We start from the raw sequence: 72,089 nt of genomic DNA on the forward strand, positions 1-72,089 counted from the left end.
TTATATGATACTGGTGTGAACTGTTCTAAGCACTTTTATTGAGTTGGTGGCTATTAGTCCTGTTTTGTGTTATTTGCGATCAGATGTTACCAGAGACATTGATATTGTAAAATTGCTTTCTGTTGGGGGAGGAGGCCCGGCAGCGGTGACAATCCTGGGGGGGGGGGGAGGCCCAGGCCTGGCTTAGTCTCTCGGCAGTCCTGAGGATAGATGGAGGTAGCATCAGCAGATTATCAAGGAAGATATTTAGAGGGAGGGACACACAGGTAAGGGAGCAGTTTAGAATCTATGAATCAATCCAAACACAACATTCTGAAAATATATAAATTCAGAAAAGCTTAGCTTTTAGGCCTGCAGTACTCCAAATCAAAAGTGGTGATTTACAATAACTACTTTAATCCTACTATATAAATGAAGAGTGACTGACGCGGCATGTCACAGATCTATCCCGAGTTCCGACATTGTTACAGGCAGTAACAGTGGCACATAGAGGCAGGACCAGCAAATCAACAGCGGTCTGTAACAAACATCCAACCCGCCTGCCCGGTCCGTCATTGCCACCCAGTGATTCTCCTCTCTCCCATGCCCCCCCCCCTCCAGGCACCCACCGAGTCTCCATCGCTCCTTTGAAAGCCCTGCCCATCTGTAGCCTTCCCTTCCAGGTCGTTCCCTCAGAGTCCTGCCCTCGCGGAAAGAGGAAATTACGTCAGAAGGCGGGACTCAGAGGGAACAAACTCGAAGGGAAGGCTACAGATGGGCAGGGCTTTCAAAGGAGCGACGGAGAATCGGTGGGTGCCTGGAGGGGGGGCAGGAGACAGAGGAGAATCGCTGGGTGGCTACAGGGGGGCAGGGGACAGAGGAGAATCGCTGAGTACCTGGAGGGGAGGCAAGGGAGAGAGGAGAATCGCTGGGTGGCTGGAGAGGGGGGGCAGGGAAGAGGAGAATCGCTGGGTGGCTGGAGAGGGGGGGCAGGCGAGAGAGGAGAATCACTGGGTGGCTAGGGAGGTACACACTCAACTCACTCTCACACTTTTTCACACAGATGCACACACATTTTCTTTGTCTCTCACACACGTATATACACTGTCTCTCAACTCACACTCTCTTGCACACAGACGCACACACACTTTCTATGTCTCACACTCACACACACATATACACACTGTCAACTCACACAGACACACACACACTTTGTCTCTCTCACACACACACATATACACACTCAATCTCTCTCTTAACTCACTCTCACACTCTTTCACACAGACGCACACACACACACACGTTCTCCGTTTCTCTCACACACACATACACACACTCTCACTCTCTCTCTCTTTACATTTCAGAAATAAAACATATTGCCCATTTGGCTATTTCATTACATTACGCACAACAGAAATGTCGCCCGTTGTAACGGGCTTTACGGCTTGTTATCCATAAAACATAGCATAAAATAATAGACAAAAACCATTCCTCCTTTGTTCTATAACCAACTAAAAAAACAAAATAAATAAATTCATCCCAGCTCATGCCAAATAAAACACCATGGAAATCACGCAAAGAATACAAGTTATCCCTGGTTGCTGACCAGGGCCATTGCTAGAGGGTGCAACCAAGGCAACTGTCAGGTACCCATACCACAGGGGGCCCACATTCTGCCTGAAGCAGAAGGAGATGCAGCCTGCTGGATGGCGTTGAGATCCTCTCCCAGATTTCTGCCCTGGGCCCCAGGATATTTAACAACAGCTGTGTTGCTGACAAAATGTAATATTTACTGTGTCAAACCTAATAATTTTTGCCCATCCCAGAGCTGGTGTTAGCTGGTGACAACCAGAGCAATTGCCTAGGCCTCCATGCCACAGGGGCCTCATGACAGCCACAAACGGAAGGAGACATAGCCTGCAGGCAGGCTTTGGAGGCCCCTTCCCAGTTTCTACCATGGCACCCTGTAGCCCTGGCCCATCCTGGTAGGAGAGTTACGAGAATGTGGGAAGTGGCAGGACATAAAGCCAACATTAGTAAATCAGAGGGTCTGAACATCTCAAAGCCAGTGACTGACAGTCTGCAGGAGAACTTGCCCTTCAAGCAGTCTAAAGAAAAAAAAAGAGGAAAAGAAATTTAAAAAAAATAATAATTAAAAACTCAAGAATTGCTCCACCCTCCCCGATCATTGCCCCGAGCAGCCTAATATCCTGCTTCTAACAGTTAAAAAACCAGTTCACAAGTTCCAGAGCTTAACTATTCGTCAAGTTAACAACAAAAAATGTATCATAGTGTGTCCCCTACTCTTTGTACTTTTTGAAAAAGTCAACTATTGATTTTCATTTCGTAGATGGTTTCAGGGTCCCCAGGCCAGCAGGGGTTGTCCCTACTCTCACCCACACTCACTCTGGTCGAGGATGGCCCTCCCCCACATTCACCCTTGTGGGGGGATTCCCTTATAATGATACACGTACACCCTGGAGGTTTCCTCACAATTTTTCTCAGGTTTATTTAGCAAGCAGAGAAACACAAGGCAGCTTCTGTAATGACAAAAGGGCAGGGTTAAGGGGATGGAGAGGATGAAACTGGCCGACGCCCCAGCCAGATGCACCTACTCCCATGCCTGTTGGCAACTGCATGATATGTATATCCTATGAGTATGTGACTGCCCCTTGCTAGAATGTTCTTTGGACCTAGCCTGGAAAATCCCAGTTTCTAAGATCCTGCTCTCTGAACTACCATCCCTTAGTAGAAATCAGGTGGTTTACAAGAAATGGTCAAGCCAACAGGTGAACTGAAATAGATTCTGAAACCAGCTAAACAGGTTTGTGCAAACCAGAGGTGTAGCCAGACAACAGATTTTGGGTGGGCATAGGCAAGAAGTGGGTGGGCACCAAGTGTTCCCTTCACCTCCACCCCCCAACACCAAAAGAAATTATCTCAGCTGGTGAAAAAATGCTCCTTTCCACCTTGGCAGTCTGTAGCAGGCATGCGCTGAAAGCTGAGCATGCGAGGGTGCTGGTATTGTGGAGTGGACAGTAGCGTTTTTGTTACCATCAGGGGGAAGTCTTCAGCTGGCAGAGCTTGGGATCCCCATCGGCTACCGCTAAACGTGTGCTAATGTTGGGTGGGCCTGAGCCCTAAGTGGGTGGGCCGGGACCCACCCAGGCCCACCTATGGCTACGCCACTGGTGCAAACAGTTAATGTCCACTGCTTTTGACAATAATCTACAGCCCTCAGACCAAATACAATTCCAATACCTCTTGAACCCTTTTTATGCTCTGGTTCTTCATAGATATTTTTATATTAATTGCCTATTTTTATATTGTAGCCTTCCACTACATTTCCTCCCCTGAGTAGGTGAGAATGATGGAATTAGGTCAAGCAAGGTAAAAGATGGACCTAGAGAATATAAAGTACGGAAGAGGTCAAAGGTATAGTATGAGGAACGCCGGGGCTGTTAGACAGTGTCGATGACAAAGGGGCCAGAGGAAAAGGTAGAACTGGCAGGGGTACCAGCCAGGGGAAGCATCTCAGAGGAAACAATCAGGTTGGTGACAGTCAGGGGCGGCCCGACCATTAGGCCACCTGAGGCGGGGACCTCAGGTGACACTCTTCGGGAGCGGCATCTCCCCCTTCCTTCCTCCACCCCGTTCACGGTATTTACCTGTTTCGTCACATTCCAAACCCAGCAGAGATTCCCATACGCTGGCCTGCTTCCAGCTCCCGCCTCTTCCCTTTACTGCGGCTGCTTCTCTGATGTAACTTCCTGTTTCGTCAGAGGCTCAGATAATCCGCCACAAGCGGAGAACTGGAACGCCCCACGAGATAATACAAGTATGAGAGAAAGTGGGATGTTTGACCACGGAAAACCAAAGACTGCAGCAATGGATTCTTAAAACAGTTGTTTATTGATTAAAAAAAGACTCGACACAAACGTTGTGTTTTGGCCGTTAGGCCTGCATCAGGAGTCTCTGTCGATGGAGAACAGCTGATGCAAATGTTTATAAGCACGTGGTATGGTCTCAATCGACGGAGAACAATTGATGTGAACGTTTGGAAGCACGTAATATGGTGATCAATGAGGTTGGTCTTTAAAAAGACCTTTTTCTGAAGAATCTTGCTCATAGACAATTGAAAAATCAGCGTAAAGAGAAAAAAATCGGTTTGCAAGGATTGTCCCTTAAGAGACTGAAAAGGCGCCTACCCTCAGCTCCCTTCTGTCTGCCATCCGACCCCCTGCATTAAAAAAACAAATCTCTAAAGCAGCAGTGCAGCGCCTTCTGTGCAAAAGCGGCAGATTGCCTCGGGTGACCCTTCCTTCACTTTGTCCCGCCCTCCTCTGATGTAACTTCCTATTTCCGGGAGGGCGGGACACAGTGAGGGAAGGCCCGCCCGAGGCGATCTGCCGCTTACGCACAGAAGGCGCTTCGCTGCCAATTTAGAGATTTTTAAAAAATTTAAATGCAGGGGGCCAGGCGGCAGACAGATGGGAGCTGAGGGTAGGTAGGTGAAGACTGGGGACTGCGGCGCCGGCGGCCTGGGAGCAGGAGAGGGAGGCGACAGCAGTAGCGATTGGGGGTGGGGGCGGTGATCCTGGAGGGGGCAGGGTGGCGGCGATCCTGGGTGGGGGGGGTGGCTGGCTGGCCTTGCCCCGGGCCCAGCTCAGTCTCTCGGTGGCTCTGGCCAGAACTGAATTCAATACTCATGGTGAGGTAACACCATGGAGTGATACAGAGGCATTATAGTATTCTCGATCTTATTTACCATCCCTTTCCTAATAATTCCTAGCACCTGTTTGCTTTTTTTGGCTGCTGCCGCACCCTGGGCAGAAGATTTCAACGTATTGTCTACAACATCACCTAGATCTTTTTCTTGGGTTCTGGCCCCCAATGTGAACCTTAGCATCAGGTAACTATGATTCGGATTATTCTTCCCAATGTGCATCACTTTGCATTTGTCTACATTACATATCATCTGGCATTTGGATGCCCAGTCTTCCAATTTCCTAAGGTCTCCCTGCAATTCGTCACAGTCCGCATGTGTTTTAACAACCTTGAATAGTTTTGTGTTATCTGCTAATGTAATCACCTCACTCATTCCGATTTCCAGATTATTTATAAATATGTTAAGTAGCACCAGTCCTAGTACAGATCCCTGTGGCACTCCACTATTCACCCTCCTCCATTGCGAGAAATGGCCATTTAATCCTACCCTCTGCTTTCTGTCCAACAACCAATTCCTAATCCACAACAGACCATTGCCTCCTATCCCATGACTCTCATTTTCTCAGGAGTCTCGCATGAGGAACTTTATCAAAAGCTTTCTGAACATCTAGATGCTGTCATCTTCTGCATGTTTTTGTCTTTGGAGGTCCTGTTATTATATTGCAGCCTTTGTTAACATTTATTCTTCTGACCAGACTAGGATTTCTGGTACGGGTACTGTTTCCGTGGTGTAAACTTCTTTTGGAAAAATAATATGGAGATTTACTTTGATCAATATTGTCATCTTCCAAGGTATCCAACGTGGTGCAGTCTTCTTTAATAGCATCTATTATTTCTTTTACCTTGTCTCCAAACAACGTGTCTCCTATACATGGAGCATCAGCCACCTTTTTATGAACATCATCCTGTAATGCGGAAGCTTTTAACCATGCATCATGCGATGCTATAAGGTTAATGGAGTTCGCTCGGAGGAGGGAAAGGTGAGTAGTGGAGTGCCTCAGGGATCGCTGCTGGGGCCAGTTTCGTTCAATATATTTGTGAGTGACATTGCCGAAGGTTTAGAAGGTAAAGTTTGCCTATTTGCGGATGATACTAAGATTTGTAACAGAGTGGACACCTGGGAGGGAGTGGAAAACATGAAAAAAGATCTGAAGAAGCTGGAAGAATGGTCTAAGGTTTGGCAATTAAAATTCAATGCGAAGAAATGCAAAGTGATGCACTTAGTGAGTAGAAATCCACGAGAGACGTATGTATTAGGTGGTGAGAGCCTGATATGTACGGACGGGGAGAGGGATCTTGGACTGGTAGTATCTGAGGATCTGAAGGCGATGAAACAGTGTGACAAGGCGGTGGCCGTAGCTAGAAGGTTGTTAGGCTGTATAGAGAGAGGTGTGACCAGCAAAAGAAAGGAAGTGTTGATGCCCCTGTATAAGTCGTTGGTGAGGCCCCACCTGGAGTATTGTGTTCAGTTTTGGAGGCCGTATCTTGCTAAGGATGTAAAAAGAATTGAAGCGGTGCAAAGAAAAGCTACGAGAATGGTATGGGAGTTGCATTACAAGACGTATGAAGAGAGACTTGCTGACCTGAACATGTATACCCTGGAGGAAAGGAGAAACAGGGGTGATATGATACAGACATTCAAATATTTGAAAGGTATTAGTCCGCAAACAAACCTTTTCCGGAGATGCGAAGGCAGTAGAACGAGAGGACATGAAATGAGATTGAAGGGGGGGGCAGACTCAAGAAAAATGTCAGGAAGTATTTTTTCACGGAGAGAGTGGTGGATGCTTGGAATGCCCTCCCACGGGAGGTGGTGGAGATGAAATCGGTAACGGAATTCAAACAGGCGTGGGATAAACTTAAAGGAATCCTGTTCAGAAGGAAGGGATCCTCAGAAGCTTAGCCGAGATTGGGTGGCGGGGCTGGTGGTTGGGAGGCGGGGCTAGTGCTGGGCAGACTTCTACGGTCTGTGCCCTGAAAATGACAGATACAAATCAAGGTAAGGTATACACAAAAAGTAGTACATATGAGTTTATCTTGTTGGCAGACTGGATGGACCGTGCATGTCTTTTTCTGCCGTCATCTACTATGTTATGTTACTATGACCAGTCGTCAAGGTCTTCCATTAAAGATGTAAAGAAAGTTTTTGTAGAAGCTGGTAAAGGTCTATCACTTTATGAAGTCCTTCCGTGATGGTGTATAAATATTAGGTAAATTGAAAGAGATGCACTGAGCGTCACATTCTGGAATGATCTCTTCCCCATAAATTCATGAATTGGAAGTCCTTCGTCAGAAGAAAATTGGAATATATTGAGCTCTTATGTTTGCGCATTGCCGATCTTACCACTATTGAATGATGGGAGAGTTGTCGTCCGTGGCCTATAGTGTCTTGGACTCTATGGCCTCTGTTTAATAAACCGTGCTGTAGGCGGTAGTATTTTTAGCACACGCTAATTTAGAAACACTCATATATTCCTATGGGTGTCTCTAGGTTAGCGCCAACTAAAAACGCTAGCGCACTTTAGTAAACAAGGCCCTATATTTGGTGTCTAAACGTTTCTTACTTAGTCTGGAAGAATATGACGTGGTACAGATTGCTTTATGCAGAAGAACCTCATGGATTGGCAGAGCTATTTTTTCTCTAGGGGCATCCTAATATCTTAAGACGCTAAGGCTATTGGCCCTTGGATCAGGTTTTGAAGATGTTAGAATTTCTAAGGATTTTGCCATTTTCATTAAAAATCTAGGGTAAAAAGCGTCTTCCGGATGGGATGTTTCGATGGGCTCCAGTGGTGACGGGTCCGAGGGGAGGACTGCTTTTTCTCGACTTGAAGACGAATGCGATTCCGGGGAAGGTGTCCGTGAACAATGCCCCTAATGAGATGAGATGGAACCATAATTTGAGAGGATTTCAACTTCCATTGATTCAGAGTTGAAATTGACCAGGAGCATTTTTGTCCTGTTGGAGATGGTTTAGGCAAAATATCTGCCTCAGAAGAGCTTGCTTGAACTACTGAAGTTGAAGATGACTTAACTGAAGAGTGTTGCTGTTCTAGCAACTGATGCAGGAAACTTCAGTGAGGAACGGTGTTGGAATTGGTTTGGATGACCATGGAGGTCAGGAGGAGATGTTGATAAAGAATGATCATTAGGAGATTCCACTGATCTGTGAGACTTGATAGAGCATGAGACCCTCCCTCGTGGTGAGGAATGATGGTTCTGTCTGTATTTTGAAGAATGTTGATGAGCATGCTTATGATGTGTCCTGGGGGTGCACAGCTAGCTTTGAGTGGCTTCGTAGATCAGTCAGCTCCGATGAAGCATGGCACTAATGAGAGAAGGCTGAACTGTGAGGTGAAGTGCTGCGTCTCGGCCTTTTCGGCAACAGGGAGCTCCAGTAGCCTGTCAGGCCCGACACGGCCTGCACTTCTATGCTAAGGTTTACGCCCTAGAATAAACCAGGGTGACATAACATAGTTTTACAGCCATAGCCACAATAATTTATTAAGAAGCTGTTAAAAGTAGGACATTTTGGGGTTTAGGTAATACGTACATCCAATGCGTGCCAAATTGCAACTACAGCCCGGCTCCCACATGCCCCGGGCGGTAATTCCATTTTTGACGTGCGCCCAAAACACACGGTAGAAAATACTTCTATTTTCTACTGTATAGCACTTACTTGGCGGTAACTGGCAGTGTATGCACGCTGGCCACTTACCACCCAGTGAGTGCGTGAGACCTTACCGCTAAGTCAATGGGTGGCGGTAAGGTCTCAGCCCAAAAATGGACACGTGGACGTCCATTTTGGCTACAAAAGAAAGCCTTTTTTTCCAGGCGTGCTGAAAAATTGACCTGCGCACATATGACGCAAGATTAAATTCTGTAAAATGTTGAGAAATATTAATTGTGAAAACATTGATAGAAAGTCCCTGAAGGGATGAACTTAATGCCGAAAAAAAACACAATGTCTGGTACTCACAACATAACACAAGCAATTTCGCCACCACAACCACACCAAATTTTTCACTTCCTGTCTCACGTCCCATGTGGAGGAGTGGCCTAGTGGTTAGGGTGGTGGACTTTGGTCCTGGGGAACTGAAGAACTGAGTTCAATTCCCACTTCAGGCACAGGCAGCTCCTTGTGTCTCTGGGCAAGTCACTTAACCCTCCATTGCCCCATGTAAGCCGCATTGAGCCTGCCATGAGTGGGAAAGTGCGGGGTACAAATGTAACAAAAATAAAATAGATACTATTGGAGATTCTACATGACAGGCACAATGCGGCAGGCAATGGAGGGTTAAGTGACTTGCCCAGAGTCACAAGGAGCTGCTTGTGCCGGGAATCGAACTCAGTTCCTCAGGACCAAAGTCCACCACCCTAACCACTAGGCCACTCCTCCATTCCACTCCTCCATTCCATAGGAGCGTGGAGTTAAGAAACCCTTGCTGGACTCGGGGGGGGGGGGGGGGGGGGGGGGGGGGGGGGGGGGGGGGGGGGGGGGAGAGGGGAGATGCCAGGTGGGGTTCTAATTCCCACCCACTTTGGGGTCAGGTTCTGCTGCAGTGGAGGAGTGGCCTAGTCGTTAGAGCACCAGTCTTGTAATCCAGAGGTGGCCAGCTCAAATCCCACTGCTGTTCCTTGTGATCTTGGGCAAATCACTTAACTCTCCATTGCCTCAGGTACAAAATTAGATTGTGAGACCTCCCGGGACAGAGAAATATCCAGAGTATCTGAATGTAACTCACCTTGAACTACTATTGAAAAAAGATGTGAGCAAAAAATAAATACAAGAAACCCTGCATAGCCATCTGTGCACAGCTGTAAAACGCAGCTTTCTTCATTGAGGTCCCCAAAATATGGAAAGCAAGTGATAACTTCAGCACTATTGTGTTGTCAAGCTAATTAACACCTTGTGACTGATAAAAACTATTTATTCTGTCTGTGAGGTCAAAATGCGGCAGCTTTTTTTTTTGGCAGGTCTGAAAATAAGCAGTGTTGGGCACCCTAGGGGGCAGCTTGATGTTGAATGCCAGCATTACAGTTTTGTTTTTTCCCCCCACCAGATAGTAACATAGTAGAAGACGGCAGAAAAAGACCCGCACGGTCCATCCAGTCTGCCCAAGAAATGTGCTACTTTTTTGTGTATACCTTACCTTGATTTGTACCTGTCTTTTTCAGGGCACAGACCGTATAAGTCTGGCCAGCGCTATCTTCGCCTCCCCACCACCAACCCCTCTTCCCCCCACCAGCTCCATCATTTGATATACCAGTCCAGCCTACACAAATATCTGTCTCAAATGGGCTCACAATCTAAGTATTATTTAGCAAAACTTAATATGTTTTTTTTTTCCTTTTGAATTCATCCCTCTCCAAACCATTACATAGTAACATAGTAAATGACGGCAGATAAAGACCTGCACGGTCCATCCAGTCTGCCCAACAAGATAAACTCATTTTACATGATTAACGATAAAAAACACAATTTATGCTAATTAGTAAGAATGTATTTCCAACTTTTGTTACTTCCTTCACTTTAAATAATTCCACATGCGCTCTCTCAGCTTCCATAGGGATTTTAGGGATAATAATTGATCAGTCTTTATCCTTGGATGCAGAAATCAATTTTATTATTAAACGGTCTATTTTTGTTGATGAGAAATTTGCGTAGGATTCATAGGTATTTTGATATTACACATTTTAGGCATTATACATTCTTTCTTTTTCACAACACTTTACCCAACTTACACCCTCTTTCCTCCCCTACCTCTACCACCTTCCCCCTTATCCTTTCTTAGTCCACCTCTTTATATATTCTATTCAAATGTTTTCTCCATTTTGTGCAATCTTGTAAATGTGTTTTATTATGTAAGCCGCATTGAGCCTGCTACAGGTGGGAAAGCGGGGCTGGTGGTTGGGAGGCGGGGATAGTGCTGGGCAGACTTATAAGGTCTGTGCCCTGAAAATGACAGGTACAAATCAAGGTCAGAGTGGATGGACCGTGCAGGTCTTTTTCTGCCGTCATCTACTATGTTATGTTACTATACAATACGATCGTTTGTACCTGGGGCAATTGAGGGTTAAGTGATTTGCCCAGACTCACAGGGAACTGCAGTGGGAATCAAGCCCAATTCCCCAGGATCTCAACCCGGGGGGGGGGGGGGGAAGGGGTGGAACCCGCTTCCCCACCGCTAGGCCACGCCTCCTACCCAGCACAAAGCCAAAGCTGAGTGTGGCTGCAGCTAAGGATTCGATAGATGGCAGCTCCTTTCTCTTCAGGCTCTTAATCTCTCTCTCTTTCTCCCTCCTTCCTGCTTCAGTGAGTCTCCTCCTCAGTCCCCAACCCCCCCCCCCCCTCCTCCTCCTCCTCCCCCTCCCCCCTGCCAGACCAGTGCCTCTGAAGCCATTAGGAGCAGACAGGGCTCAGCAGCAGCACCAGCACTGACCCAGCAAAGCCCAGATCTGCCCCTCTGGGGGGCTCGTGCAGGGAGGGAGGGAGCCAGGGCTGCAGATCGGGCTCTTGAGAAGGCAGGAGAGAGAATGGCTGCAGCAGGGCTTTCTGCCCGGCAGGTAGGAGGCGCTTAAGTCGAGGAGCTCTTTGTATTGCAGAAAGAAAAAAAAAAGCAGCCCCAAATCCCTGTCTTCCTTTGTGCTGGATTGATCCAGGGCAGGTAAAATCGCCTAGCAGGGCCACATCCGGCAGCATCTAGTCTTGCAGTCCCACCCCTCTGCAGATATCTGTGTTGCAAAGGCTCGGTGCAAGCAAGTCTTTACAATCATAATAATAATAGCAAATAGATTATACATAGTGAGTAATATTTCTCTGCTGCATGAATGGTAGCAGCCATGGCTCAGTTTTCACAGGCCTGCAGGAAAAGCTGCCAAGTCTCCGAGGATCTGGGGCTGGCTGCATGGGAACAGCAGCTCTGCTAGAGGCTGGCTGTCTTTGTCTTCATGGATCAGTTCACACAGGTTCCTGCTGGCTTTGTCCCCCCTTCAGGAAAGCCATGCGGTCATGATCCTGTGAAGTCAGTGCAGTGAGGCATATCAGATCATAATAACACAACATGAGCGCATATGCAGATACTTGCAGCTCTCAGTTGTGCCTCGTGATTGAGCAGTAACTCATCAGGCTCTCCTCTTTATTTACAGCTCTCCCACCCAGGGCCGCCGAGAGACTGGGCCAGGCCTGAGACAAGGCCGCCCCCCAGGGCCTCCCCCACCCGAGGTCACTGGGCCCCGCCCGCCACCGGGCCCTCTCTCCACCCCCGGGCCCTCTGCACTGACCTTAAGCGCCTCACCTTCGAAAGCGCAGCAAGCAGCGGCAGACCACTCCTTCCTTCTGTGTCCTGCCCTTTATGTCAGGCGAGGGCGGGACACGGAAGGAAGGAGTGGTCTGCCACTGCTTGCTGCACCTTCGAAGGTGAGGTGCTTAAATTCAATGCCAGGGAGTGATGGAGGGCGGGCGGGCCGGACTGCGGCAGCGGGCCTGGGCCTGGGGAATTTTGTCCCCCCTGTCCCCCCCTCTCGGCAGCCCTGCTCCCACCCATCCTTACCACCGTCCTTAAGGAGTCTCGAATTCCTGTCTTTGGATTTAATTACAACCGTTTCCGGTGGGAGGTTATTGCAGTCCTCCACCACTCTTGGCCAGATGCTGAAAACTCCGGCGCTGTTCCGAATAGCGCGATAAAAATACCACCGGAACAGCGCAAAAAAACCCGAACACCCTAATGCTCAACGCTAATGAGATGCAAATATAGACGCCTTGAAAGTGTTGAGTATTAGGGAATTTGGCGGGAGGATCGTGCTTGACGCATACTCACAGGAGTCCCACGTTAAGCTCGGCTCCTGTGCGCATGTACCTGGTAAAACACGGCCATGAAGCGCACATTGCTGTCTGTTTTCTGCAGCCTAAATATAAGCGTTTAAATTTTTTTTTTCAGCTTGGACACTTACATGTAGATGCAGGAAACGGACGTTTAAAATGTTTGTTGTTAGCAAATGCTTTATTTTTATTACATTTGTACCCCGCACTTTCCCACTCATGGTTGGCTCAATGTAGCTTACATGGGGCAATGGAGGGTTAAGTGACTTGCCCAGAGTCACAAGGAGCTGCCTGTGCCTGAAGTGGGAATTGAACTCAGTTCCTCAGGACCAAAGTCCACCGCCCTAACCACTAGGCCACTCCTCCACTGTTGCTACTATTTGAGATTCTACATGGAATGTTGCTACTATTGGAGATTCTACATTCCACTAGCAACATTCCATGTAGAAGTCGGCCCTTGCAGATCACCAATGTGGCCGCGCAGGCTTCTGCTTCTGTGAGTCTGACGTCCTGCACGTACGTGCAGGACGTCAGACTCACAGAAACAGAAGCCTGCGCAGCCTTCTACATGGAATGTTGCTAGTGGAATAGCTGAAACCACTAATATCTCCAATCCACAAATCTTTGGAAACTGCTATCTCGCTCTTCACTCATCCAAAGATAAGAACTAAGTGTATGCTCACCACAATTATAAAAATACCACTGTAAATATGTGTTTATATATATGCAGATTTCACATGTTTTATATATTTATTGGGAACCCTCGGACGATACCACTTAACGGCAATTTCATTAATTTTTTGCCTAGTGGCTAGGTCTCTCTTCATAGGGCATTCCCTTTTGTTAAACCATAAATAATTGCAGTTGCAAACACTTTTCACTCGTGCCCAAAAGTATACGTGCTCAAAATATAATAATTCAAAAAGGAAAAAAGGAAAAAACTTATCTTGAACATTACTACATGTCTCTCTGTTGAAGTCCACTTTGGCTTCCCCTAAATTACGCCCGACGCCGCGGGTTTCAATATTTTCATCAGGGACTCGGGTTAATCTTGCCCGCCTTGAATCCTCAACAGTCCATGCACGCAGACTCTCGCTGTGCACTAGATTGTTCTTCCTTGGCGCTATTTAATGACAATGAAGTACTGACGCTTCAGTAAGACGTCACTGTGGGAACAAAATTTAAAGTTGGTAAAAAGCCCCCCCATCAACGTAGTTTGTTACAAAGTACCAAAGATATCTTGTTCGTAATGCATTTAATACTTGAAATTTATGCTTAAAGCATTACACTCATCCAACTTACTAGAACAAAGTAAATTTTTTGAAAAAATATATACATGTATTTAAGCTGATTAGGAAAGTGACATATTCACTAAAATTGAGATCAAATCATAGAATTCCATTCAACCGATTCATTTAATCCATGAGGACTGACTGTGTGTAACCTATGTATCCACCATTGTTCTCTTCGTGTCAAAACTGTAGCTCGATCCCGTCCCGCGATGGTCTCTGGGACTTGCTCTATGATAAACCATTTTAAATCCGCAAAAGTGTGATGGTGCTGTAAACAGTGTGGTACCAGAGGGGCTGTCAACGTTTTTGTTTTTAATTTACTTTTATGTTCTATGAGTCTAATTCTCATAGTCCTTATAGTACGACCAACATATTGCAAAGAGCACGGACAATATATAATGTACACCACATAAGATGATAAACAGGTAGTCTGTTGTTCCATATTGTATGTGCGTCGGGTGCTGGCATGAGTCCACTGAGACATAGTGCTTGTTTGGGCACAGAATTGGCACTGACCACATGGCTGATGGCATCCTGCTATAGCAGTAGAAGGTTCGGAAAGAAAATGAGTGTGAACTAATTGATCTTTTAAATTTCTGCCCCTCGTGTAGGCTATACATGGATATTCCTGAAATGTTGGATGCAATGTAAGTACCTGCCAATGTTTAAAGATTAAATGGGTCACCTTAGGGGCCAAAGTGGAAAACCCCAGTACACATATCATTTTGTCCATCTGTTCCTTGTCTCTTTCTCTTTCTTTATTCAACAGCAATAAAGAACGCTGAGCATACCAAGCTCTGTTGTACGCTTGATGAATACACTTCTGATTATATCCCCTGGCTTGCAACTTTAACATAAGCATACGGGCTTGCTCCTTAAACGTTTCATCGGTAGAGCAGATCCTACGTAACCGTAAGAACTGACCTATCGGGAGAGACCACTTCAATTTATGTGGATGATGGCTATGCCATGACAAAAGAGTGTTCCGATCAGTGGATTTATGATATACTGTAACCTGTAGTTTATCAGATGTTTTATAAATCCAAGCATCTAGAAATGAAATATGAATGGTACTACTATTAGACGTAAATTTTAAATTATTGTCTAGATGATTTAACCATCCTAAGAAATGTTCCAATTGATCTTGAGTACCTGTCCATAAAAAGAATACATCATCGATGAAACGTACCCAATGGGTGATATAATCCTTATACCAAGATGATTGGTATAAGTTGTCTTCCTCAAATTGACTGACGTAGAGATTGGCGATGCTTGGGGCGGCTGCAGTACCCATTGCCACTCCTTTCTTTTGTAAGTAAAAAGTGTGATCGAATTCAAAATAATTGTTCTTAAGTATCAGCGTAGCAAACGCCACAAGTAAGTCAGTAGGGATTCGTTCATCCATTTTACGGTCACTCAAAGTTTTTTGAACTATAATTAAAGCAGCCTCTTGTGGTATGTTAGAATATAAGGCCTCTATATCTAGAGTAACTAACAAAGCTGTAGAGGAAATCTGCCCTATTGCCTCAATATGTCGTAGAAAATGAGGTGTATCCTGTATATATGACTTTGCCAGTTTGACATACGGTTGAAGAAAATGATCCAGCATCTTGGACAATGGTTCCAAGATAGTGCCCGTAAGGGACACTATCGGGCGTCCTGGAGGTTTTGTCAAATGTTTGTGCACTTTAGGTACCGTGTAAAACACTGGAGTCCGTGGTTTAGATGTTTGTAAAAATCTTGACTCCGCCTTTGTTAGGGTAGCCTGTTGGACTGCTTTTTCTACTAGCTCTGAAATAGCCCCTTGTAAAGTTTCTTTTGGATCTTCTATTAACACTTCATAGAACTCCAAATCCTGAAGTTGTCGGTTCACTTCCTGAATATATGATTGTTTATTTTGAATAACAATTGAACCTCCCTTGTCTGCCGGGCGTATGACAATGTTAGGGTCTGTTGATAATTCCTGTAAGGCTAGTCGTTCCTTCCGAGATATATTGACATGCTGCTTCTTCCTAAGGTTCTTCCCTGACTGGTTAGTTTCTAAATAATCTAGATCCCGTAATACCAAGGCTTTGAACATGGCTATATGGGGATCCATCGGCCCAGGTGGGACCCATCGCGATTTTGGGCGAAAAATAGAAACGTCCCTATCAACACCTGAGCCCTGAGCAAAAAATAATTTAACTTGTAAATTACGAAAAATACGGGCCAAATCTATACGGGTGTTGAAGGGATTATATGCAACAGTGGGGACAAAAGACAAGCCCCGTTCCAATACCTGAGATTGTTCCCCTGTCAGTTGTTTGTCCGATATGTTAATTACATTTGATTGCGCAATTGAACAGACCTTGTTACCGGGCCTGAGCCCCCTAAAAAAGATTGTGTAGGGGGTAAAGAAGCCCCTACTGCGCTACCCAACGGTGTGCTCGATCTAGTAGATGAAAAAGACACTTGAGGCTGGGCAGTGGTAGGAAGAGGAGGGGGAAGGGCAGCCGAAATAGGGGGCAAAATAGACGGGTATGTTGCCACCACCTGGGGCTGTAAATTACCCGAACTCATGTATAAAGGTCCCTGTTGACCATGACTTATATTTGTGACTGGTGCCCATGTAGATGGATGATAACTTGATTGCTGATGATATTGTTGCACATATTGCTGGTTGTCCCAGTTACCTCTTCTTCGATTGCCCCTTCTGCGCGACCGTCCTCCTCTGCCCCTTCGTCGGGTCTGCACGCTAAGACCACCATCTGAATATTCTTCAGAGCTGCTTAAAGCTTCCGGGATATTTTTCATAGAGCTTTGTAATGAAGGGTGGTTTTCTCGATTAAGCCAGTCATAAATAGGACCTAACGCATAATCTTGTTGGTCCCGTTGGAATTTCTTCAATTTGTTTTGTCTTAATGCAAAATGATATTGATCCACGGTCGCCACCTCACCGCTCAAAAATTCTTCTGGTCGAGACATATTATCAGAGACATTCAATTGTGTGAGAACTTCATCCAATTCTGCTTGTAACACTTTAATGTCTTCTTGCGCTGTTTCAATTACCAATACCATAAGGTCTCTCGAACACCGATTAAGTATAGCTGCCCAGTGTTCTAAAAATACAGGCTTATCCAGAAAGATCTTTGGAGCTTTATTGAGGCGCAACCCTCTTGGGATCAACTGATGTTTGATATATTCTATCAACAATTGTTCATGTAGTTGTAAACGAATGATGTTACGTCTAAGTTGGACATAGCGATTCTTCAAAGTATATAAATTCATATCACTCTCCTGTTGGCCCCCATGCCCAAGGAGGGAGGATCTTTGTAACATCGACGTCACATGTTCGTCTGAGTACCCGAACATGGATTGCCATTTAGCTGCCATGGAGATGAATACTTCCAAAAACCTGAAACCACTAATATCTCCAATCCACAAATCTTTGGAAACTGCTATCTCGCTCTTCACTCATCCAAAGATAAGAACTAAGTGTATGCTCACCACAATTATAAAAATACCACTGTAAATATGTGTTTATATATATGCAGATTTCACATGTTTTATATATTTATTGGGAACCCTCGGACGATACCACTTAACGGCAATTTCATTAATTTTTTGCCTAGTGGCTAGGTCTCTCTTCATAGGGCATTCCCTTTTGTTAAACCATAAATAATTGCAGTTGCAAACACTTTTCACTCGTGCCCAAAAGTATACGTGCTCAAAATATAATAATTCAAAAAGGAAAAAACTTATCTTGAACATTACTACATGTCTCTCTGTTGAAGTCCACTTTGGCTTCCCCTAAATTACGCCCGACGCCACGGGTTTCAATATTTTCATCAGGGACTCGGGTTAATCTTGCCCGCCTTGAATCCTCAACAGTCCATGCACGCAGACTCTCGCTGTGCACTAGATTGTTCTTCCTTGGCGCTATTTAATGACAATGAAGTACTGACGCTTCAGTAAGACGTCACTGTGGGAACAAAATTTAAAGTTGGTAAAAAGCCCCCCCATCAACGTAGTTTGTTACAAAGTACCAAAGATATCTTGTTCGTAATGCATTTAATACTTGAAATTTATGCTTAAAGCATTACACTCATCCAACTTACTAGAACAAAGTAAATTTTTTGAAAAAATATATACATGTATTTAAGCTGATTAGGAAAGTGACATATTCACTAAAATTGAGATCAAATCATAGAATTCCATTCAACCGATTCATTTAATCCATGAGGACTGACTGTGTGTAACCTATGTATCCACCATTGTTCTCTTCGTGTCAAAACTGTAGCTCGATCCCGTCCCGCGATGGTCTCTGGGACTTGCTCTATGATAAACCATTTTAAATCCGCAAAAGTGTGATGGTGCTGTAAACAGTGTGGTACCAGAGGGGCTGTCAACGTTTTTGTTTTTAATTTACTTTTATGTTCTATGAGTCTAAATCTCATAGTCCTTATAGTACGACCAACATATTGCAAAGAGCACGGACAATATATAATGTACACCACATAAGATGATAAACAGGTAGTCTGTTGTTCCATATTGTATGTGCGTCGGGTGCTGGCATGAGTCCACTGAGACATAGTGCTTGTTTGGGCACAGAATTGGCACTGACCACATGGCTGATGGCATCCTGCTATAGCAGTAGAAGGTTCGGAAAGAAAATGAGTGTGAACTAATTGATCTTTTAAATTTCTGCCCCTCGTGTAGGCTATACATGGATATTCCTGAAATGTTGGATGCAATGTCTCAGTGGACTCATGCCAGCACCCGACGCACATACAATATGGAACAACAGACTACCTGTTTATCATCTTATGTGGTGTACATTATATATTGTCCGTGCTCTTTGCAATATGTTGGTCGTACTATAAGGACTATGAGAATTAGACTCATAGAACATAAAAGTAAATTAAAAACAAAAACGTTGACAGCCCCTCTGGTACCACACTGTTTACAGCACCATCACACTTTTGCGGATTTAAAATGGTTTATCATAGAGCAAGTCCCAGAGACCATCGCGGGACGGGATCGAGCTACAGTTTTGACACGAAGAGAACAATGGTGGATACATAGGTTACACACAGTCAGTCCTCATGGATTAAATGAATCGGTTGAATGGAATTCTATGATTTGATCTCAATTTTAGTGAATATGTCACTTTCCTAATCAGCTTAAATACATGTATATATTTTTTCAAAAAATTTACTTTGTTCTAGTAAGTTGGATGAGTGTAATGCTTTAAGCATAAATTTCAAGTATTAAATGCATTACGAACAAGATATCTTTGGTACTTTGTAACAAACTACGTTGATGGGGGGGCTTTTTACCAACTTTAAATTTTGTTCCCACAGTGACGTCTTACTGAAGCGTCAGTACTTCATTGTCATTAAATAGCGCCAAGGAAGAACAATCTAGTGCACAGCGAGAGTCTGCGTGCATGGACTGTTGAGGATTCAAGGCGGGCAAGATTAACCCGAGTCCCTGATGAAAATATTGAAACCCGCGGCGTCGGGCGTAATTTAGGGGAAGCCAAAGTGGACTTCAACAGAGAGACATGTAGTAATGTTCAAGATAAGTTTTTTCCTTTTTTCCTTTTTGAATTATTATATTTTGAGCACGTATACTTTTGGGCACGAGTGAAAAGTGTTTGCAACTGCAATTATTTATGGTTTAACAAAAGGGAATGCCCTATGAAGAGAGACCTAGCCACTAGGCAAAAAATTAATGAAATTGCCGTTAAGTGGTATCGTCCGAGGGTTCCCAATAAATATATAAAACATGTGAAATCTGCATATATATAAACACATATTTACAGTGGTATTTTTATAATTGTGGTGAGCATACACTTAGTTCTTATCTTTGGATGAGTGAAGAGCTAGTGGAATAGCAACATTCCATGTAGAATCTCCAATAGTAGCAACATTCCATGTAGAATTTCCAATAGTAGCAACATTCCATGTAGAATCTCCAATAGTATCTATTTTATTTTGGTTACATTTGTACCCCGCGCTTTCCCACTCATGGCAGGCTCAATGCGGCAATGGAGGGTTAAGTGACTTGCCCAGAGTCACAAGGAGCTGCCTGTGTCTGAAGTGGGAATCGAACTCAGTTCCCCAGGACCAAAGTCCACCACCCCAACCACTAGGCCACTCCTCCACTCCATTCCATTCCACTTAGACGCTAGAAAGAGTCGACAATGGGTGGAGTCTCATGACCGGTACTTAAGGGCTTGCACGGGCTTCTTTCTGCGTCCTAAAGTGATCAAAACCGGCAGATTTTGCAGAAAGAATCACGAGAGCAGCATAAGAATCATTTATTTTATTCATTTTATTTGTTACATTTGTATCCCACATTTTCCCACCTATTTGTAGGCTGAATGTGGCTTACATAGTACCGGAGAGGCCTTTGCAGGCTCCAGCGTGAACAAATACAAAGTGATGTTGTGATATGATCAAGTTCGTGTGGCCCAGCCACACTAGGGAATCGTACAACGGAAGAGTTGTGTTGTGTCCATTACGTTCTTTGGTTTTGTTGTGTTGCAGAGATCAGGCATTTATGTTGGATCAGTAGGGTATGCCTTTTTAAACAGGCTAGTTGTTAGTGTTTTCCGGAAGTTTAGGTGGTCGTTTGTAGTTTTCAAGGCTTTTGGTAATGCGTTCGACAGTTGTGTGCTTATGTAAGAGAAACTGGACGCGTAAGTTGATTTGTATTTGAGTCCTTTGCAGCTTGGGTAGTGCAGATTTAGGTACGTTCCTGTTGATTCGGATGTGTTTCTAGTTGGTAGGTCGATCAAGTCTGTCATGTATCCCGTAGCTTCACCGTAGATAATTTTGTGAACCAGAGTGCAGATTTTGAAAGCAATGCGTTCTTTGATTGGGAGCCAGTGTAGCTTTTCGCGAAGGGGTTTTGCGCTTTCAAATTGCGTTTTTTCCGAAGAAAAGCCTAGCTGCTGTGTTTTGAGCGGTCTGAAGTTTCTTTAAGGTTTGTTCTTTGCATCCCGCTTTAAACTTAGACGCTGGAAAGAGAACGACAATGGGTGGAGTCTCACGACCGGCACTTAAGGGCTTGCACGGGCTTCTTTCTGCATTCTAAAGTGATCAAAACCGGCAGATTTTGCAGGAAGAATCACGAGAGCAGCATGAGAATCATGGGAAATCCACTCCCGGCCTGGCATTATTTTTTACAGCAGTAAAGCAGTTCTGTTTCGGGCGCTGTTTTCTGAGCATTGGGGAGGAATACAAAATGACCTCCTTTACATGAGCTTGACTGTATTTGCTCGCGCAAAGGCCTCCTGCACTCTGCGCTAGACCCCTCTGAACATTACATACCGGTAATGACCCCAAGCAGCACTTTTGAGCATTGGGGCACCTGTGAACAAATATTCCCTGAGCCTCCCTCCTGTGACCCACTGTCCTTTAATTTGCCTGTGTATGAAAAATGCCTCTTTTTGTACTTTTATTTTGTTACATTTGTACCCCGCACTTTCCCACTCATGGCAGACGCAGTGCAGCTTACGTGGGACAATGGAGGGTTAAGTGACTTGCCCAGAGTTACAAGGAGCTGCCTGTGCCTGAAGTGGGAATCGAACTCAGTTCCTCAGGACCAAAGTCCACCACCCTAACCCACTAGGTCACTTCTCCACTGTTGCTGCATGTAGAAGTCGGCCCTTGCAGATCAGCAATGCGGCCGCGCAGGCTTCTGTTTCTGTGAGTCTGACATCCTGCAGGACATCAGACTCACAGAAACAGAAGCCTGCGCAGCCTTCTACATGGAATGTTGCTAGTGGAATACCTTGATTTGTACCTGTCCTTTTCAGGGCACAGACCGTATAAGTCTGTCCAGCACCATCTCCATCTTCCGCCACCGGCTTTGCCACCCAATCTCGTCTAAGCTCTTTAGGATCCATTCCTTCTGAGCAGGATTCCTTTATGTTTATCCCACGCATGTTTGAATTCCGTTACCGTTTTCGTTTCCACCACCTCCCGTGGGAGGGCATTCCAAGCATCCACTACTCTCTCCGTGAAAAAATACTTCCTGACATTTTTCTTGAGTCTGCCCCCCTTCAATCTCATTTCATGTCCTCTCGTTCTACTGCCTTCGCATCTCCGGAAAAGGTTAGTTTGCAGATTAATACCTTTCAAATATTTGAACGTCTGTATCATATCACCCCTGTTTCTCCTTTCCTCCAGGGTATACATGTTCAGGTCAGCAAGACTCTCCTCATATGTCTTGTAACGCAAATCCCATACCATTCTCGTAGCTTTTCTTTGCACCGCTTCAATTCTTTTTATATCCTTAACAAGATACGGCCTCCAGAACTGAACACAATACTCTAGGTGGGGCCTCACCAATGATTTATATAGGGGCATCAACACCCCCTTTCTTCTGCTGGTCACACCTCTCTCTATACAGCCTAACAACCTTCTAGCTAGGGCCACCGCCTTGTCACACTGTTTCATCGCCTTCAAATCCTTAGATACTATCACCCCAAGATCCCTCTCCCCATCCGTACCTATCAGACTCTCCCCGCCTAACACATACGTCTCCCGTGGATTTCTACTCCCTAAGTGCATCACTTTGCATTTCTTCGCATTGAATTTTAATTGCCAAACCTTAGACCATTCTTCTAGCTTCCGTAGGTCCTTTTTCATGTTTTCCACTCCCTCCGAGGTGTCCACTCTGTCACAGATCTTAGTATCATCCGCAAATAGGCAAACTTTACCTTCTAACCCTTCGGCAATGTCACTCACAAATATATTGAACAGAATCGGCCCCAGCACCGATCCTTGAGGCACTCCACTACTCACCTTTCCCTTCTCTGAGCGAATTCCATTCACCACCACCCTCTGGCATCTGTCCGTCAACCAGTTCCTAATCCAGTTCACCACTTCGGGTCCTATCTTCAGCCCATCCAGTTTATTTAAGAGCCTCCTGTGGGGAACCGTGTCAAAAGCTTTGCTGAAATCTAAGTAGATTACGTCCATAGCTCGTCCCTGATTCAATTCTCCTGTCACCCAATCAAAGAATTCAATGAGATTCATTTGGCATGATTTCCCTTTGGTAAAACCATGTTGTCTCGGATCTTGCAACTTATTGGCTTCCAGGAAATTCACTATCCTTTCCTTCAGCATCGCTTCCATTACTTTTCCAATAACCGAAGTGAGGCTTACCGGCCTGTAGTTTCCAGCTTCTTCCCTATCACCACTTTTGTGAAGAGGGACCACCTCCGCCGTTCTCCAATCCTTCGGAACCTCTCCCGTCTGCAAGGATATATTAAACAAATCTTTAAGAGGACCCGCCAGAACCTCTCTGAGCTCCCTCAATATCCTAGGGTGGATCCCATCCGGTCCCATGGCTTTGTCCACCTTTAACTTTCCTCCAGAATTCATTTCTAATAGAATTAATTAAAATCTAAGTGGGTCCGGCATCTGCATAAGCCCAGTGGGACAGCTTGCTGCAAACGGCTCTGCAAGCACAGCCTTGGATTATTCAGCCCAAAAGGATGGGTATTGAACTGGTGGAACTGTACATATGCAAATACCGTAGGATTTCTTAATAGACAACTAAATAAGAGTTGGAACTCTTACACCAAGAGTCTTGGATTGGCACTTAAACCTCTTTCAGCAAATTAACCGGTTGGGATACTCTAGCTACATGATGCAAGGTTCTACATCTCTGAACTTGTTGCCAGAGAATGTGGTAAAAGCAGTTAGCTGAGCAGGGTTTAAAAAAGGTTTGGATAATTTCCAAAAATAAAAGTCCATAAGCCATTATTAAGATGGACTTGGGGAAAATCCACTGCTTATTTCTAGGATAAGCAACATAAAATCTGTTTTACTGTTCTGGGATCTTGCCAAGTACTTGATTCCGTGGAATCTTAGCGGAGATTGAGCGGCGATGTCGGTATTTGGAAACAAAACGGGAGCTGGGCAGACTTCTACGGTCTATGCCCTGATCGTGACTGAATAGATAGGAATGGGCTGGAGTGTAAATTTTATGGGGCTTCGATGTTAGCTTCAGAACTTAGTACAAGAACAGTACTGGGCAGACTTCTACGGTCTGTGCCCTGAGAAAGGCAAGGACAAATCAAACTCGGGTATACATATAAAGTATCACATACAGTGTAAAATGAGTTTATCTTGTTGGGCAGACTGGATGGACCGTACAGGTTTTTATCTGCTGTCATTTACTATGTTACTATGTTACTTGGGTAGTGCAGATTTAGGTACGTTCGTGTTAATTCGGATGTGTTTCAAGTTGGTAGGTTGATCAAGTCTGTCATATATCCCGGGGCTTCACCCAGTGGCGTACCAGGGGGGCGGGGGGCGGTCTGCCCCGGGTGTCAGTGGGTGGGGGGGGTGATCTGGTTCGCTCCCGCTGCTCCCACTTTACCTTTAAAAAATTTTTTTTGAAGCGTCGTTGCAGGCAGCGCCTTGCGTCTGCCCTGCTTGTTGTAAAAGAAGTAAATCTCTTTGCTTCGTCGTCGTCAGGCCTCACTATGTCCCGCCCTCCTCTGAGGTAATTTCCGCGAGGGCGGGACATAGTGAGGCCCGACGACGACGAAGCGAAGAGATTTACTTCTTTTACAAGCAGGGCAGACGGGAGGCGCTGCCTGCAACGACGCTTCAAAAAATTTTTTTAAAGTAGGGTGGGAGCAGGAGAGTCGGGTTGGGGTGGGGTCCTCAGATGGGAGAGGGGTATTGTGGGGGTTCTCACATGGGGAGGGGAGGGGGTTTTTATATGGGAGAAGGGGACTGGGGTGGGGAGGGGGTTCTCAGATGGGAGAGGGGTGTTGTGGGGGTTCTTAGATGGGGAGGGGGTTTTCAGATGGGAGAAGGGGACTGGAGTGGGGAGGGGTTTCTAGATGGGAGAAGGGGGGTGGGGAGGGGGGTTCTCGGGAGAGGAGAGGGGGGTTCTGGGGATTCTCAGATGGGAGAAGGACTGGGGTGGGGAGGGGGTTCTCAGATGGGAGAAGTGGACTGGGGTGGGGTGGGGGTTCTCAGATGGGAGGAGGGGGCTGTCAAATGGGAGAAGGGGGCTAGAACTGGGGTCTGAGAAGGGGTCATGACGGAAAATGGGGCATGCCTGGGTCAGGTGGGAGAATGGGTTGGGCTGAAAAGGGGGGCAAGGCATGTGGATGAAGGGGGCTGAAACTGGGGGCTGAAAGGAGGGTAGGTGGGATAAGGGGGCTAGTACTGGGACTGGGGGCTGAAAGGCGGCAGGAGCTGAAATTGTGGGGACTGGGGGCTGAAAAGGAGACAGGGAGAAGTGGCTGGGGGCTAAAGCTCGGGACTGGTGGGAGAAAAGGACTGGGGCTGAAACTGGGGACTGGTGGGATAGTGGAGCTGGAACTGGGGGCTGAAAAAAAGGGCAGAGAGAGGGGACAGATCCTGGATGGAAGGGGGAGGAGAGGGAGGGCAGACCAGACCTTGGATGGATGGGAGAGGGAGGGCAAATGATGGATTGAAGGGGCAGAGAGAAAGGGCAGACAGTGGATGGAAGGGATAGAAAGGGCAGACAGTGAATGGAAGGAGGAGAGAGAGAGGGCAGATGGGCAGATGGTGGATGGAAGGAGCAGAGATAGAGGGCAGATATAGATGGAAGGGGCAGGGAGAGAGGGCAGACATTGGATGGAGGCGACAGCAGAGAGGGCAGACACTGGATGGCAGAGAGAGAACAAAGACAGATGCTGGATGGAAGGAAGACAGTGAAAAGAAGATGAGGAAAGCAGAAACCAGAGACAACAAACTAAATAAAATATATATATATATATATTTTTTTTTTTTTGCTTTAGGATAAAGTAGTATTGTAGCTGTGTTAATGTTTATAATAGAACATGTAAACAAGGTAATCTTTTTATTGGACTAATTTTAATACATTTTGGCTAACTTTCAGAGAACAAAACCCCCTTCCTCAGCTCAGGATAGGATACTGTAACAGTACTATACTGTATTGACCTGAGGAAGGATGTTTTGGCCTCTGAAAGCTAAATGTATTAGTCCAATAAAATGGTATTATTTTATTTTCTGTATTTGTTTTATTTCTATTTGTTAATTTGTAAAGTGGTGATTGGTACTTGTTAGTTTTTTCAAATTTACATCTGCTGTCTTTATGTTTTGCACAGTACTAGGGGACATTTTCTGTTTCTGTGGTGTTGCATTGTATGCAGAGTCTGGCATCTTGGGGGTTCAGTTTAATTTTTGTCTAAATAGAAAGGTTATTGCTTATTCTATAGTGGATTAGGGTGTATCTGTGTTTGTGAAAAAGACATGGCTTTCGGTTGGCATTGACTGTGTAAGATGGACGATCTGTGTTATTCTGCCTGGTTTCGTTTTACAGTAGGTGAATTGATGTTCTAGTGCTCACTGTAGTGTTTAAGATGCTTTCCTTTTCCTTGTGTGACTCGTAGAAATGACTGCTTATGGTATGGTAGAATTGCTCTATAGGTCCTGAGTGTTTTGTATTCTCGGCATGCCTAGTACTAGATTTTGGAGGGGGGGTGTTAAAAAATGACCGGCCCCGGGTGTCAACTACCCTAGGTACGCCACTGGCTTCACCGTAGATAATTTTGTGAACCAGAGTTTATTCTTATGGTACCCGATACGGTACTGTGTTTCGGCTAAGTGCCTGCCTCTGGGGTCTATGGTTCTGCATCAACATCGAGCATGGTAGGGGATTTGACACCAGACACAGAAACTGCATAGACATCAGGTGCGCTAATGATGCATCGAGAAAGCTCGACATTGGAATTGGTTCCAAGCCCGCATAAGGACTCCACATCCTCATCATCGGTACTGCGTACATTGAGAGACATAAGTACATAAGTATTGCCACAATGGGACAGATCGAAGGTCAATCAAGCCCAGCGTCCTGTTTCCATCACAAATACCTGGCAAGATCCCCAAAAAGTACAATGCATTTTATGCTGCTTATCCCAGAAATACGCAGTGGCGTTTCCCCAAGTCATTTTAATAATGGTCTATGGACTTTTCTTTAAGGAAGCCATCCAAACCTTTTTTAAACCCTGCTAAGCTAACTGCTTTTACCACATTCTCTAGCAGCGAATTCCAGAGTTTAATTACACGTTGAGTGAAGAAACATTTTCTCCAATTTGTTTTAAATGTACTACTTTGTAGCTTCATCGTATGCCCCCTAGTCCTAGTATTTTTGGAAAGAGTAAACAATGGATTGATGTCTACCTGTTCCACTTCACTCATTATTTTATAGACCTCTATCATATCTCCCCTCAGCCACCTTTACTCCAAGCTGAAGAGCCCTAGACGCTTCAGCCTTTCCTCACAGGGAAGTCATCCCATCCACTTTATCATTTTCTAATTCCACTATATATCATTATTCTGCACCTCTGAGGGGGGTCACACAATTATATTTGTCCGCACTCATGGGCTCACAGCTTCAAAAAGATTGTGAAACACTAGGCTACATAAAAGGACATGTCTAGGTTGCCCATTGTCATCACTATTGTTTGCTTTGACACTTCAGGTCGTAGCAGTGTATATCAGAAGAAATGATAATATCTGTCCAGTTAAAATGGGACATGAGGTGTCGTTCTAAATTGAAGACACACATTGATTTTCTTAAAGAACCTAGGGGCTTCCCTGCTGCTTTGCTGCAAGAAATTGAGGTCTTGTTCACGCTATCAGGGTTCAAAGCAAAAGCCAACAAACCGAGGCCTTGCTGGTGAATATGGATAAGAATGAAGTTGAAACCGGTTTTTCTGTTCCACACAGTGAATAGAGAAATTAGATATCCAGGGATTAGGCTGACCAGGACCTTGGAACATTTGTTTCGGGCTAATTATGTTCCCTTTGTTCAAAAGATTCATGCAGAATTAAAGAGCTGGAAGCACCTGATACTCTCCTGGATGGGTAGAATAGAGACTCTTAAAATTACAGCGATTCCTCAGTTCCTGTTTTTATTCAGTCTGGGATCTGTGTTTATTTTGTCAGCAGAGCTCAGGTCCCTGTTTATGTGGAGAAGGTGCAGACCAGGGATTAGTAAAATAAGGTTACTGCAGGAGAAAGAGAGGAGTGTGGTAGCCGTGTTAGTCTACTCTTAAGGTTATCAATAGAAATCAAACAAAATAAAACATGGAAAAGAAAATAAGATGATACCTTTTTTATTGGACATAACTTAATACATCTCTTGATTAGCTTTCGAAGGTTGCCCTTCTTCCTCAGATCGAAAATAAGCAAATGTGCTAGCTGACAGTGTATATAAGTGAAAACATTCAAGCATTACTATGACAGTCTGACAGGGTGGGAGGATGGGGGTGGGTAGGAGGTATGCATGGGGACATCAAAGCATATCATTGATATTCTAACAGGATAGGTGTGGATAGGTGAGGGGAGGGTGATCAACAGAGAGATACAGCTTTATGGTTTACTAGTAAAAAAGGCCCGTTTCTGATACAAATGAAACGGGCGCTAGCAAGGTTTTCCTCGGAGTGTGTATGTTTGAGAGAGTGTATGTGAGAGTGACTGTGTGTGAGAGAGAGACTGAATGTGCGAGTGTGTGTGTGTGTGAGAAAGAGAGAGTGAGTCTGGGTGCGAGTGTGTGTGAGAGAGAGAGTGTGTGTGTAGGAATGAGAGTGTGTGCAAGTGCGTATGTGAGACAGTGTGAGAGAGAGAGAGTGTGTTTCACACAGATACAGTGTGTGCGAGAGAGAGAGTGTGTGTGAGACACAGACTCTCTGTGAGACTGAGTGTATGAGACCAAGAGAGTGTGTGAGTGACTGTGTGACACATAGAGAGTGAATGTAATACAGTATGAGACATAGAGTGTGTGAGAGACAGTGTGTGAGAGTGAGAGAGAGAAAGACATTGACTGTGAGAGAGAGAGAGAGAGTGTGTGTGTGACAGAGATACCTCCCTCCCCTCTCTGGTGTCAGGCCCCCCCCCTCTCTCTGGTGTCAGGCCCCCCCCTCTCTCTCTGGTGTTTGAGCGTTACTGTGAAGGACACTGAGCTCTGGCTGTACTTCAAGGGACTGACCAATCCTATTTAATAGAATGCACCTCTAACATTCTGAAGCCAAGAAACCTTGTGTGGTTGGTCACTTCTGCTTGTGACGAACCCGGAAGTACGTGATGTCAATTCAGGAGATGGATACAGAGAGCAGGAATGCCTCAGCCATGCAGTCAGCTTCAGAATGTTGGAGGTGTGTTTTATTATATAGGATAATGGGCTAGGAACCCCAGATCCTTGTTAAGTCCTTTCTGTTGGGTGTTAAAATATTCAATCATTCTGACTTCAAAGGTCTTACGTTCTTGTATGGTTTTAAAGTTACCTTTCAGGATTCTCACTGTGAAGTCACTGGTACAATGTCCTGGTCCTGTAAAATGTTGACCAACAGGCGTGGGAACCCTGCTGGCACCAGTATTGTTCATGTGATGTCTATGTAAATTGAATCTTGTCTTAAGCATCTGGCCTGTTTCTCCAATATAGCATCCTTCATTACATTTTTTACACTGAATGATATATACCACATTGGAAGATGAGCAAGTGAAAGATCCCTTTATGTTGAATATCTTTCCTTTGTGGATGACTTTGGGGTCCTGTGAAATATTTTGGCATAGTTTGCAACTGGATAGATTACAGGGACTTGTGCCCTTCTGTTCCTTTTCAGTCTGTGATGGAAGTTTACTTCTGATTAGCTTGTGTTTTAAGTTGCAGGAGAAAGAAGAAGGGGGATGGAAGGCCCCTTGCCTAAGGGCACATTGTAGGGCAGCACTTTTTAAAGCATTGAATAAGTATTACAGTGTGACAAGGCGGTGGCCGTAACTAGAAGGTTGTTAGGCTGTATAGAGACAGAGGTGTAACCAGCAGAAGAAAGGGGGTGTTGATGCCCCTGTGCAAGTGGTTGGTGAGGCCCCACCTGGAGTATTGTGTTCAGGTTTGGAGGCCGAATCTTGCTAAGGATGTAAAAAGAATCGAAGCGGTGCAAAGAAAAGCTACGAGAATGGTATGGGATTTGCGTTACAAGACGTATGAGGAGAGACTTGCTGAGCTAAACATGTATACTCTGGAGGAAAGGAGAAACAGGGGTGATATGATACAGACGTTCAAATATTTGAAAGGTATTAATCCGCAAACGAACCTTTTCCGGAGATGGGAAGGCGGAAGAACTAGAGGACATGAAATATGATTGAAGGGAGGCAGACTCAAGAAAAATGTCAGGAAGTATTTTTTCACGGAAAGAGAGTGGTCGATACTTGGAATGCCCTCCCGCGGGAGGTGGTGGAGATGAAAACGGTAACAGATTTCAAAAAGTATTGGGATAAACATAAAGGAATCCTGTTCAGAAGGAATGGATCTCAGGAGCTTAGCGGAGATTGGGTGGCAGAGCCGGGGGTGGGTGGGAGGCGGGACTAGTGGTTGAGAGGCGGGGCTAGTGCTGGGCAGACTTCTACGGTCTGTGCCCTGAAAATGGCAGATAGAAATCAAAGTCAGGTATACATATAAAAGTAGCACATATGAGTTTATCTTGTGGGCAGACTGGATGGACCGTACAGGTCTTCCTCTGCCATCATCTACTATGTTACCATGTTAATACAGGTCATCATCAGAGGCTCAGTGGATGAGAAGAGAGGAATTAACCAACTCCGTTTATTTAGGGGTCCTTTTACTAAGGTGCGCTGAAAAATGGCCTGCGGTTGTGTAGGTGCGGGTTTTGGGCACGCACAGAATCATTTTTCAGCGCACCTGCAAAAAAAGGCGTTTTAGAAGTTTTTGCCAAAAATGGATGTGCGGCAAAATGAAAATTGCCGCGCGTCCATTTTGGGTCTGAGACCTTGCCGCCAGCCATTGACCTAGCGGTAAAGTCTCGCGCAGTATCCGGGCGGTAATGACCTACGCGTGCCAAATGCCACTGGGGCGTGCGTCCGATACGTGCGGCACAAAATAAAAAATCTTTTTTTCGGGCGTGCGTATCGGACACGCGGCAAAAATGAAATACCACAAGATCCACGCGCTAGAGAATGACACGGGGACGGGGAACCGCAGTAATCGTGGGGATGGGGACGGGGACAGAGCACGCAGGGACGGGGCGGGGACAGATCCCACGGGGTGGGGACGGGGACAGATCCCACGTGTTGGGGCGGGGATGGGGACAGAGCCGACAGGGACAGGGGACAAACTTTGTCCCCGTGTAATTTTCTACTTTGAAGCCTGTTAATGAACTGGACTGTTATTTATGGTTAAGTGATGCCTACAAAGATATTTTGATTTTTTGGAAAAACAAGCAAACATACTGGCCACAACTAGCAAAATTTGCATGGGGGGATCCTGTACATCCTGCTGCCAGCACATCTTCTAAGAAGACAACTTCTATTCCAGGAAGGACTGTGGAAGACAGGAGAGCTAGACTGAATCCTGAGATTGTTGATGACTTCTTATTTATCCACAGATTAAAAAACCAAAACAGTGCTTCATAGGGCATATTTTCCCCTCTAGGGCATATGGAACGGGTTGTATTTTATACCCCTGGACATTTTAACAGTGTGAATTAGGATTCCTTGGTGTAGAAGAAGGGTAGTGGGTGGTGGTGGGAAGGAGGGTTATTATAGCTGCTCATTGTTATTATTCTCTATTTGTAATTTATACACAACAGTTGCACAGCATATTGTTCCTTTTTATATTTTAATAAAAAGATTTAAATATAAAATCATAAGTGTTTGAGGCTTCTGCAGACGGGGACCAGGGGGGGGAGTGGAGACAGGGCCTGCGGGGACGGAGACAGCACCTGTGGGGATGGGGTGGGGACGGAGACAGAACCCACGGGGACGGGGCGGGGACGGAGACAAACTTTGTCCCCGTGTCATTCTCTATTCAGCGCGCTGCTAACTGGCAGTCCTGTTTTATAAAAGGAGCAGGGCAATGGAGGGGTAAGTGACTTGCCCATTCTTGATCTTTGAAATCGCATGGCAAGGGAGGAAGTAGGAGATGAGGGTCATAGGAACTGGAGGGAGCACCCATTTATCCCGACTTTGAGTCAGACCTGCAGGGCATGGAGGAATAAGGAGGGATCCAGGGTAGTGGTGGTGATGTGCGAAAGGGGGAAGATATTTTCCAGATAGCTCAGTGAGAGACTACTGTCCCCTGGCTGAGGGGCTTCTACCGTGAGCGTGATACCATGTCATTCAGAAAGCTAAATGTCTTTTAAAATTTATGTGTGGAAAACCTGTAAAATGATGTATCCATATATTGTGTTATCTCTGTTACACATTGTTCCCATTTATTGTAAGCCGCACTGAACCTGCTATCGAGCGGGAAAGAGCGGGGTATAAATGCTACAAAATAAATAAATAAATTAATTAATTATAGGGGAGCACAACTGATGCATGCATGCCAAGGTTTTGCGGTAAGCACGGTTTCTTTGGGCACATGTTCAAAGGCAAATGGACGTGTCAGCACACACTGGCACCTGTTCTTTTTCGGTTAAATACAAGCCTCGCAAAAACTGCTTGCACATAAAAGTTTTGGGTATGCTCATTGGAAGATGGACACGACTCCATCGTTGATGGAGTGGCCGACTAAACTCTGGTATATCTGTGCTATGGAACGCCAGCTGGCAGAGCGTAGGCGTACTTTATCTCAATGGGACAGGGCGTAGCTCCCTTTGTATCTAATTGCTCCTCCTGACTTGACTGCTGGGGCGACATCCTATTTTTTGGTCTCATTGTCCCTTATTATAGGGGATTTGTTGGGTGCAAGGGGGTTAGGGAACTTATTTAAAAAAATAACTACAATTTGCTTTGTTGTTTATCTTATTCCGAATGCCTTTTGTACTTTTTATGATGCTTGTCGAGTGCGTATCCATTTACTTAACTCAAGCCCTTTTTTCTCGTAGCCATTTTCCCCTGAATTCTATATAGCACGCCTAGAGATCCACGCTGAAATCCAAGCATATTTATTTATTTGTTGCATTTGTACCCCACATTTTCCCACCTATTTACAGGCTCAATGTGGCTTACATAGTACCGTCGTAGGCGCTTGCCCAGTCAGTTGATAACAAATACAAGGTTGTATACAAATGCACTCGATCTGCAGCCCCTCCTTACCTCTCAAACCTCATCTCCCCTTACGTTCCTACCCGTAACCTCCGCTCTCAGGACAAATCCCTCCTTTCAGTACCCTTCTCCACCACCGCCAACTCCAGGCTCCGCCCTTTCTGCCTCGCCTCCCCCCATGCGTGGAATGGACTCCCTGAGCCCATACGCCAGGCCCCCTCCCTGCCCATCTTCAAATCATTGCTCAAAGCCTACCTCTTCAATGTCGCCTTCGGCACCTAACCACTACACCTCTACTCAGGAAATCTAGACTGCCCAACTTGACATTTCGTTCTTTAGATTGTAAGCTCCTTTGAGCAGGGACCGTCCTTCTTTGTCAACTTGTACAGCGCTGCGTAACCCTAGTAGCGCTCTAGAAATGTTAAGTAGTAGTAGTAGTAGTATATGTGGAGGATCAGAAGGGATGAAGATTGCATAATGTCCAGTACGATCATTAGTAATGTTATGCTCCTGGGTGAAGAGGTTTACGTGGGGTCGTTGGGGTAGGCCTTTTTGAAGAGGTTGGTTTTTAGTGATTTCCTGAAGTTCAGGTGATCATGGATTGTTTTCACCGCTTTGGGGAGGCCATTTCATAGTTGTGCGCTTATGTAGGAGAAGCCGGATGCGTGAGTTGTTTTGTATTTCAGTCCCTTGCAATTTGGGTAGTGAAGTTTTAGGTATGATCTTGACAATATGACTCTGTTTCTTACTGGTAGATCTATAAGGTCTATCATGTATCCTGGGACTATGCCGTATATAATTTTGTGGACTAGAGTACAGATTTTGAAGATGATCTGTTCTTTGATTGGGAGCCAGTGTAGCTTTTCTCGAAGGGGTTTAGCACTTTTGAATCGTGTTTTGCTGAATATCGATCTGGCTGCTGTATTTTGGGCGGTCTGGAGTTTTTTAATGAGTTGTTCTTTGCATCCCGCGTACATTCCGTTGCAGTAATCTGCATGACTTAGGACCATTGATTGTATTAGGTTTCGAAAGGTTTCTCTTGGGATACCATAACAATGCTCATAACTTAATTGACTTAACAAGCTAAATCAGCATTGATAACGACGCTTAACAAGCAATAATGAGCACTAATTGGCAATAATTAGAATTTTACGCATACAACTTGGTAAGCGCATTCTGTAATGGTTGTGGGCGGGGAAATGGGCATTTTGTGAGCATTTGGAAATTGTGGTTTGCTGTATATAGAATACGCTTAGTTGATATCTCAGTGCCTAAAACTACGGGTGTCCATTAGCACCAACGATAACGTGGCGTAAACTGCAGTGTGTAGATTTAGGCGCACTGGGCCATATTCCACAATTATACACATAGTTTACGCCACATTGTCGTTGGTGCTAATGGACACCCGTAGTTTTAGGCACTGAGATATCAACTAAGCGTATTCTATATACAGCAAACCACAAGCTGCACTGGACATTACATATTAACTAGGCACCTGAACATATTAGTTTTACCCAACCCCAACATCAAATTGTATCTGTTTCCATACCAGTCTAGGTGACCGCCTTGACCGGCAGGATGTGGGCCACATTGGGCCTGCGGGTGGGTGGGAGGATGTGGGATACAAATGCAACAAATAAATAAAATAAATCTAGGCACCTACGCACGTCCAATGTGCACCAATTTGGAATTACAGCCCGGCTACCGCGTGGCCCGTGCGGTCATTTCATTTTTTACGCGCATCGACTACGCGAGCCACAAAATACTTTTTTTTGCCAGCGTGTGGCGAAAAGCGGGCGGTAATCGGCATTCTACGCGCGTAGATGATTACTGCGTGGTTAATGCGAGAGACCTTACCGCTAAGTGAATGGGTGGTGGTAAGGTCTCAGACCCAAAATGGGTGCGCACCAATTTTTATTTTGCCACACGTCCATTTTCGCCAAAATAAAAAAAGGGCCTATTTTTACAGGCGCGATGAAAAAAATAATCTGCGCGCGCCCAAAACAAGCGCCTACACTAGCGCAGACCATTTTTCCGCGTACCATGTACAGAATCTCCCCCTTTTTGCACTGGGATTTCAATAAAGACCTCTAAAAAAAATTTTTTTTTGAATCGGGGGATGCTCTTATTTAGGCACAGAAAAACAGGCGCCGATGTGTGCGTTTACTTTCGGTTTTGTTTGGATACACGCGCATGCCTCGTTTCTTCCCATCTACCTTCGAAACTTGCAGGCACTTCCTTCTGGTTGCAAAAGACGACAACACTGGAAGTTAAGTCTCAAAAACTGGCATCAAATCCTCCCCGCAAATCCTTCGGTGCTACCCTGGTCCTGGCAAAACATTTCTTGCATTATGTGTGGGCCTGAAGCCCTCTGCATTGTACAGAATATTTAAATGAGCTCATTACCATACATTTTAATAGAGCGTGTGGCCATGCCTTCCACACGAGTTAAATCATGCCCTCAGCCCCTCTGCATTCTGCGCCTAATAATGTGCGTGCAGACCCCGCAATAACCACGTGGTTAGGGTCACAATAGCTTTCTGCTTTGGCCCCTGAAACGGCTAAGGGAAGTTCTATGTAAAGCAAGCCATAGGAAACGGAAGTCTCTTTTCTCTCAGTAGGGGGGGGGGGGTCTTTTTCTGACACTGTCACAACTGGGGGAGTTTTTTTGTTTGATATGTTGGTATCTTTATTCAATGCAATATATACGTCACATCAGTGAAATATACATGTGGTTCCCATGTTGTTGTATATAAACCTTTTGTACGAGTTTTATTTACTCTGAGATAGGTGTAATGTTTTTATGTGTATAATTTTTATATGTATTAGACATATGTATACATTTTTACATTGTTTTGTTATTAGTTTGTTTTGCTGGACTCTGTGAGCTTTGTGTTCTCGTTTGCGTGTGCAGACAGAGGTCACAGTGAATATCTTGGTGCTCTGGACCCAAGTACTGAACACACCAGTTGTGAGGGCCAGTGTCTGAGATAGTCCTATTGCACTTAGTACACTTCTTAAAGCCACTCGGCACCCTGTTTGATATGGAGGGGAAAATGGCCGATGCAAGGTCAAAAGGCTCAATGGCCTGGGGAGCTCGAGTAAATTTCAAAAGGATCGATGCCAGAAAAGGGCTCGCAGAGGGCCCTTAGGCCGAAAAACTAAAAAATAGAAAAAATTCGAAAAGAATGTTTGAAAATAAATTTAGCAACAAGGAAAATCCAAAATTGACAGAAAAAAAAATGTTTTGAAAAAAGGGAAGGCACCAAAAATAGAAAATTTGATACACCGAGGAGAGATTAAAAAGCCAACCTAAATGCAAGACTGCTGGTCCCATGGGAAGAAACAATCGCATCAGTGGTCGGGGCACTGCCTCAACCTTTATAAAGTGATAGTTCTCTCTTGCATTGTCCACATCGGGCTCCATAGATGACGTCACCCACGTGTGAGAATAATATGCCTTCTTGTCCTTGGAGAAAGTGTGTTTTTCCATGAACCCCAAAGCATTCTAGAGCAGTGGCGTAGCTATGGGGGGGCCTGTGCCCCACAGATTGGCTCTGGGGCCCCGGGCTTGGCTGGCGGAGGTCCCCAACCCCTGCCAGCCGAAGCATTTGTCCCGCGTTGGTCTCATTGCATTGCCTACCCTGCTCTTCTCAGCTGGGCCGTGCACACTCATTTGAGTGAAACTGAGCACGCGCCTGCTCAGTTTCATTAAAACGAGTGTTCACGGCACGACTGAGAACAGAGCAGGGCAGGCAATGCAAGACCGGCGCGGGACAAACGCTTCAGCTGGCGGGGTTTGTGGACCCCCACCAGCCAAGGTACCTTTATGCAGCAGCAGGGGGCGGCGGGGGAGGCGGGCCAAAATGTGCCCCCCCCCCCACTTTGGGCTCTGGCCCCCCCCCCCTCCTGTCGAGGTCTGGCTATGCCCCTGTTCTAGAGTGGTCAGGGTAGTTTTACCTGTATGCTATCTTCTCTGTTTTCCTCCCCTCTTGCTTTGCTGAACGCTGGGAGGTCTCCTGATTGACATGATGCAGAAAGTGTGAGTGTGTTTCTGGTCTTTGTTTCAGATGTCAGTGACGTTTGAGGACATAGCTGTCTATTTCTCCCAAGAGGAGTGGGAAGATTTAGAAGAACGGCAGAAGGACTTTTATAAGGAGGTGATGAAGGAAAATTATGAGATCCTCAGCTCACTGGGTAAGGGGACATTGAGTTTATTTATTTATGTGGATTTTGCTCACACCTTTTTCAGTAGTAGCTCAAGGTGAGTTACATTCAGGTACTCTGGATAGTTCTCTGTCCCAGGAAGCCTCACAATCTAAGTTTGTACCTGAGGCAATGGAGGGTTAAGTGACTTGCCCAAGATCACAAGGAGCAGCAGTGGGATTTGAACCGGCCGCCTCTGGATTGTAAGACTGGTGCTCTAACCACTAGGCCACTCCTCCACTATCAGAAGTGATATAGTTGGGAAGGGAAATATTTAATTTGTCTTCCTTGGCCAATGAAAATTTTTCCAGAATTCTGAGCATCATCTAGGACTCTGTCATTAATCCAAGAGTTGTTCAGTTTTCAGTAATTATAATGGGGTAGTTTTGACATTTAGGAATATGATAGCATTGAGATCTGTAAAGGTGAGAGATGGGCCATGCTAGCTTTTATCTGCTGTCATCTACTATGCTATTACGTATTGTTAGGAAAGTTATACCATTAAAGATCGAAAGTTGTGCATGATAGGCTTAGGAGAAAGATACTATTCTAGTGTCTGGAAGTGAATGACATGATTAGGAAGGAGATATCACTGAAGTCTCTGGAGATGAATGATGGGTTTAGAGGCGAGAGGTCACTGCAAATTTTTGAAGGTGAATTATATGATTATTTGAGTGATGCTCATGAATTCTATGGGGGTGAAAGCCACGGTTGGGAGGTGAATGCTGTTGGGGTATCTGGAGATGAGTGACATGAGTGGGAGGGTGATGCCAATCAAATTTGTGGAAGTGAACGATAGGAAGGGGATGCCTTTGAAGTATCTGGAGGTGAATAATCTAGTAATAGTTAGCTAGTAATAGGAGCAGGGCTTCCTGTAACCAGCTTTAAGATGCGTGGGAATCCTCTGCCAGCATGCTTGCCCCTCACAATTGAAAGCGTGATATTGAAGCACCAACCCCCCACCCAGCAGGAACGCAAGCAGAGGACTCTCATTCAGCTTAGAACAGCTTAGAGGAAGCATTGGTTAGAAGGGGAGTTGCCATTTTCTTAGCGTCTGAGCTGTACCATCCTGAACTATTGAGTTGTTTTCCCCACCTGCCAGCAGGTGGAGGTAGAGAAACTACTGCTCGTTCCCAGTGACATCACCAGTACAAAGGGGCTGTGCTCAGTGGAAAGCTCCAGTATTTATCTACCTCCAGCGGATGGTGGGGTTGTTCAAGCTGGTACTCCTGGTTCCTAGACTTGCTCCCAGCAATGCAAGCAGATGCTGCACAGCTTGGTCAAGCCTATCGGCCCGTTCCCAGAACCACAGACTAGACCTGAGTGAGCACAGAATGCGGCTAGGCTGCCCCCTCAGGCATTCACTTGGTGAGGTATAAGGCTTGGCCCCTTGAGACCCCACCGCAGAGGGTGCACTGCCGGTGCAGGTTCCCCCCCACCCTTGCACTCCTTTGGGGTGCTTCTCCTGGGGCTCCCCTGCAGCTCTAGACAAAAAAAGAAAAATTGGCTTGTTTTGCCTGGTTTACTTTATTCCCGATTTGTAAGGGAATAAAACTTTTTTAAGAAGAACACAATAAACCCTGTGGAGCCGGACGGGGGGGGGGGGGGGGGGGGGGGAAGGTGAGATTACTGGGGTCTCAGGCCGTGGTTGGCCTAGAAGGTCCTGCAGGCCTCGTGAGCCTGGCACATGGCTGGGCATGCTGGCAGGCCATCTCTGCACAGCCTCCAGGAGTTTATTGCTGCTGTTTTCTTCCTTCCTCTGAAAGGGGTTTAAGTGGAGGTGAAGTTGCTTCCTCACCTCAAGACAGAACTTTTGTTCAGAGCAATTAACTGGAAGCACTGATCTTTCCTGCCACCTCAGCACACACACACCTGGATGCAGGCCTCAGTGGAGGAAGTGTACTTCTGGCCTGGACAAGGTGATAACTCTGAGGAATCCGATTTTTCCCACCCGCACACTGGTTTCTATCTCCGCAGGACGGCAGGGTGCAGCTTTAGCACCCAGCCAAAAGCAAGGCAGAAGAAGGTCCCTGGATTGATCTGTGGCCTGTGCTCTGTTCGGGAAATAAGACCTAGCACTATTCATTTTTATGGACCTATTTCTTTTATTTAGTAGTGTTTTCTGTTTAAAACATACTGGGTCCACTCCTTTGTCTCTCTCCCTCCCTCTCGCTCTTTGTTTGTTAAAGAAATGGGAAAGTTCATGAAAACTGCATTTCTCCTTTTGACATGACAGAACCTGCACAGTTCTAGTTCTCTACCGAGTCCATACTTCAGCAGGTGATGCCACAGGCATGTCAAAGGTCCTCTCTCCTCCCTACTCCTTCCCAGCTCGGGGGTGGGGTGGGGCAATAGTGGGAACATCCTGCAGAGCTGGCTCTCTGATCTACTACACAATGAGCAAAAACACCACAGGACACAAAAATTCCCACAAAAGCTACCAAAGGAAGTGGAAATAGCCAACCACAATACCCAGGAAGGCAAAAGTTTTATTCTTTAAACAAAAATTGCTGACACACCAACCCAACATGGTCCGCGTTTCGACAAACACTAGAGAATAGTTTGTCCCCGCCCCGTTCCTGTGGGCTCTGTCCTCATCTGCAGAAGCCTCAAACACTTATGATTTTATATTTAAATCTTTTTATTAAAGTATAAAAAGGAACAATATGCTGTGCAACTGTTGTGTATAAATTACAAATAGAAAACAGTAAAAACAATGAGCAGCTAAAATAACCCTCCCACTGCCACCACCCTCTGCCCTTCCAACCCCATCAATAGTTGATTTCTACTACCCCAAGGAATCCTAATCCACCCTGTTAAAATGTCCAGGGGTACAAAATACAACTGAATGCCTTAGAGGGGAGAAATATGCCCTGCGAAGCACTGTTATGTTTTTTAATCTGTGGATTAATAAGAAGTCATAGTAACATAGTAACATAGTAGATGACGGCAGAAAAAGACCTGCATGGTCCATCCAGTCTGCCCAACAAGATAAACTCATGTGTATACCTTACCTTGATTTGTACTTGCCTTTTTCAGGGCACAGACCGTACAAGTCTGCCCAGCAGTATTTCCCGCCTCCCATCACCGGCTCTGGCACGGACCGTATAAGTCTGCCCTCCACTGTCCTCGCCTCCCAACCACCAACCTGTCTTCCCCCACCTGCTTCGCCATCAATCTCAGGATTCAGTCTAGCTCTCCTGTCTTCCACAGTCCTTCCTGCAATAGAAGTTGTCTTCTCAGAAGACGTGCTGGTAACAGGAATGTATAGGATGCCCCATGCAAATTTTGCCAGCACGTTTGCTTGTTTTTCCAAAAAATCAAAATATCGTTGTCTGCATCACTCAAACATAAATAACTGTCCAGTTCATTAACAGGCTTCAAAGTAGAAAATGACACAGGGACAAAGTTTGTCCCCGTCCTCGTGGGCTCTGTCCCCATCCCCGCGGTTAATGCGGGGCTCCGTGTCATTCTCTAACACAGTCTTCGTCAAGGGTTCTTTCAAGCCAGCAACATACAAATGGTCACACTCAAAATATCTGAACAGATAGCAGGAAAAACTCACGGCAGCACAGTGCTCAGCGTTCTCATAGTCCTGCAAGACTGCGTATGATTGTACTTGTCGAAACGCAGACCGTTTTGGGTTCGTATGTCGACCATTTTTCTTTATGTTTAAACGATTTTATTGAGAATACAGCCAAATAAACATTGTCATACAAGCTCTACATTTCACACATTTCGAGTCTTGATATAATTATACAGTGAGTAATTAAACAGCCTTCAATATTTGAACTTTATACTCCAACCTGGTATTATTTTATTTGCTATTAATGATCCACGTTTTTAACAATAATTGAACCACCTTACAGCGTGGATCTAAATATGTCCCCTCTAACTCACCCATACCAGAAATGACCCTATATCCTACTCAATGATCTTCAAATATAATACTCTCCTTACAAAGAAGGGCTCGCAAAGTATCAGCTATTATAACTATATTGAATAAAGAACAATATTCCAATATAAGCGGTCTAGAAGAGCCCGAAGATACAAGATCTCTCTCCTCACTCAACCCCTTATCCATCCTGTACCTACCCCCCTCCCCCCCCTCAGCTTAACTTCCCTCCCCCCCTCCCTCCTTATTCCCCCCCCCCCTGAAGGAACGTTACCCAATCAACCTAGGAAGTTCATCTTGCGTTTAGAAGTAAGCTCCGACCTCTGGGATTTAAGGTGCCTAGATAGGGGCCCCAGATGGCTAAAAACGTAACTCTCCTTCTTTGTGAGTGTCTAATCTCTCCAGCCTCCCAAGAAGCCAGCTGTTGTAGCTGGTTTCTCCAGTGCCAATATGCTGGTGGGTCTTTAACCGTCCAATATTGTAATATACATTTTCTTGCCAGTAAGCACATCTTACGAATCAGCAATACTTCAAAACGATTCTGTCCTCGAAAAGCATCGGGGAGGTCTAAGATTACTTGTTCAACTGTCTTTCTGGTTTTAATACCCAATCTCCCTTCCCAAAAGCCCCAAACCTGAGTCCAGAACCTTTTCACTCGAGTGCAACTCCAAAACATATGTAGGAATGTGCCTGGACTCTTTCCACATTTAATACAATTTGGGCTGCGCCCGCCTCCCATGTGAGCAAGTTGTGAAGTTGTCACATACCCTCTGTGGATACATCGGTATGCACATTCTCTTAAACGAGCATCTGTTACCAACAGGGGTATGCGCGCCACTACCCTCGGCACTTCCCAAGACACTAATTCAAAATTCAATTCTCTTTCCCATGCTTGTTTCAACGGCCCATAATCTCTCGGGGGTTGCCATCTAGTTAGTGCTTTACAAAGCAGGGAGACAGAAATTTCTCCCTCGCCCAGTGATTGAAAAAAATCTCTTAGTTTATCTCCCACTCGCCCGGTCAAAGCAGTCTCTGGCAGTGACGCCACATAATGTTGTATCTGTTTTATCGCAAATCTGTTACCCCAAGAGTCTCCCACCTTACTCAACAAGTCCCTGGTTGAACGGGGCTGCCCATCTCCATCTAGCAGATCAGCTAAGCATATTAGTCCCTGTCTCGCCCAGTCTACGAAGTGCCGGCTTGACATCCCAGGTAAAAACTCACAGTTCCCACATATTGTAAGCTGGTCTGATGCTGCCGGGTCTCCCCCAAGTTGGCGTACGAGCTTTTTCCACGCCTCTCTCAGCGGACGCACCAACACGCTTCTGCGCACTCCCTCTGGTGTACTACTTATTTTATGGTGTAGCAATGAGAAAAGTTGACAAGGAGCTAGGTATGCTGTCTCTAGTGTAGTAGGGGTGTATCGCTGCAGTTTTAAAAACCAATCCCCTAAGTGACGCAATTGGCATGCCTGATTGTATAATGCTAAGTCCGGCATTCCCACCCCCCCCTGTCTCCAGTTACCGATTAAGTAGGAAAATCGGACTCGTGGCTTCTTACCCTTCCAACAAAACTTAGATGCTAGTGCGTAAAAGCTTTGCAAGTCTTTCCGACGTATCCAAATTGGTATCGCTTGTAGAACATAAAGCCACCTAGGGAAAAGAACCATCTTTATTAAATTAATTCTACCCATCAGCGATAGTGGCAAATCCATCCAGCCCTGTAACACATTCCTGGTCTCCCTCAGCAACCAGGAGACATTTAGATCATATAAACGTGAAGTGTCCATAGGTAATAAGAATCCCAAGTATGTAAAAGCATTCTGCGCCTTTCTCAGCGGAAATTCACCCCTCCAATCTCTCCATATCTCCCCCGAGGAGGCCAGGGCTTCCGATTTTTCACGGTTCAATCGAAACCCCGCATAATCTCCATATTCTGAAAAGATTTCCAGCAGCGCTTCCAACGAGTCCTGCGGATTCGTCAGATGAACCAAAATATCGTCGGCGAAGGCGGCCACCTTAAACATCTCCCTCCCTATCTTTGTGCCTTCTATTTCCGGTTGCTCCATTATATCTCTCAATAAAGGATCTAACGTTAGTACGAACAAAAGAGGCGATAGAGGACAGCCCTGCCGCGTTCCCCTTCCCATGGCGAAGTCTGATGTTACAAGCCCATTAACCGAGACTCGGGCTCTCGGGTGCGAGTAAAGTGCTTTTATCCCTGAAAGAAATCTGCCCGAAAATCCGTATTTCCGAAGAACCGCATATAGAAAGTCCCAGCGAACCCGATCAAAAGCTTTTTCCGCGTCAAAGCTTATTAATAGGGACTTTTTATTCCCTCTACTGCTAGTCTCTAAAGAGGCCAGAACTTTGCGGACATTTTTAGCAATTGTACTACCCTTCACGAATCCTGCTTGAGATTCATGTATCAATTTAGGTAGAATTTTTGCTAATCTATTTGCCATGATTTTAGCTAGTAACTTAATCTCAAAATTTAAGAGCGAAATCGGCCGATACGATGCTGCCAGTTCTGGGTCCTTCCCTTTCTTAGAAATTACAATGATACATGCGGTATTTAAGTTGGGGGGCACTTGCTCTTGTTCTATTAAAGTATTAAACATCGATGTTAGGGGCTCTGCTATCTCTTCCCCCATAAGTTTGTAAAATTCCGCTCTATAGCCGTCCACTCCAGGTGCTTTGAGCAATTGGCTTTGATTAATGGCCAAGAACACCTCCTCTGTTGTGATTAGATCACTAAGTTTCTGCTCATCTTGCATAGTTAGCCGTGGTAAGTTTAACTGCTCCAAATATGAGTCTCCCGACAGACCTTCATCCTGTGGGCTCTCATACAACTTACTATAGTAATTGTAAAAAATGTCACTAATTCCCTGATCTGTGGTAATTCGTCTATTCTGCTCATTTTTCATGGTTATTATCCTAGTTTTCCCTTGCTTCGCCGCAATTAGTCGCGCCATCAACCGCCCCCCTTTATTGCCGTGCTTATAGAGTTGGTATTTATAATAATTCTGTGCCTTCACAGCTTTTTGGTGAAGGAGTTCGTTCAACGCTGTTTGCAAGGAGAGTAATTGTTGTTTACTCTCTAAAGAGGGTTGTCGGCCATATCTCCTCCTCGCCTTACACACTAATTGACTCAATCGTAAGATTTCCTGGAGTCTCGCTTTACGTTTATGGGCCGTATAACTTATTATTTCCCCCCTAAACACTGCCTTAGCCGTTTCCCAGTAAAGAATTGGGCGTTCCACGTACGGCTCATTATGTCTCTTGTAATCGTTCCAGCTGCGAAGCATAGAGGCCTTAAAAACTGGGTCTCGGTATAGCTCTACAGGGAATGTCCATCTATTGCTTCCTCCCTGTCTCTGCTTTGGCAACCATCTCATTTCCACCCATGCATGGTCTGAGATTACAGTGGCCCCTATTATTGCATTGGACACTGAGCCAAACAACTGTTCCGAAATCAACAAGTAGTCGATGCGCGCCTGTGTACCATGCACTCTAGATAAATGAGTGTAGTCTCTCCCTTGCAGATCGAGAGTCCGCCAAACGTCCACCAGCCCCATCTGTCGACAGAGATTAGGCAGCCCCCGATTCTCCTGCCCAGGAGTATAACCTCTAGGCCCAGTACTATCCATCAGAGGGTCCATTACTGTATTAAAATCCCCCCCTAGTATTATGGGTAGAGGGCTTTGTTGTAACAGCGTCTCCATAATCATTTTGTAAAATTTCCTACTGTATTGATTTGGGGCATATATATTCCCAAACAACACTGTTTGGCGGTCTATGGTAGCCTCAACAATCAAAAACCTCCCCCCTGGGTCAGTGTATCTAACATCCAATTTATCTACTATCCCTTTTCTAAACAAGATGGCAACCCCTCCTTTCTTCCCTTGTGCCGCCGCAGAAGTGCACTCCCCCACCCACCAAGTGCGCAATTTCTTATGTTCTTCATTTGACAAGTGTGTTTCTTGTAATAATGCTATATCTACTTTATGTCGTTGTAAATGCTGTAGAATTTTGGAACGTTTAACCGGGGATGAAATCCCTCCTACATTCCATGTAACAACCTTCAAAGGACCTTACTTCTATTTGATATCATTCCTTGCAGATTATACCATTCTTGCTTTAAAGGGGAGCGTCCCAGCCTCCGCCCCCCTTCTGTTTCCGTGTTGTCACGTATACTTCCCTTCCTTATATCTACATTGCACGTCCTCCAGGTCTCAGTTCCTCCCCCCCCCCCAACCCCCCCACCCTCATATTCTCCCCCCCCCCTAACTAACCCCAATCCCCTTTGGTAATTCCCCCAACCCCAAAATGGGGTCATCACGTATAACGTCCCTTACCCCCCACCCTCTTGTAAACTCCTTCCCCCCCTCTCTATTACAACAACAGAAAATGAATTATAGGTACTTCAAACTCTCTGCATATTAACATTTTTATATTCAAATTCAACAACAGTTTCACCCTTCAAACCTTCTCTTTTCTTCAACAAGATGCTGGGTTGAACCTTCTTCATTAGAGTTTCTAGAAAACCAGCAGCTCAACCCAGTATGTGGTCTCTGACGATCTCAAACAGCTTGCACAAAATAAATCCCCACTGCACCTCAGCAAGGCTTCTCGCCTATTCAGCTGTTTTGTCTCCAATTAGTTTCTCGCAGCTAGCCAATAAATCCAGCACTGAACATGTTAATAATCTTCAGAGTTTAAGCTTAATGATTTGTAATCCATGCTTACTAAGAATTCAGCATTGACTTTGACTTTTTTGTCTGATTCAACCTCCCATGTTCGTTTTACAGTCAACGCTCTTCAATGGATCTCAGGAAGGCCTGCGCCTTTTCCACTGAGGTATAAATTGTTGTCTCCGTTTGGTAGGTGACCCGCAGCTTCGCCGGGTATTGCAGGGCAAAACGGATCTTCTTTTCATATAACTTCGTGCAGACCGGGGAAAACTTCCTCCGCTGCATCGCAACTGCTGCTGAATAATCCTGAAAACATAAAATTTTCTTATTTTCGTAGCGCAGTTCTTGATCTTTTCTTAGTGCCTGCAATATAGCCTCTTTGTGTGCAAAGTTTAATAGTCGACAGATCACCACTCGGGATTTCACAGTATCTGGATGTCTGGGACCCACCCGATGTGCTCTCTCCACACGGAGGGTTCCCAAGTCTGTTGGTAATTGCAGCTGTTTTAAAAGCCAGGTTTCCAGAAAAGCTCTCAGATTAGAAGATTCCAACGCTTCTGGTAGCCCCACGAATCTCAGGTTGTTTCTACGGGATCTATTTTCAAGATCCTCTAGCTTCTCTTCATAAGTCTCTAGTTGGTTTTTAAGCTTCACATTTTCCACCTCCATTCGTGAGACTTTTTCCTCCAAGGCCCCCTGGCGCTGTTGGAACTCCGCCAAATCTTTATTTAGTTGCTCCAGGTTTCCCTGGACTAGATCTAATTTGTTGTCAATCGGTCCCAGTCGCCTATCTAACAGCGGCTCCATGGCGCTGGTCACCTCCGCTACCACCTCTGCCACCCATGCTGAGCTCACCGTGTGCACGGGCGGACTTGGCGGGGCCGCCATTTTGTCTTCGCTGCCTCGTGTTTTGTCTTTGGCGCTACGGACGTGTTTCGCTGCCATAATTAAAGTTTGAATCGTTCTGCTGTTGCGTCTTGATTTCCGATTTCGGAATTGCAAAATTGGGGGGTTCGCTGTCAAATTATTCACCTGATTTTGAGGGTTGAACGGGCAAGCCGGCAGGAGCGGGAAGGCTCAGCAACCGCTCCTGTTCATGACGTCACGTGACCTCTCGACCATTTTTCTTTAAAGAATAAAACTTTGGCCTTCCTGGACATTGTGGCAGGCTATTTCCACTTCCTTTGGTAGCTACTACACAGCGAAGTTTCTCAGAGTGCCTTTAAGACCAGATTAGGCTTGTGATGCATGAAAAGAGGAGGGAGGGGACTATCCTGGAAGGTATATCAGGGCCCTTAAAGCATTTTTCACTCCATAAGGCACTGTCCTGCATGATGCAGGTAGAATGAGAGACCCCAGATGGGGCTCTCAGAAGGTCCAAAGTTTTGGCCGTTATATCCTTTTGTGCCAGAGGAGTTGGATAGGTACTGGAAGTAGCCTAAAGTGGACACCCTCGTCACCGTGGCTACCAAGGAAACTGCTGTACCTGTGTAGGAGGATCAGCTCTCAAAGAGTTGCATGAGGAGAAGTTGGAGCAGTAGTTCAGGATGGGTTTTCACCTCAGTTGCTGCAGGCATACAGTCTGCCATTCGGTGTGACTTCCTGGCAATAGCAATGTTGCACTGGTTTGCAGCAATTGCCAGAGTCCCCTAGAAGTGACCAGTGTGGAGTCAGAGGAGGACTTTCTGGCTGATGTTTTGTAGGATCTGGTGCACATCTCCTCTCGCTCAGTGGCTTCCGCTGTGGTGGGTTGGAGATGACCCTGGCTGCACCATTAGGCTGCGGATGCCTTCTCCAGGAAGCTTCTCAGTCAGCTGTTCTTTAGGGGGCACTTGCTCTTTGGAGACGTGGAGAAGCTGTTGAAGGACGTGGGAGAGGCCTATCATCTTTGCCTTGTGAAACTGCACCAGAAGGGCCCTCAGCAGTTAAGCGCCACTCGGGGGAGAGGGGGGGTTTGGTCAGTCCCATTCAGACAAACTTCAGTCTGGCTTGGCTCCTACTACTACTACTTATCATTTCTATAGCGCTACTAGACGTACGCAGCGCTGTACACTTGAACATGAAGAGACAGTCCCTGCTCGACAGAGCTTACAATCAAATTAGGACAGACAAACAGGACAAATAAGGGAATATTAAGGTGAGGATGAGAAAATAAGGGTTAGGAGTTAAAAGCAGCATCAGAAAGGTGGGTTTTTAAGCTTAGATTTGAAGACGGCCAGAGATGGAGCTTGACGTACCGGCTCAGGAAGTCTATTCCAGCCATATGGTGCAGCAAGATAACGGAGTCTGGAGTTAGCAGTGGAGGAGAAGGTTGCAGATAAGAGAGATTTACCCAGTGAACGGAGTTCCCGGGGAGGAGCGTAGGGAGAGATGAGAGTGGAGAGGTACTGAGGAGCTGCAGAGTGAATGCACTTGTAAGTCAATGAGAGGAGTTTGAACTGTATGCGGAAACGGATATGAAGCCAGTGAAGTGACTTGAGGAGAAGGCTAATATGAGCATAACGACCCTAGCAGGTCCTTCAAGCTAGGGTCCTTTCATGGCCTCCAAAGATCTGGTGATGCTGTGCCCTCTGGCTCAGCCAGAGGTTTCAGATCTTCCAAATGAGAGTTTGCTGGGCTCCTCGTGGGTCAGAAAGGGGGTAGATTGTCCCTCTGGTGATAAGTGAGCCCATATAATCTTGGACCAGTGGATTCTTGAGATGGAATTGGCACATCCCGTACCAGATGCCTTCATGGTGTCACCCTGTGGATTGTGGTAAAGTGGCAAGTATTCACACACACACTTCAGCACCTCTTAGACTTGGGAGTGTTGGAGTATGTCCCATCTGTGGAACAGGGGCTGGGATGTTATTCCATTTATTTAGTGATCCCAAAGAAAAGAGGTTCCTTTTGGCTTATCCTAAATCTCAGAGGATTTGTGGATGAAGATGCTCTGCTCAGTAATCACCTTGGTTCACCCGGGAGAGTTCTTGACCTCCCTGGACCTTTTGGAGGCCTATCTCCATATTCCAATCAAGGAGGAACACAACTCTTTCTCCACTTTATGTGCCGGGGCGTCACCTTCAGGTTTAGGCCCTTCTCTTTGGTCTGTCAACTATCCATCACACCTTCTCCAAGGTAATGGTGGTGGTGACGTCGGCTCACCTGTGCTGCCAGGAAATTTGGGTTCATCCCTACCTGGATGATTGGGTGATCTGAGCTGACTTGGTGGAAGATTCTGTGTGGGCTCTTTCTCTGTTCATCCTGTTCTTAGAAAGTCTAAGTTGGGTGGTGAACCCAGCATTCCCTGTCTTTGGGAAGGTACAGATTCCCAAAGTCCTCCGGTTTCTGCAGTTGGGGTTTAATCAGGGGTTCGCACTGAAACTGCTTAAGGTTCAGCTGGCAGCCCTGTCCTGTTTCCAGGGTAAAATTCTGGGTCTTTCCCTAGCTGCTCATGGAGACATAGCTTGGTTTTTGAAAGGGATTGCTCACTTGTGTCCTATCCATCTCTCTCTTGAGATTTGAATTTAGTGCTGAATGACCTCTTGGGAATTAAAGGCTCTCACTCTGAAGACTGTGTTCCTGATGACGGAGGATGTCAGAACTTCAGGCTCTGTCTTGTCAGGACTCCCATCTCTCCTTTTTAGAGGATTCAGTGTCCATCTGCACTGCTTCTTCCTTTCTTCCCAAGGTGATCTCTCCCTTCTATGTAAGCCAGGAGGGATTCATAGGCTGAACATCTGCAGAGTTCTTCTCAGATATTTGCAGGAGATGAATAAATTTCGCCTCATGGATCATCTTTTTGCTTTCTTCCAAGGCCCTAGGCAGGGCCAGGCAACTTCCAAGGTCTCCACTGTGTGTTGGATCAGGGTGGCCATTGAGGTCATTGAGGCCACTTAGGTTTCAGGAACAAGAAGAGATTGCCTTCCAGATTGAAAACTCACTCAACTCTAGCACAGGTGACCTCTTTGACGGTGGCCCGGGTAGTCCCTCCAGAGGATATCTGCAAAGTGGCGATGTGGTTGTCGCTCCATTCTTTCGTAAAGCATCACAGACTGGATGTGCTAGCCAGAGCCCATTCAGACTTTGGCAGAGTTGTCATTCAGGGGGCATTGTTTTCCTCTGCTTAGTGAGTTCTGCTTGGGTACATCCTAATAGTTCAAGATGGTACAGCCAAGATGCTAAAGAAGGTGAAATTTAGTCATACCTGTTAATTTCCTTTCCTTTAGTCTGGCTGAAATCATCCTGAGACCCTCCCTCAGAAGACTGCAGTTGTAGGGACTCGTAGGGTTCTTTGTCTGTCTCTCCTGTGGTGTTTGCTAAATAAATAAGAGAAATTGAATGTATTATAGTTGTAGTGATTGATGGGATATGATTTCTGGTCCTTTCCACTGCTTTGGCAGAGACATACTGGAGCTTTCCACTGAGCACAGCCCCTTTGTACCGGTGAAGTCACTGGGAAAATCAGTTTCTTTACCTCCATCTGCTGGTAGGCAGGGATATCAACCCAGTAGTCCAGGATGGTACAGCCATACCAAAGGAAAGGAAATTACAGGTATGACTACATTTCACCATAAGAAACTATGAGACTAAGGGGCTCATTTTCAAAGCACTTAGACTTAAAAAGTTCCATAGTGTAAGTCTAAGTGCTTTGAAAATATGCCTCTAAGGCTTATAAAAGACAGAACTTCTTTGTTTATGTAGCAATACCATCACCCAGAAGGAAAATGATTACAAAATGTAGTTATCAGTATAAACATGAACCAGTACCTGAGGTATTGCTGACATAATCCTTTCCTCAAGAGTCATCTTTGAGTACAAATATCTTTTTTTTTTTTCCATTATGAATGATACAACCCAATTTCGTACTCAGGAACTTTCATGTATTACCATAATTTATTCTTCCTTAACATATATATGCACATGATATATATCTATACCATGATCTGTTCACGTATGTTGTGTTACATGTATGTTACCATGTATGTATGCAACTTAACACATTACCATTTGTAATTCTGTTACCCGGAAATGGCAACCGCCATTACGGCAAATGTAAGCCACATTGAGCCTGCAAATTGTTGGGAAAATGTGGGATACAAATGCTACAAATAAAATAAATTATCATATTAACACCACAATTTCTGTCCATTAACTTGGTAGTGTACAGGCTCATGTGCATTAGCAAAAGGAAGTGCTTGGGGTTATATTAGATTTTACTGCTCTCTCATATCACTGTGGGACAAAGCTAATACCATCCTCCTGTTCTCTAACCAGGTTATAGCACGCTGAGACCCGAGATCCTCTGTAGAATGGAGCGAGGAGAAGAGCCATGGGTCAATGACCCCCAGAAAGGAGAGCACTCAATCTACTTGTATGCAGGTGATTAATACAAAAAAAACATAAGGGGTAATTTTATAAATACTACTACTACTTAACATTTCTAGAGCGCTACTAATGGGCATATCCATTTTGATGCCCCAATGCTGCACGGTTAACAGCCTGTTCTATAACTGCATATGGGTGGCCAGATTCTGCTTTAGGATACTGGTGTAACCCAACAGTGGTGCATCTTACTTGTCCACAGTTACACCAGCCAGGGGCAGCCCAAGGCAAGGGATGAGATGTCCCCCCCCCCCCCCCGAGTCCAGCAGCTCTCCCTTCACACTTTCTCTTTCAGCTCCCTCCCCCCATCCCTCAGCTGCGGTCTGACATCTCCCCTCTTCCTTCCATTCCATTCCTGGTTTTTATATCCCACTGATTTCCAACAGGAATCATAGCGGGTTACAATAAGAAATCAGTCACGATTTAAAATGTTCATGGATCAGACATGTTTATCAAATAAGAAGGTTTTCAAAGCACGCCTAAACTGAAAGTAATCTTCTATACCACGACTTTGAGTTGGAATCGAATTCCGTAACTTAACTGACGAGCAACTAAAATAACTATCATAAAAGTGTTTATAACAAATCTTATTAACCACAGAAAGACTTCAATTCAATGAGTAGTTAAATCATATAGGCCGGCGAGATGTTGGGTAGGACACAAAAAATGTGTGATCTAATGGACAGCAGGCCATAAAAAAATCTTATAAATCAAACAGACAACTTTATACTCAACTCTAACCCTAACTGGCAACCATGTTCTCTATCTTTATATCACAACAATTTACTAATAATCAACTCGGGAGGCTTGTTTGTTTTGAGCCGGGGGTGGGTCTCCCTGTGCAGTATGTCACTTTCATATATAGGCTTCTCTCGAGCGCTGGGAAAGTAAGTGCAAAAAATCTCAACGACAAAGGCCTCAACAGTTGGGGTCTCCTTCCCTTCAAGAACACCAAATATTCACACGTACTATCTGTGTTTTCATGATCCTCCATTTTGTCTCTTAAAGATTCCGCTTGCTTCTGTAGTTTCTTAGTTAAGGTCCACTGCTCTGCTTGCCAGATTTCCACAGTCTTCACATAATCCCCTATCTTTGAACCTAGATCTTCCGTAATGTTTTAGTTAAAGGGGCTACCAAACTATTATCATCAGCATAGATATAAGTATTTACTCCCAACTCATCCAACCTTCTACCCAAGGAGGACTATAGCATATTGAATAGTATGGGAGACAGCAGAGAACCCTGTGGAACTCCACATTGGTCTCCAGGAATCAGAAAATAAACCTTTTATTTTCACTTCATAAGATCTGGTGGTTTAAAAAAAGCATTTTAGTACCATTCCTGAAATTCCTAATTCCTCCAGACAGTTCAATAATAAGCTATGATCTACAACATGAAATGCTGATTCTAGATCAAACTGAAGTAGCAATACCTGGGTCCCTAACCAAGATCTAAATCTGAAACTAGGGTTTCCCAACACTGTCTTTGTTTCCTAAATCCTGACTGTGGATTGATGCAGAACATTCTGTACGTTCAGATACTCTTCCAAGTTTTTTGCAAATAAAGGAATGGAGACCGCAGGCCTATAATTCAACACTTGGGTTCTTTGATATAGGAGTAAGCACACTGTCACGGTGACTTGTTTACTTTGACGGTTTGGCATTTGGGGGTTCAAAACCCACTGAGGAATTAAGGGGGAGCCCGCAATTCCTCTAGTGAAGTGCTGCTCAATTGCAGCTGGTCACTAAATCCTAAACATGCTTGGGAGCAGGTGGAACTCCTGATGTCATTTTGAAATGGGGACCGAACATCTATGAACTTGCCACACCCTTGTTTTGCCCAAAAAGACACCCAGGACACACTCCCTCGTCATTTGCACTGTCACAAAGTCTAGAATCACCGGCCTTTTTAAAGTAGTAGTTTGGGGACCAAACTCCCTGAGAACAAGTACTGGTCTCTGCCTTTCAGTGCTTAGAATAAAGACCCTATCTTTACAAAGTAACATATTCAATGATGGCAGATAAAGACCTGAACAGTCCATCCAGTCTCCCAACAATATAAAATCATTTTACATGGTATGCAATACTTTATATGTATACCTGAGTTTGATTTGTCCTTGCCATTCTCAGAGTACAGACTGTAGAAGTCTGTCCACTGCTCTTATACTAACAATTCTGAAGCTAATGTTAAAGCCCATCCACATCCAGTCCATTTAATAACAAGGATCAGAAATAGCCTGCAGTTTTCCTCAGAAATATTTCCTCAAATTATTACTTTAAAAGGAGTGAAGCCTGTGAAAACTGGGATTACTTTAATCAGTGGGATTTGAATTAGAGACTTAAGTATATGTATTGTTAAATAACTTCTGTTTTTTAAAAGAGAGAGAATGTATTATTTCTAACTAATATTGGACAATAAGTATGTTTTCAATGAAATGATTTGACTATACACCCTATTGGGCTTGAAGAAGCCAACCAGATGATCAATGTGGAATAATGAATTAGACGAGTAATATCTGGGGATAATCAGGTTAATACCACGTTTTATTTTTCTGTTTACTGTTTAATTGATCTCCTTATCTTGTTTCACTCTCCCTATTTAGTGTTCTAAGGAAGAGAATAGAATTACCTGACTGAAATAATTCCTACATATTACTTTCTCTGTATTTCCAGCAAGTTGTTTTATCGCTTGTAAAAATTTAAATGGTTATAAATAAAAAAATTAAAAAAAAAAGAAGTAGGCTGCAATTTGTAATTTCCAAGCAACAGTAGTCTATATTTCTTGACACCATTACACTTAGGGTGAATTATCAGTTCTCAGGCATAAACAGTAACCCTTAAAGTATTCTGAAACAGTTCTTGTAATAAAGCTTAACTTCTTAATATCTTTATTCTTCTCAATAACACAGACATGTGGGTGAATTCCCTTCAAACTGAGGTTATGCAAATGAGTTGCTTTCAATTCATTGGTTGCAGTCCAACTTTATGCAAATCAATGCTAGATTCCTCAAGAGAATAGCTCATTAACAATCAGGCTGTCTTGTATCACTTGCATTACTTTCCCAGGTTGGAGCTGTTCCTTGTTCCTCCTCCCTCTCTCGTTCCAGGGAGGGGTAGCTAAGATATCCCTTTCCTCTCCTCTGTGACTGGACCAGTCACCTGATAAGTACAGGAGCTGGGGAGTTTGCCTAAGAAATAGAATGTTTCTTGCTTTGAATGGATATCAAATTCTATCGCCTATTCCCTGTGAATAGAGACTTCTCCTCAGGTTCTAGAGCTACCCTGTGGTAAATCAAAAGCAATACAACAGGAAAAGGACAAAGTAAACCTCAGAGGATCATTCCAGACCTCTGTTCAAGGGCGCCCTGACATAATATCCCTGACAAAACAACCTTGTAACAAAATAGCCCCCTAGAAAAAAATGCAGTGCCATATTCTGGGCAGCCTGATCGGGCCCTTTTGTCAGGGGGGTAATTTGTCAAGTGCTATATTGTGGGCAGGCTGTTTTGACAGTGGCTGTTATGTCAGGGGCTATTATGTTGGGAGCTGTTTTGACCGGGTACCCTGTTCCTTGTTACAGCCAACATTTGAGTGCATATCCCAGGCTTTGTAAAATGAGGAGGCAGACATTTATGCGAGATAAACATTTAAGTGCTGGTTTATGCACGAACAGGGTTTATGAAATAGTAACATGGGCAAGTCACTTAACCCTCCATTGCCCCATGTTAGCCGCATTGAGCCTGCCATGAGTGGGAAAGCGCGGGGTACAAATGTAACAAAAAAAAAAAAAAACATAGTAACATAGTAGATGACAGCAGAAAAAGACCTGCACGGTCCATCTAGTCTGCCCAAGATAAACTCATATGTGTATACCTTACCTTGATTTGTACCTGTCTTTTCCAGGGCACAGACCGTATAAGTCTGTCCAGCAGTATTTCCCGCCTCCCAACCACCAGTCCCGCCTCCCATCACCGGCTCTGGCACAGACCCCCGTATAAGTCTGCCCTCCACTATCCTAGCCTCTCAACCACCAACCCCTCTTCCCCCCGCCACCCAATTTCAATGCGGGCCTAATAGTTTTCCTTTGTTATAAATACATGATTAACTGTTTTCTTTTATCCAGGAAATGATGAAGACGCACAAGAAAAGAAGGCGGAAGAGAATCAAGAAAATCTTCCTACGCTACGACGACTAATCCCTAGACAGTCAGGAAGTGGCCATCAGAAGGTTTCCCAGGAGACAGAGAGGCGACAATCCAGAAAACATCAGCAGGAGACAGCCGAGAAGAAGCAAGACCGTGTACAAGATTCACTGGATGGATTCACCATGTGGGAAAGAAGTAACGGGGAGCTTCCAACCATCTCAGAGCACCAAAGACACCTGAAAGTAGAAAAACCCTTCCAAAACGATAACAGCCAGCAAATGACTTCTAGCCTTCAACAAGACGACGGGAAAGCCAAGGAATCCTTTCTGTGCGATGAGTGCGGGAGAAGTTTTGCTAAGAGTTATCATTTATTATTGCATAAAAAAAACCACCCAGAAATGAGACCCTTTGTCTGTAACGATTGTTCGAAAATCTTTAGGCGGAAGGGAGACTTGATAAGGCACCAGAGAATGCACACGGGGGAGAGACCTTATCCATGCAATGAATGTGGGAAGAGCTTCAGTCGGAGAGGAATTCTTAAAAAGCACCTAAAAACCCACACAGGAGAGAAACCCTTTGCGTGCCCAGACTGCGGGAAGTGTTTCATCGATAAGACACATTTATCAATACACCAAAGGACCCACACAGGAGATAAACCTTTTCCATGCGTGTACTGTGGCAAGTGCTTTATCGATAAAACACACTTAACAATTCACCAGAGAAATCACACAGGAGAGAGACCTTATCTGTGTAGCGAATGTGGTAAAAGCTTTATAGATAAAACTCACTTAACCATACATAACAGAACACACACAGGAGAGAGACCATTTCTGTGCACTGAGTGTGGAAAAACCTTTATCAAAAAGAGAGATCTAACTGTGCACCTGAGATACCACACAGGAGAGAGGCCATTTTCCTGTACTGAATGTGGAAAAAGTTTCAGCCAGAAAAGGTACGTCATAAAACACCAGAGAACACACACGGGAGAGAGACCCTTCCCCTGTGAAGAGTGTGGGAAAAGCTTCAGTCAAAAAGAAAGTCTCACAAGACATCTGAGAATCCATAACATAATAACCTACATAATAACTTAGTAGAGGTTGGCGGATAAGTACCTTATTGCCCCACTCAGTCAGTTTGGTATTCCCTGCCTACACTGATCAAGCTAGAAATATTTCCCAGCCAGCAGTCACACAGGCTTGACCACCTGCAGGATGCTGGTCCATCTCTCTAGCTAGAAAGTGTAGCCATTTCAGCCATTGTAGGAAACTGATGCCCCCACCCCCACCCCTCTGATTATACAGTCTTGCTGCCAGGTTCTTCTAAATCGCCTTCCTGGCCCTGAAGTCAAATGAGGTGGGCGAAATTACATTTTTTTTTTAATATATACAAGCTCCAAACAACAGCAATTCAAATGAACAACAGCTTCCAGATTACAATGTAGAAAAAACCAGAAGGATGGATTCATCGCTGCACCTCGGTTCCTATCTGGATACACAAAATTACACAACACCAAGCCACACCCCCAAAAAAACCAACTTCCTGTCTTAGAGGAAAAGACGGCCCAGCCCACCACTCTTCTGTAGACAGCCTCTGAAAAATGATAGTCTATCCACAGAGGGGGGGGGGGGGGGGGATGCCGAGCTTTCAGTTCAGTTTTAATTTCCGGGGGACTCTGCTGCACCAGGAGGGGGTCGGCATGGAGAATGCCCTTGCTCTAGATTACTCTCTCCAAATCTTTCTAGAGCACAAAATAAGGCCCCCTCTCTAGACCTTAACTCAATTCAACTTTTTATTTTTTTTAAATAAATGAATAAATAAATCAATAAATAGGACTGTTCTACCTCATCACCGTGAATGTCAGGGACAAGATTTCAAGTTATGCTTGAGCACAGCGGGGAACTTCAACACAACCCTGGCAGCAATAACTCTGGCTCGATTGTAACCTGGGTGTGAGAATTTTAGGGAGGCCTGTGCACAAGGCATTACAGTAATAAAGGCCAAGACATTACCGGGTTCTGTTTCACACTTTTAAAAGATGCACGTGGATTACAGATGTTTGGAAATCGAGAAACTGGGATTAATACTCCTTGAATTATGAAGCTGTTTTGGACCATTTAGCTGTTGTCTCATGAACCCTGCTTATGTGTATTGGATTGGCTAAGTCTCTACGAATTAACAGACCATTTTGTTTCCTGGTACCAAATAGATGGATTTTGCCTAATCCTATGTATATTTGATAAGATAATAGAAAAAGTATTTTTTTTCGGATTAATAGTGTTAAAGCCTCATAGTGACGCTGTTGAGTGGAGGAATAGCCTATTGATTAAAGCAGGCTGAACACCATCCCACTGCTGCTTTTGCAGTTCACTTATCTTCCAGTGCCTCAGGTCCAAATTGAACCGTAGGAAACAGAAGAACTACCATCCACGGGTAACACACAGACCAAGCGGAAGAAGTGGAGGTAACCAAAAGGTGGCCAGACTTCAGTGTTTGGGGGGGGGAGGGGGGAGGCAGGAGCCTGAAGTGGGAGGGGGCAAATTTTGCCCCGCCTCCCCACTGCTCTCCGCCCCCTTGGTTGGCAGGGATCCTCAAGCCCCACCACCAGAACCTTCCTCCAGTGCTGCCTGCGCCCATGCTGCCTGCACCCTTCTTCCCCTTACGTCGCGCACACTCAATTTCACTAAAACCGAGCATGAGCGCGGGGGGGGGGGGGGTTAGGATGTAGGGCAGGCAATGCAGTGGAGGACAGCGCTGGAGGAAGATTTCTTTTAGCAGGGGTTGGGGATCCCCCCCTGCAAGCCAAACCAACAGACCCTGGGAGCCCCAAATGCAATTTGGAGGGCTCAGGCCCCCCAAGGCCCCCCCCCCTCCCATGGCTACACCACTTCTGCCTAGCAGTGCAATCAATTTACAGAATATTGTCAGTCGTGTGCGTTGTACGGGACACACAGAAGAACCAGCCTAAATGATCACGCCTAAATTTTGGCATGCCAAATTGGATTTGCGTTAATATTCTATAACATGTTCGGCATTCCCTAATACCATTAGAGAATTAGCGTTAAGCAGCTCCTTTATGGTGGCTTAATTTAGGTGCCTTAGATTGTAAGCCCTCTGGGGACAGGAAAGTATCTACTGTACCTGAATGTAACTCACCTTGAGCTACTACGGAAAAGGCATTTCAAGAAAAGAGGTTTGAAGTGTCTGTAGCGGAAGATCTTTTGGGGTGGCGTTAGAGATTACGTAATACCAACCATGAATTTGCAGCAGATTCTGCACCAGATTGGCAAGAAATCCCCAGTGTGTGTGTGTGAGTGTAGGGGGTGCAGGGCCTGCCTAATCACCAGGGTTGCCAGGTGGAAAATATTTTTCCAGCCTAAAGGAGCCCAAAATCCAGCCCAAAACCTGCCCAAACTCAAACCCCGCCCCTGACACCCCCGCCCCCGCGTCATCACCCCCGCCGTCATCAACCCCGCCCCCGCCGTCATCGGCCCCGCCTTCCCCGTCACTAACCCCGCCTCCCACGTCACTAACCCCGCCTCCCACGTCACTAACCCCGCCTCCCACGTCACTAACCCCGCCCACCGCGGCCGAAAAAGCCACCTAAAAAAACCGCCCGAAGCACAAAAACCAGCCCAAAAAACCGCAACCCGCCGCGGGCAAAAATTTCCCGCGGCGGGTCGCGGAAAACCGCCCAATTGGGCGGTAAAACCGCCCACCTGGCAACACTGCTAATCACTAAGCAAGACTAGGAGGAAAGGGGGAGGGGCAGCAAAAAGCAGCTGCCGTCCAGGCAAAACAATAGATCCGGACAGCCACAGAAACTCAAACAACCATCGATGTGTACTTTTACCTGCTGGAAGGGTGGACAATTTTCAAATAGCCCATTTAGGGGGGCTTTTACTCGAGTTATCTGCAACAAGGCCCAAAATGGACCCTGGTGCAGATAACTCAAGGTAATCTTTAGTACAAGACCCCCTAAATTAGGTAGGTAACTTTTGGAAATTGTACTCATTATTTGTGTGGATGTAGCCCCCCCCCTCAAAGTTTAATACTTAAATCATGCCAGTCGATATTCAGCCCACGGGAGGTACCTGTGGTCGGCCACGTTAATATTCAGCGCTGGCTGGTTACGTTTATAGCGGATAAAGATAGGACCGCGATTTATGCGGTGCAATTTGGCTGGTTAACTTAGCCGGCAAAGCGCTGAACATTCGTGGTTATCCACTATGGGCTAGATTCTGTATATGGCGCCTGAAAATTCTGCGGGGAAAAAAATACGCTGAGGGCGTATTCTATAAAGTTTGCCTATACAGAAAATGGCGAGCACCCGTCCGCATGACTAAATTTAGTCGTGGGCAGTTCCGTCAAGTGAAACTTGGCATAAATGCCGACGCCTAAATTAGGCACGGTGCCGGGTGTGTTCTATAACAATGTGCATAGATTTTAGAAGCACCCACAATCCACTCATGGCCACGCCCCCTTTTCAACTGGGCGACTTAGAAATTTACCTGCAGCATGTTATGGAATTCACTTAAACACTTGTGCACATAAATTCTAGTTAATGCCAATTAGTGTCAATAATTGCTTGTTATGTGACAATTATCGGCACTGATTGGCTTGTTAAGTAATTAAGTTGCGTGCACAAATCCAGAAAACAACTCGATTTCCGCATGCAACTTAAGTCGCACTGTGTAGAATTGTAAAGATGAGTTTTAAGTGTATGATCGTGCACAACGACAGAGGACAATCCATCAGCTGCGGCCTGTTCTCTCTCTCTCACCTGACCACAGGCAACTCGGGTTTGGAGACGGCCGCACAGCTGGGTAACAGTGTGTGTTGTTTCTGAACATCTCGGCAGAGGAAAATGGTGGGTTTTTTTTAATCTCTGTGCAAAAGCCATTTTGTTTTTGCAGACCAGAATTATTGTAGTATGAAATCCAAGTGTATTATCGGCATGTTCACGTTTCTGTAGTCACTTTCTATTTATGTAGACGAAATGTAACCTATTTATGGTTTTAAAATAGCTAAATATAGATATACATGTACTACTTGATTGAGGTGTATCTTGTCAAGGATTGTAATTTAATCCATAGTAAACTTAATTCTTTTGAAGTCGTTACCAGTTTTTTTCTCATTTCTTTAAATGCAGTTCTTATTCAAGATGTCACTTGTTCATTTATTACCGGTTCAGAAAATTGAACCCTGGCATATCACCCTACTTCCTACAGAGCCCATTACAGAAAGAGCACTCCTCTGTTTCAGATTACAGAATGACACGGGGACAAAGTTTGTCCCTGTCCCCGTGGGTTCTGTCTCTGTCCCTACCCCATCCCTGCAGGTTTTGTCCCCATCTCTGCCCTGTTCCTGCAGATTCTGTCCCCATCCCCGCGGGTTCTGTCCTCAGCTGAAGAAGCCTCGAACACTTTTGATTTTATGTTTAATTTTGTTATTATAGTATAAACTGAGTAGTTTGGGGGTAGGACTAGGGAGGCGGGTGGAGGGAATGGGGGTTATTGAGTAATAGTGAGAAACAGGATTCTGTACAAAATCATTGCCACAATGCAGCTTCACATAGATCTTGGTACCCTTAGTTCAAGGGACCATTCTATTTGCTGGAGAATGGACGATGTGGAGAAGGGTGGTACTCCAGACATGTGGAGGCAAGAGACTGGACAAATGAATCCGCCTGATATGTGAACCACCAACACGCCTCCGTAAATGCATAGAAGTATGGGGGAGGGGGGCTGGAGGGGTTGAGTGAGGTGACTATCAATAAAAGTTTGGCATCGCTCCAGTGCTTTGATGTTCAGATACTGTTTGTGTTTTATGATATGTAATATTGCATCTAACGAGTTGTACTAAAGTTTGTGGTGTCAATAAAACAGTTGAAACATATAGTATCAAATGAATATGCTGTCCAACTGTTGCTTATAAATCACAAATAGAAAACAATAAGCAACGATAATAACCCCCCACCACCACCACCCTCTACCCTTCCAATCTCAAGAACAGCTGACTTCTACTACCCCAAATGGAACCCTAATCAACCCTGTTAAAATGTCCAGGGGTACAAAATTCTGCGGGGGAAAAAATACGCTGAGGGCGTATTCTATAAAGTTTGCCTATACAGAAAATGGCCAGCACCCATCCACATGACTAAATCTAGTCGTGGGCAGTTCCGTCAAGTGAAACTTGGCATAAATGCCGACGCCTAAATTAGGCACGGTGCCGGGTGTGTTCTATAACAATGTGCATAGATTTTAGAAGCACCCACAATCCACTCGTGGCCATGCCCCCTTTGGCCTAGTGGTTAGGGTGGTGGACTTTGGTCCTGGGGAACTCAGGAACTGAGTTCAATTCCCGGCACAGGCAGCACCTTGTGACTCTGGGCAAGTCACTTAACCCTCCATTGCCCCATGTAAGCTGCACTGAGCCTGCCATGAGTGGGAAAGCGCGGGGTACAAATGTAATTAAAAAAAAGAACCAACCCATTCTCTATGCTCAAGTGGGGGAGAAATATGCCCTATGAAGCACCATTATGATTTTTTTTAAATCTGTGGATGAATAAGTCATCAACAATCTCAGGATTCAGTCTAGCTCTCCTGTCTTCCACAGTCCTTCCTGCAATAGAAAATTACTTCTCAGAAGATGTGCTGGTAGCAGGACGTACAGGATCCGCCATGCAAATTTTGCCAGTTGTGGCCAACACTTTTGCTTGTTTTTCCAAAATGTGAACATATCATCAGCTGCATCACTCAAACATAAATAACTGTCCAATTCATTAACAGCCTTAAAAGCAGAGAATGACACAGGGACAAAGTTTGTTCCTGTCCCCACGGGCTCAGTCCCCACCCCGTCCCCGTAGGATCTGTCCCAGTCCCCACCCTGTCCCCTCAGGCTCTGTCCCTGCCCCGTCCCTGGGGGCTCTGGCCCCAGCCCCGCGGTTACTGCTGGACCCCATTCCCCTGTCATTCTCTATTTCAGGTACTTTCTAGACCGCAAGCCAATTGCAAGTGATAAATATTCACCAAAGGACATCGTTATTGAGGGATCCTTTTTACAAAGAAGGCGGAAGGGCTGCTGCACGCCAAATTCACACTACCACCCAGGTAGCATGCCCACTCAGTGGCAGTACGTTTTTACTAGCAAAAACGGTTGCCGGTACGCAAACGCTAGACCACCCTTCAGGAGTGAGGTGATCACTGAGGGACTCGCCCCACAGTAGCTAGGTCCCCTGTAACCAGTCACAGAATCTATGACAAGGCAGAATTGGTGTGTACAGCCTGATCTCTTTCATTAAAACTTGGGTCAGTTTTAACAGACAATAGAAAAGGTGCCGGTACTCAGTACCCCCAAGTACCCCCTCAAAAAAAAGCCCTGCTCAGTGGTAATGTTGAAGTTGGTATGCACTGTTTCCCCCGGTAGAACATATTTTTCTATTTTCTACCGCTGGGGTGTGCCCAGCAGCACGGCTACATTGGCGCATGCTGGATAAATACTGCGCATGAGTAGCGCGTGAGCCTTTACTGCGTAGACTACCTTTAATTCAAGCACACGGCCATTTACTTCCCCCGTTGAACAAAAAAAAGTCTTTTTTCCAACCGCAGTGAAAAATGCCCAGCGCGTGCCAAAAACACATGCCCACATTACTGCAGGTCACTTTTTACCGCAGCTTAGTAAAAAGACCCCTGAAGGAGCTGGCAAAGTAACTCCCCCCCCCCCCCCCATTTACTAAGCTGCGCGGCAGAGCCGGCACAGCCCATTCAAATTGCGGCTTAGTAACCGGGGGTAAGAGAGGCTCTCTTTATCATACAAGACAAATCAACTAGAGATCCAATCCTGTTCTGAAGTTACAAAGAACCCTTCCAGGATGTCCACCTGTTTTCGTTAAGTCTTTGCTCACACTTCTATGAAAACAAATTTTTTTTTCGGCCTTGTGCCATTGGCAGATCATCTTTTAACTAGAGGCTCAATGGATTTTATCTAATGAACGGACCTTACCAACTCTGATGATGGTCCTGTATTGGCCAGAGCTGCTTTTTGTGCTTGGAGTTTGCTGAATGCAGAGCCGGTAGTGGGAGGCGGGGCTGGAGGTTGGGAGGCGGGGATAGTGCTGGGCAGACTTATACGGTCTGTGCCAGAGCCAGTGGTGGAAGGCGGGACTGGAGGTTGGGAGGCAGGGATAGTGCTGGGCAGACTTATACGGTCTGTGCCAGAGCCAGTGGTGGGAGGCGGGGATAGTGCTGGGCAGACTTATACGGTCTGTGCCAGAGCCGGTGGTTGGGAGGCGGGGCTGGTGGTTGGGAGGCGGGGATAGTGCTGGGCAGACTTATACGGTCTGTGCCAGAGCCAGTGGTGGAAGGCGGGACTGGAGGTTGGGAGGCAGGGATAGTGCCGGGCAGACTTATACGGTCTGTGCCAGAGCCAGTGGTGGGAGGCGGGGATAGTGCTGGGCAGACTTATACGGTCTGTGCCAGAGCCAGTGGTGGGAGGCGGGGATAGTGCTGGGCAGACTTATACGGTCTGTGCCAGAGCCGGTGGTTGGGAGGCGGGGCTGGTGGTTGGGAGGTGGGGATAGTGCTGGGCAGACTTATACAGTCTGTGCCCTGAAGAGCATAGGTACAAATCAAAGTAGGGTATACACAAAAAGTAGCACACATGAGTTGTCTTGTTGGGCAGACTGGATGGACCGTGCAGGTCTTTTTCTGCCGTCATCTACTATGTTACTATGTCAGTTGCTGGAAAAAGGTTCATTCAGGACATGGAGGAGGATTAGCCTAATGGTTAGTGTATTGGGCTTTGATCCTGGCGATCTGGGTTCCATTCCCACTGCAGCTTCTTGTGACCTTGGGCAACTCACTTAACCCTCCATTGCCCCCCATGCAAAAACTTAAATTGTGATCCCTCTAGAGAAAGAGAAAGTTCCTGCACATATAGGGCCAGATTCTATATATGGCACTTAAAAAATTACACAGAAAATATTTCCTTGTTTTACACCTAAGCATATTCCTGGATTTAGGTGCAGTATATAGATTAAACTTAGTCAATATCCTAGAGCCTAAAAGTACACGCATCCATTACACATAGTAACATAGTAGATGACGGCAGAAAAAGACCTGCACGGTCCATCCAGTCTGCCCAACAAGACAACTCATGTGTGCTACATTTGTGTATACCCTACTTTGATTAGTACCTGTGCTGTTCAGGGCACAGACCGTATAAGTCTGCCCAGCACTATCCCCGCCTCCCAACCACCGGCTCTGGCATAGACCGTATAAGTCTGCCCAGCACTATCCCCGCCTCCCACCATCGGCTCTGGCACAGACCGTATAAGTCTGCCCCGCACTATCCCCGCCTCCCAACCTCCAGCCCCGCCTCCCACTACCGGCTCTGCTATCCAATCTCGGTTAAGCTCCTGAGGATCCTTTCCTTCTGAACAGGATTCCTTTATGTTTATCCCACGCATGTTTGAATTCCGTTACCGTTTTCCTCTCCACCACCTCCCGCGGGAGGGCATTCCAAGCATCCACCACTCTCTCCGTTAACAAATACTTCCTGACATTTTTCTTCAGTCTGCCCCCCTTCAATCTCATTTCATGTCCTCTCGTTCTACCGCCTTCGTATCTCCGGAAAATGAAGATATGGCATAAATCCCAGCGCAGAGGGCCAAATTCTATAAAAACATAAATTTTGGAATTCCCACAAAATGCCCATGTCCACTCCCCAACATGGAATGGTAGGTGTGATACATAGAATCACAAAACGCCTAGCCACCTGCCTGGGGCTACCCCGCAACCACTTAGAGGGTCTATCCCCAGCACAGCTCAGGTCTGCCTGCACCTGCCACTTATGCTCTACACTAGCACCCTCCTCCCACCGACTGGATCCCACTCTCAAATAATTGGAGTCTCCCACTCTTGAATGATCCACAGTGATTTCTTTGTTATTGGAGCCACACTCCCAGTGGTCCCACAGTTCCTGGAAAACACTCACAGACCCAACACACAAACCACCAGGATTCTTAGTCCAGACAAGCAGAGGCAATAAACTAAAAATGTTTTTTTGTCATGAAAAATTAGAACAATGAACAGAAAAGGAGCAATCAGCAAAACAATAACAGGTAACTGAAATATGGATCAATTACAACACTAAACATTTGTTTACTGTCTAATAGTACCGGGGGAGTTCAGGACATATAGCTGCTCACAGGTTATCAAATATAACTGTTCACAGGGCCTCAGCAAAGAGATCTTTTTCTCTCTTCTACCTGGCTAAGACTGGAGAAAAAGCCAGTACATCCTGGTTGAATATGAGCTCCTAGACCAATCAGAGCCCAGAACAACAAATTTTAAAAGTAGCTGGCCACATCAATGCAGGTTAACTTCTCTCTATGGTAAATAAAGAAGGAACAGTCTCTGTAACAGCTTTAAACATAAACATGCACCACCTGCTGGCCAAACTAGGGAAATACATTTTAAGAAATAATACAGTTTACAGGCTTACAAACTCACTGTTTTGTCACAGCGTACATCTAGTAGCACAATAGAAATGATTATTAGTAGCAGCACACATACACAAACACACACACACACACACACACAAGGGCAAAATCTGCTTGGCATAAGATAGGGGCCCTTTTGTTAAGTGTATTAAGATTTTGCACTTAACACAGTTTAACAGCAAACACAAACAGGTGGTAAGTGCAAAAGCTGCGTGGTAATTGTTGACGGCATGCCCGGCACGTCCTTGGCATACCCAGTTCTTTAGCATGCATTAATCCTGTTTGCAGGTAACCTGGGCATACTTAGCAACTCCTCATGAGCAGGTGGTAAATTAAAAAAACAAAAAGTGAGGAGAATGGATGAGGATACCCCATTTGGGTCCATTTTATGTACAAATTTGTTATTTTTTAATTTTGATTTTTTATGTGAATAAATACTTTTTTTTGGTATCCTCATCCATTCTCCTCACTTTTTGTTTTTTAGCTCACGGTTTCGTGAGGGCATTTACCTCCAGGTGGTAAATTAACCTGTTCTAACTGCACAAGTGACAGCTGGCAGTAAGTACTGCGTGCTACTACTACTTATCATTTCTATAGCGCTACTAAATGTACACAGCGCTGTACACTTGAAGAGACAGCCCCTGCTCGACACAGCTTACAATCTAATTAGGACAGACAGAACAAACAAGAGATAAGGGAATATTAAAGTGAAGATGATGAAATAAGGGTTCTGAACAAGTGAATAAGGGTTAGGAGTTAAAAGCAGCATCAAAAAGGTGGGCTTGCAAGGGCAGGCTTCTGTTTCTGTGAGTCTGATGAGGACGTCAGACTCACAGAAACAGAAGCCTGCCCTTGCAGCTCAGCATCGCGGCCATGCTGAAGAAGAGGACAAATAAGGGATAAGGACAAAGAGTTGCAAGATTCCGGAACCCAAAGACTACTACTACTTATCATTTCTGTAGCACTACTAAATGTACACAGTGCTGTACACTTGAACATGAAGAGACAGCCCCTGCTCGACAGAGCTTACAATCTAATTAGGACAGACAGAACAAACAAGAGATAAGGGAATATTAAAGTGAAGATGATGAAATAAGGGTTCTGAACAAGTGAATAAGGGTTAGGAGTTAAAAGCAGCATCAAAAAGGTGGGCTTGCAAGGGCAGGCTTCTGTTTCTGTGAGTCTGACGTCCTGCACATATGTGCAGGACGTCAGGCTCACAGAAACAGAAGCCTGCCCTTGCAGATCAGCATCGCGGCCATGCTGGAGAAGAGGACAAAGAGTAGCAAGATTCTGGAACCCAAAGAGTTGCAAGATTCCGGAACCCAAAGACTACTACTACTTATCATTTCTATAGCACTACTAGACGTACGCAGCGCTGTACACTTGAACATGAAGAGACAGTCCCTGCTCGACAGAGCTTACAATCTAATTAGGACAGACAGAACAAACAAGAGATAAGGGAATATTAAAGTGAAGATGATGAAATAAGGGTTCTGAACAAGTGAATAAGGGTTAGGAGTTAAAAGCAGCATCAAAAAGGTGGGCTTGCAAGGGCAGGCTTCTGTTTCTGTGAGTCTGACGTCCTGTCAGACTCACAGAAACAGAAGCCTGCCCTTGCAGATCAGCATCGCGGCCATGCTGGAGAAGAGGACAAAGAGTAGCAAGATTCTGGAACCCAAAGACTACTACTACTTATCATTTCTATAGCGCTACTAGACGTACGGAGCGCTGTACACTTGAACATGAAAAGACAGCCCCTGCTCGACAGAGCTTACAATCTAATCAGGACAGACAAACAGTAGCAAGATTCCGGAATAAGTATATAAGTACATAAGTATTGCCATACTGGGAAAGACCAAAGGTCCATCGAGCCCAGCATCCTGTTTCCAACAATGGCCAATCCAGGTCACAAATACCCGGCAAGATCCCAAATATGTACAAAACATTTTATACTGCTTATCCCAGAAATAGTGGATTTTCCCCAAGTCCATTTGATAATGGTCTATGGACTTTTCCTTTAGGAAACCGTCCAAACCTTTTTTAAACTCCGCTAAGCTAATCCCAAAGAGTAACAAGATTTTGGAATCCCAAACACTACTACTTATCATTTCTGTAGCACTACTAAATGTACATAGCGCTGTACACATGAACATGAAGAGACAGTCCCTGCTCGGCAGAGCTTACAATCTAATTAGGACAGACAAACAGGACAAACAAGAGATAAGGGAATATCAAAGTGAGGATGATGAAATAAGGGTTCTGAACAAGTTAATAAGGGTTAGGAGTTAAAAGCAGCTAATTGCAGTATATGGACCCAGCCCATTCTCTGCCCATAACCCACCTGGTTCACACCCCCTGAACACAACATGCAGTTAACATGTGAATTAGTGCATGCCATCAGGCCAATGCCACAACAGTTACCATGCTTGTCTGGTAATATTAAAGGCTAGATTCTACATATTGAAATATCCGCATGGAAAAAAATACACCTAGGTGTATTCTATAAAGTACGCCTATATTTTATTAAATAGGCTTAAATTTCCATGCGGTATATAGAATACGTCAAGCAGCTCTCCACACGGACAAATTTGGTCAAGTCCATTTAGGCCATGTTTTACTTGGTGTAAACCCTGAAAAGGTGCAGAGAAGGGTGACGAAAATGATAAAGGGGATGGGACAACTTCCCTATGAGGAAAGGCTAAAGCGGCTGGGGCTCTTCAGCTTGGAGAAAAGATGGCGGAGGGGAGATATAATAGAAGTCTATAAAATACTGAGTGGAGTGGAACGGGTAGACGTGAAACGTCTGTTTACGCTTTCCAAAATTACTAGGACTAGGGGGCATGCGATGAAGTTACAAAATAGTAAATTTAAAACAAATCAGAGAAAATGTCTCTTCACTTAATGTGTAATTCAACTCTAGAATTCGTTGCCAGAAAATGTGGTAAAGGCAGTTAGCTTAGCAGAGTTTTAAAAAAGGTTTGACTGGCTTCCTAAAGGAAAAGTCAATAGACCATTATTAAATTTGACTTGGGGAAAATATTTCTAGGATAAGCAGCATAAAATGTTTTGTAATTTTTCTGGGATCTTGCCAGGTATTTGTGACCTGGATTGGCCACTGTTGAAAACAGGATGCTGGGCTTGACGGACCTTTGGTCTGTCCCAGTATGGCAATACTTACGTACTTATGTAAATTATGCATACAGCAGGTCTATACTCTAAAAATGCACATAGATTTTAGAAATGCCCATGCCCCACCCATGGCCACACCCCCTTTTCAACTACGTGACTTAGAATTTAGGTGCAATCCATTACAGAATACACTTAGTAAGTTGTGCGCGTAAATTTCAAAGCCAATTAGTGCTGATAATTGCTTGTTAACATCCAATGAACAGTGCTGATTAGCTAGTTAACCAATTAAGTTATGCGCATTGTTATAGAATGCGCTTCGAATTACGCATAGAAATGAAGGCACAATATATAGAATCCCGGGGTAACTGCTTACCACACGTTAGTAAAGGGGCTCCATAGTAAAATATATAACCACAAATAATAACCACAGTGGCCTATCCAGTCTGCCCACCTGAGATTTGCCCACTTTTAAATTTCCATATGCAACCCCACACCAATTCCCTCCTCCACCATGTCATTAGCCTGACCTCTGAACCCTTCTGCTACCTTCTACGTTTTTTCCAAGCCTGCTCAAAATTTAGTACGATGCTGGCCTCCATCAAAACTTGCGAATGTACCATTTCAGCTGTTTTCAACTTTGCTTCTTACAAGACAAATGCTTTTGCTAACACCTGTCCGATTGTTAAGTTTTCAACAAAAAAGACCAAGAGCCTTCAAGAACGGAACAAGTCTTTTTAATTCACTATCAGGGGCATTTTCGAAAGAGATGGGCGTCCTTCTCTCAGGGTCGCCCAAATCGGCATAATCGAAAGCCGATTTTGGGCGTCCTCAACTGCAGTCCGTCGCGGGGATGACCAAAGTTCACGAGGGCGTGTTGGAGGCGTAGCGAAGGCGGGACCGGGGCGTGCTTTAGAGATGGGCGTCCTCGGTCGATAATGGAAAAAAGAAGGGCGTCCCTGACAAGCATTTGGTCGACTTTACTTGGTCCAATTTTTTTCACGACCAAGCCTCAAAAAGGTGCCCAAACTGACCAGATGACCACTGGAGGGAATTGGGGATGACCTCCCCTTACTCCCCCAGTGGTCACCAACCCCCTCCCACCCTAAAAAAATAATAATGTTTTTTTTTTTTGCTAGCCTGTATGCCAGCTTCAAATGTAATATCCAGCTCCATGACAGCAGTATGCAGGTTCCTGGAGCAGTTTTAGTGGGTGCAGTGCACTTTAACCAGGCGGACCCAGGCCCATCCCCCCCCCCACCTGTTACACTTGTGGTGGTAAATGTGAGACCTTCAAAACCCACCACAAACCCACTGTACCCACATCTAGGTGCCCCCCTTCACCCCTTACGGCTATGGTAGTGTTGTATAGTTGTGGGGAGTGGGTTTTGGGGTGCTCAGCACACAAGGTAAGGGAGCTATGCACCTGGGAGCAATTTTTGAAGTTCATTGCAGTGCCCCCTAGGGTGCCCGGTTGTTGTCCTGGCATGTGAGGGGGACCAGTGCACTACAAATGCTGGCTGCTCCCATGACCAAATGCCTTGGATTTGGTCGTTTCTGAGATGGGCATCCTCGGTTTCCATTATCGCCGAAAACCGGGAACGATCATCTCTAAGGTCGACCATCTCAACATTTAGGTCGACCATCTCTAAGGTCGACCTAAATGTTGAGATTTGGGTGTCCCCGACCGTATTATCGAAATGAAAGATGGACGCCCATCTTGTTTTGATAATAGTGGTTTTCCTGCCCCTTCGCCGGGACGTCCTTAGAGATGGGTGCTCTTAGAGATGGTCGTCCCCGTTCGATTATGCCCCTCCACATGGATCAGTCTTGTACATCAATGACCTGACACAGGCCGTGTTTTGGTGCACAGTGCCTGTGTCAGGAGTCTACATTAAAAATAATAATAAAAATAAACATGAGGACAAATTATATGTATGGAAATATTAGATTACTAGTAAAAAAGGCCCGTTTCTGTTTTAAAGGAAACGGGCGCTAGCAAGGTTTTCCTCGGAATGTGTATGTTTGAGAGTGTGAATGTGTGAGTGTGTGTGTGTGACAGAGAGTGAGACTGGGTGCGAGTGTGTGTGTGAGAATGAGAGTACGTGGCAGGGTCCCCCCTCTCTCCCAGTTCCAGGGTCGTTCCCCCCCCAGTATGTCTCCCATTTGCAGGGGTGTCCCCCCCTCCCTCCCTCCCTTCCTTCCTCCCAGTTGCAGGGTCCCCCTTCTTCCATCCTCCCTTTTTCCCAGTTGCAGGGTCCCCCCCCCCCCAATCCCTTCCGCCTTTTTTTTCCAGTTGCAGGGTCCCCCTCCCTTTTTCCCAGTTGCAGGGTCCCCCCTCCCAGTTGCAGGGTCTGTGTGTCTCCCCCCTCCTTTTGTCCAGTGAAAACAGCTGTAAAAACGGCAATGAGAAGCAGCTCCTAGGTTTCCTTTTTTTTTTTTTGAGTGTATAGGAATGACGGCTGCTTTGGGGAGTGGAATCAGAGATTAAGCAACGGGCTTCCTTGCTTACCATAGACTTGCTTTGTACATTTCCACTCCTGTCTATTGAACGTCCTGCAGCATGTCATAGCAGCCAATCAGTGGCACTTCAGGAATGACATCACTTTTATCTACTCCACTTTCCTTTTCCACGGTTCCAGGCAGCCTCAGAACGTTGGAGGTGAGAATTATTACATAGGATAAGGCTCTCAGTGTTTTTTTGTGTTTTGGACAAAGCAGGGCTACACAGTAATTCTAGTGGGAGACTGAGAATTAATGATGGGATTTTGGGGAAGAGAGCAACAGAGGGTGAAGTGACTTACCCAAGGCCACCAGGAGTGTCAGTAGGAGAAGCAGGGTTTGAACATGGCATACCGGGTTTACAACACACACTGTTCTAATGATCACTAGCTACCCTCCACTTAGATACAGAGAAATTGGTCTTTGAAAATTCCACAGGCGCCTTGTTCCTAAGTGTTAGAAAATTTAGGGCCCAATATTCAGAAAATGCTAAGCTCTTAAATTTATGCTCCGAAGTTAGCCTCCTAAATTTTTGCCCTATTTTCAGCTTAACTTTTCTGCTAAAATTCAGCCTAATTTTGGAGCTTAAAAGTTATGCTCATAAATTACTGTTGATTTTGATATTTAAAGTGATTTAAGTGGCCAGGAGAGGGTCCTGGCTGGTTAAATCACTTGTACTAATACTACTAATAATCATTTCTATAACGCTACTTGACGTCCGCGCCGCTGTACACATTATAAGCAGGTACTTTCTCTGTCCCTAGAGGGCTCAGAATCTCAGTTTTGTACCTGGGGCAGTGGAGGGTTAAGGAGCCCTTT

General features: G+C 45.3%; 1 protein-coding gene across 1 annotated transcript; it reads left to right on the top strand.

Annotated features, from left to right (window-relative positions):
* Positions 1–11,132: 11,132 nt before the first annotated feature.
* Positions 11,133–56,295, top strand: LOC115463645 (zinc finger protein OZF-like). The gene is made up of 4 exons (XM_030194351.1): positions 11,133–11,274; positions 36,908–37,034; positions 50,888–50,992; positions 55,118–56,295. Exons 1-4 carry the CDS (start codon positions 11,245–11,247, stop codon positions 56,227–56,229), a joined length of 1,374 nt encoding a protein of 457 aa, XP_030050211.1. The 5' UTR covers positions 11,133–11,244; the 3' UTR covers positions 56,230–56,295.
* Positions 56,296–72,089: the final 15,794 nt, after the last annotated feature.

Source organism: Microcaecilia unicolor, chromosome 1 (genome assembly GCF_901765095.1).
Source record: "Microcaecilia unicolor chromosome 1, aMicUni1.1, whole genome shotgun sequence".
Taxonomy (NCBI): domain Eukaryota; kingdom Metazoa; phylum Chordata; class Amphibia; order Gymnophiona; family Siphonopidae; genus Microcaecilia; species Microcaecilia unicolor.

Coding starts and splice junctions, on each gene's coding strand:
- LOC115463645 (XM_030194351.1), top strand. CDS start 11,245: ATGGCTGCAGCAGGGCTTTCTGCCCGGCAG. Junction 37,035..50,887: donor TGAGATCCTCAGCTCACTGG/GTAAGGGGACAT, acceptor TTCTCTAACCAG/GTTATAGCACGCTGAGACCC. Junction 50,993..55,117: donor CTCAATCTACTTGTATGCAG/GTGATTAATACA, acceptor TCTTTTATCCAG/GAAATGATGAAGACGCACAA.